Source organism: Drosophila guanche, unplaced genomic scaffold (genome assembly GCF_900245975.1).
Source record: "Drosophila guanche unplaced genomic scaffold, DGUA_6, whole genome shotgun sequence".
NCBI lineage: Eukaryota > Metazoa > Arthropoda > Insecta > Diptera > Drosophilidae > Drosophila > Drosophila guanche.
The window spans coordinates 17,339,812-17,400,759 of NW_022995743.1; the positions used below are offsets into that span (position 1 = coordinate 17,339,812).

At 44.5% G+C, this 60,948-nt stretch overlaps 3 protein-coding genes across 4 annotated transcripts in view; 2 read left to right on the forward strand and 1 right to left on the reverse strand.

Annotated features, from left to right (window-relative positions):
* The window catches only part of LOC117588098, a 10,185-nt gene extending 9,784 nt beyond the window's left edge, over window positions 1–401 (forward strand). The window contains exon 5 of the mRNA XM_034279172.1: window positions 1–401. This exon is cut by the window's left edge and continues 309 nt beyond it. Within this exon, the coding sequence (XP_034135063.1) occupies window positions 1–35 (35 nt within the window). The 3' untranslated portion in view covers window positions 36–401.
* A 9,080-nt stretch (window positions 402–9,481) lies between these two features.
* On the reverse strand, window positions 9,482–60,722 carry LOC117588028. Its single transcript, XM_034279074.1, is given in 19 exon segments — window positions 9,482–12,545; window positions 12,612–12,806; window positions 13,671–13,766; window positions 13,914–14,047; window positions 14,743–14,958; window positions 20,541–20,972; window positions 23,136–23,291; window positions 23,374–23,498; window positions 26,304–26,363; window positions 27,105–27,256; window positions 54,085–54,231; window positions 54,311–54,436; window positions 54,501–54,680; window positions 55,069–55,314; window positions 55,532–55,648; window positions 56,195–56,300; window positions 56,370–56,478; window positions 57,883–58,080; window positions 60,604–60,722. Coding segments are annotated over 18 exon segments (5,301 nt in total). The 5' UTR covers window positions 57,983–58,080; window positions 60,604–60,722; the 3' UTR covers window positions 9,482–9,941.
* On the forward strand, window positions 50,538–51,481 carry LOC117588225. Of its 2 annotated transcripts, none has more exons than XM_034279374.1 (3): window positions 50,538–50,957; window positions 51,014–51,137; window positions 51,209–51,481. In XM_034279374.1, the coding sequence occupies exons 1-3, from the start codon at window positions 50,553–50,555 to the stop codon at window positions 51,331–51,333; spliced, it is 654 nt and encodes a 217-aa protein (XP_034135265.1). In that variant the 5' UTR covers window positions 50,538–50,552; the 3' UTR covers window positions 51,334–51,481. The 2 variants fall into 2 exon arrangements, with proteins under 2 accessions (XP_034135265.1, XP_034135273.1); XM_034279382.1 differs by having other exon boundaries at window positions 51,218–51,481.
* Window positions 60,723–60,948: the final 226 nt, after the last annotated feature.

Consider the following 60,948-nt stretch of genomic DNA (forward strand, 5'->3'; position numbering starts at 1 on the left):
AGCAGACGCAGCAGGAGGACCAGCCAACGAACTAGATCGTAAATCTGACAAGAAGGTTTCGCACCTGTAATAACCATAGATTAGGTACCCAACATCTCTCTGACTGACTCTGATGCAATTAGTTTAAAACCAATTTAGTGATAGATCTAAGTGTAACTCGATGTTGAATGTTTGACTATGCTAACCCCAACCGTCCTGCATCTGTCCCGTGTCTGTCCAAGTCCCTACAGGCTGTTGACAGACCCACTAGTTTCCAATAATTGAAGACATATATGTAATTGTAAAGCTGCCGCAGCAGCAGCAACTGACGAATCGCTTGACTTTTGTATTTCTGTTAATTTAAAATTTAATGTGATATAAATTTAAAACTGAATAAAGAAAGAAATGTGTTTAAGTACTCGTAATTTTACGTTTTTGCATTGTTGGGCTTCATTTACATACAGCTGTGTTCAATGAAATAGTAGTGCCGCACCTCACCACTTTCAAAACTAATTTTAAGACATTTTCAATGATCCAAATTAAACAAGTGATACCTTTTTAGAAAGCCTGAAATGTACACATTAGAAACCAAAAGGAATCCTGAACATTTTTGGATGCGCAAGCTGTTCAATGTACAGTTGTGTTCAATGACTTTCATTCAAAGACTTTTTTGAGACACTTCCAGACTTTCAATTTAAACATTCACAGCTTTTTGAATAGAGTGGAATGTAGGCGTTAGAAAATCAAATAAATCCCTACATATTTGCATTCCATCTTCCTGTTTTTAAAACAACAACAAACAAATTCGAAATATTATTATTATTATTCGATATTAAATATTTTAATGAAAGAAATTTTTGGATATGGTTGTATTTTTGTTTTTGCAGAAATGCTTTGAAGAAATCATTGTTTGCTCCACTAAAGGATACCTAAGATTTTGATTAAAAACTAAAGCCAAGGAGTATAATGGAATTGAAAACTAATTTGAATGTGCTCTTACTATTGAAATTAACCATTTTAACTAGAAGTTTGGCGTTCACACACATCAGATTAGTGCAGAAATTATTGAAAAAACCAGTATTGGGCATGTTGGGTTGAGCCTTATGAGTTCCAGGCTATCTGAAGTGCTACTTCCTATCCTTCCGTTGGAGTATTTCACAAAATTGTGTGGGCCAGCATACTTTTTCATACATTACATTCATATTCCAGTTGGAAAACACCTTTAAAGAGGATCTTTCAACAAGATAATGATCCGAAATACTCAAGAAAGCTTGCCAGAAATAGAGTTTCACCTGAACATATCGGCGTTATTCTATGTTCAAATCAGTCCCTGGATCTGAATGTCATCAAAATCTTATGGGGGAATGCCAAAAGCATTATAATAAATGCAATTCCGGCAACCAGAGAAAGGTGAGAGCCTGTGGTTTTAAAATTATTTTCTAAAATCCTATATAAACTTGGCCAAGAAACATGTAGAGCATAAAAAATTAACGTGAGTTTCGGTTTTTTTTTCGATTTTAAAGAAATTCACTAATATTTCATTTAACAGCACTTTGTACGGGTATTTTTGGAAAGTCATGTAAAACAAGAAGATGGAATGCAAATGTGTAGGGATTTATTTGATTTTCTAAAGCCTACATTCCACTCTATTTAAAAAGCTATGAATGTTTAAATTGAAAGTCTGGAAGTGTCTCAAAAAAGTCTTTGAATGAAAGTCATTGAACACAACTGTACATTGAACAGCTTGCGGATCTAAAATTTCTAGCTGACCTCAACATTTAGTAGCATTTGATGTATTCAAACATACAAATGGCGATAGAATTTGGGCAGTAAGCAAGTTCGCCGTTATCAGAATATGGATAAAATTGTTTTTTCTGCAAATAACGATATTTTCGAAGATGCGTTCGTTCTCTTTCGTAGTGGCCAGACGTATTTTTGTTTTGCGCTCCGTACTTTCTTTTCTATTTTGGAGAAACGAACGGTGTTTATTTCTAAATTTGCATACTGAATGCGTTACAACTTTAACCTGTCCTGATACGCGAGTGCATGCCTGTTATTTGTGTAAAAATATAAAGTTAATATCTTTATTTTGTGCGTCGTTTAGTCGTGTGTTTGTGGTTTTTCTTTTTGTAAGTTTCGCCCTTACTATTAGCCGCTCTCTCTTGTAGTTGTGTAATTCTCGCTCGAGTTAACTGTTCTTCCTCTCTCGCTCTCTAAAGTTTCTGTGCAGTAGCGCACGCTCTCTGCTTAGCTGTCGCTGCGCTTGTTCTTCTGTCCTCTCTCCGCTTAACTGTTTTTCGATCCCGCTTTAAACATTGCTTTAAGCACTTTGTCGGCACACTAGTCCCATTGCTATTTGTTTTGAGAAAATAATATTTATTTGTTTTTATTTATATATTTATAAATATATTTTATATTTATATTGTGTGTTGCGCTAAGACTTGCAAGAAGCAGATCACCCACGACCAGCCGAGCATCCCTTGCTGGCTCTGCGATAACGTAGTGCACGCAAAATGTATTGGGTTCTCTGGCCTCGTGGGTGACGCAATTTCAAAACGTAATGGTCTGCATTACAGTTGCGAGGCATGTCGGTCTGTCGAGAATGATATGGTCACGTTTATGAGGCAGACGCGAAAGGGCTTTAAGGAGCTGACCGTGGGCTTTAAAAGGCAGGACGATCGGCTTTTAGCCATGGAGTCTCAATTAAGCGGTTTTAAACAGCTGAATGAGTCTCCTAGGCGCTCTACGTGATCTGCAAGTGCCTGTCCCTCGACCGCTCGCTGCTGATCAGCTGTCTCCGTCCACTCCGATAGTGCAGCAGCTAATTTCGTTTGCCAGTCCAAGGGCAACGACAGCTGCTGGTGATCAAGTTTCGTCTACCGAATCGCTAATCTCGGATAACATGCAGCCAGTTAGTACTGTAGCGTCCGTGCCTGTTGAGTCCGTTCCAAAGCCACATCATATCCCATCTATTTCGATCCCACCAGTTAATAAACGTCCGGTAAAGGTAGAGAATTTTAATTTCTCTTATGCCAGGGAGATAGCTTCTTTCAAGATTAGCGTATCTCCTACTCAATTCGAGACCAGTTGTTCTTCCAAATTTTGGCCAGAGCACCTGGTGATGAAAAAGTTTAAGGCTAAGAAGTAAAATGGCCCCCCATAACTCTTCCTAGTAGTGAGGCCAATGCTCCTTTCTCCTCTGCTCCATCCACCACTTCCCACTGCAATTCCTTGCAGTCAAAGAACTAATTTCCCTGTTTGTAGCCTATCAAAATGCTCGCCGCTTAGGTAGTAAGTTGAGCACTCTTTTTATACCCGGTACTCGAAGAGTAAATAGGGTATATTGTATTTGTGTGAATAACGGTTGTATGTAACGCACAGAAGGAAACGTTTCCGACCCCATAAAGTATATACATTCTTGATCAGCATCAATAGTCGAGTCGATAGAGCCATGTCTGTGTGTCCGTCCGTCTTGTTTGTCAGCTATTTCTCAGGGCCTATAAGAGCTAGAGCCACCAAATTTTGGCTCCGGACTATTGTATGCTCACACTGAAACCAGTGTATTTCAAAAATTAGCCCAGCCCCCTTCCGCCTCCGCAAAAGGCCGAAAACCTCCCAAACCTACAGTTTTGAAGATAAAAGAAAACTAAAAACGACATTCCGTAGGGAATGGCCATATCTATTAGATCACCAATTTGGGATTCGATTGGATCATTATTATGGCCACAATGAAGAAATTAATTTCCAGTGGCTAAACCCACCCTGTCCCGCAGCTTTTGTTGTTCTTTTAACATTCTCTTATTCACACTCTGCTTCTGCATCACTCGGCCCCTGCCTCTGCCGTCCCTCTGCCTATGCCAAATTTTAACAAACCCCGTCCCCCAGCTTATATTTGTTTTTTTTGTGCGGGCGCTGCCTCTGCCGCGAGTCTGCAGTGTGTGGGTCTAGGGAAGGGCGGCGACCTTAAGGAGCGTGTTGGTGTGAGAAGTGTTGTAGATGTAGATGACAGATGAAGGAAAAATTTAGAATTTGACAAATAACCGCTAAGGTGCAGATGTAGTACTGAGTGCCGGGTATAAAAGTTGTCACGCGTAAGAAGCTTCTCACACGTCCCTTCTCGTTATGGATAGTTTTACATTTTCATCCCATGTTATTGTGTTTACCGAAACCTGGCTACAAAATTTGTAGGAATGATCGTCGTCTCGACGTGGAGGAGGGGTTCTGATTGCAGTAGACTCTTACTTCACGTCGGAACTTTTCATAGTCCAGGTCTCACAAGACCTGGAATTCCTCTGTGTTAGACTGATTCTTCCCGGACAGTCTATTTATGTCACTTGTTCGTATATTCCACCGACTTCGGATGTATTAATATACGAGCAGCACTTGTCTTCCTTAAAAACTGTTTCTTCCTCGCTATCTGATAAAGTCCATTTAAAAGTTCTTGGGGATTTCAACCTGCCAGGTACTGTTTGGTCTTCTGTTAACGAGTCTAATAACCTTGTGCCCATGTCACGACATGATTTTATTGATGGCTTATTAGACCTGTCCCTGTCTCAAGTCAACCATGTAAAAAACTCGTTGGGTCGATTGCTTGATCTGTGCTTTGTCTCGGATCCGACCGTAGCGTTGTTAACAAGAGCACTTCCGCTCACTATACCCGCAGACTGATATCATCCTACTTTTGAAGTGTCGGTAGATATTGGACCTACTGTATCGGATCGTGCGGGTAGGCTTTCTGAACGCGTCCATTTGCTTTCGTAAAGCCGAGTTTACGAAGCTCAATAACGTAATTAGGGATTTTGATTGGTCCGCTCTGTACTCGTGCACAAACACTTTTTACAATGTACTTGACACAATTTTTGACTCGTGTGTCTCACTCTCATGTCCGACTACATCTGCAAAGCCTCCTTGGTAAACCAAAGAGTTATCCAATCAAGACCATTTAAAAAATCTCAAGAAGTTGGTTCTCGCTCTTCTCTTTCTAATTACTTAATAGCTCGGTCAAATTTCACTGTTCTTAATGCTCAATGCTATAGAAACTACCTCCTTTGATGCAGGATACGTTATTCACAGGACCCTAAACAGTTTTACAGCTTTGTAAACAGTAAGCGTAGAACGTCCGCACATCCATCCTCGCTATCATTTTTGCCGGTCTTTTTGCAACATTTTTTCAAACAACCTATTCCAAGGAAAGCTACCCAGGTCATGTGTATCCATATAGTTTACCAAGGTAGAATGGCATTTTCTGCCCTTTGTTTAATGAAACAACCACTAATCTTTTAGAGTTCACCTCCTTTATCATTAAAGGCTTCCAAAGTAACTTGCAGACGGGTGTTATTTACACTGACTTCAGTAAGGCATTCGATTCAGTAAACCATTCTCTTCTTGCACAAAAGCTTGGCCCTTTAGGGTTTCCGCCCAATCTGTTAACATGGATTTCTAGCTACCTGTGTTCCAGGTCTCAAAGAGTCCTCTTCAAAAACTCCTTATCTTTACCTGTATTAAAAAATTCTCGAGTACTTATGAATGCGGATGATGTTAAACTCTGTGTCCAGTATAAGGACATTTCATCTCACTCTCGCTTGCAATCAGATCTCAATAACTTTCAGTCATGGTGTGGTGGAAATATGTTACACCTAAATGCCTCGACGTGCAATGTAATGACTTTTTATCGGTCCAGCCCCTTCCTGGCTACTTACACCCTCTGCAGTAGTTCTCTTGAGAGAATTACATTGGTTGATAATCTAGGTGTTAAACTAGACCCCAAGTTAAAGTTTTCTGAACTCATTTCTACAACTTGATCAAGGGGGATGTAGACAGCCCTGACTTGCTGAGCCGCATAAACTTTACGATTCCCAATAGACCCGCTAGAAACTTTATTCCTTTATTCCTTCCACTATGTAGATCGAATTATGCCTCGCACGAACCCGGATTATAATTCCCTCTACCGCATTATATCCTCGACTAACTCCCTTTCTCTTCTTAAATCTCTTATACTAGCCTACCTCTCCCGTAGTTAGTTTCATTTTAGCTTTGTATTGTTTCTGACTTTGATAATTTTGCTTGCTTAGCTATAGTTGCTCTAGTTTAGTTGTGTTTAGTTCTAATTTTCCTCGAATTCTAGCCTAACATCTATCTTTCCTGCATGCTCGCGACCGGTTCGGTTAATCGCGCCGTGCGTCATGCGGCAGCGCCCTTCGGTCGGTTGGGCGGGAGCACGGCTGCGTTCTGCTGGGTTCCGCGCGTAACAGGCTTTGGCCTGGTGTCGGATGGGCCACTTGATGGTTCAGTCATTGCATATCAACGTCCAGACTACAGACTGCATCAGAAGGTAATTTTTACTTAATTCTTACATGCATTATACATGACATTTACACCTAAAAGTATGCTATGAAAGTTCAAGATACACAGTAAGTATGAACCTAGCATTTAACGTATTTCTTTAGAGCAAAATGGATCAACTTTAGCAACTGGAACTGGAACTTACGCTGACTAGCAATATTGGTTGACGGAGAAACTGAATTTTTTCTTTCAATCGGATAACAAAATTCCATTAAAACAATACGCACGGGCTCCTTCTTCACAACGACAATTGATATAACAACAGTATGAAAAATGGAGAAATCCACAGAGAACTATGTAAATATGTATATTTAGAAATTTATTTGTTTTATATTTTTTTGTATTATTAAAATAAGATAAGAATTAAGTATACCTCGACGTACATGTGTACATATGTATATTTTTATATCAATACTTACTTTTATATCTGTGTCTGCCTATGGTTGGAGGGACATTCCCGGTACACAAGAATAAGTTCTGGCCCGGAAGAAACTAATAAACTTAGTCAGTATGGTTTTTTTTGTACATCGAATAAACATCTGTTTTATTTGCATTTCAGGGAGGTCGCAGTTCAGGAGAAGATTGGGGAAGGTGTGGTTTGTCACATTTAATTGCAAGTGCTAAATGAGTTGAGTTTATCTATAGTTTTCGTTTAACTAATTTTTTTTACCGATATTCTTATGTTGCTCTGATTAATACCCACTAGACTCTGATATTTTGTTTCTCTAGATACTCGTATTGTTTGCTTGTATGTATTTTCCGCTAGCTACCCATTTGTCTATGTCTATGAATGTGCCTCAGGGAGAGCATGGGTCCGCCGGCCAAACCCCATCAAATAGGGAGGAGAGTGAGAACCATCGCTTGTTGAAGCGGCTCCCTGCGACACGTTGAATCGTATTGGTAATCGTAAAATCGACTATATCTAAAACCAAGTTTACACACTAAAAAGGTGAAGCACTTTTTCCAAAAAAAGAAAACCAATCCCTTCAATGGGCTCACCGGTATAGTAAACTGGCAAAAAGTCGCACTACGGTTGCAAGTTTGGTTTAGTTTACTCGAACGTTCTACTACGTACATAGGCGTACAATCCTGTTGTGTATGAATGATCTACATGTATACTTAAGTGCCAATTTCAGCAGTTTGGATGCTCGTTGCTCGTGTCTCAGAGCCATCGGCTATCCGGTTTGAATTCTAGTTTCCGGTTCTACTTACATACTCATAAGATTTGGGCGTTTTCGTGTTCATCGATTCCATTCATTTTACAATTCTTCCTTAGTGGCTAGACGCGTTCATAAATACTTGATACTCGATATATATGTATGTATATTGTGTAATTAATTGGGTGCAGTTTATGGATATTTTCTTATAAGTTGTGCAGATTCCCCTATGTTCTTCTGACTCCCTTCGTCTCTGTGTCTGTGTCTCTTCACTGTAAGCGTGAGGCTAGGAACACGGTCGCCACTTCACAACAATTTACTTTGACTAAAAGGGATAATTTGTTCGCTCGTCTGGGCGTGCTAATCCAAAAGTACATTCAAGATTTGTAAGACTTGTAAAATGTTTGTGCTTGAATGAGTTTCGGATCCCTTCTCTCTCGTAGCTTACGCCAAGTAGTGGCAACCGTGGCTAGGATAAACTCTTTCTTACATCTAACTCCTAAGCCAAAGGGGAACACTTAGCAATTAGTTGTTGTATTTGGTATGTGGTATGTGGTTCAAGAACACGTTTGATACATAGATAAAAAACGATCTCCGATGAAACGTCCTGTGGTTTGTTTAGCTTGTATTCAAAAGACATTAAAAATAAATTCAAATTCAAAATCGTCTGCATCTTCGACGGATCCGTAGGTTTCTCCTTTCGCTAAGAATTTAATATTCTTTGAAGGTTCTGCTTTGCTTTTGGTTTCTGTTTTAGTTTGCTTACATGCTACAAATACTCGATAGTTCGTCTTGAGTCCTACACTAGTTAACTATCATTTAAAATTGGACGCCAAAAAACAATTAACAAAATCGACGCAAAGCCTTAAGAATATTACTTGCTGAAAATTGCAATTCTAATTTTCAATTTGGTAGCTTGTTTTCGTTTCTAGTTTAGTGTGTTGTGTGGGTGTGGTTGTGATGTGTATCTGTGGTGATCTCGGTTCGATCGAGTTTCGACTTGTTTGTGTGTGAGTTCAGCTCATGGTTTGCTTACTTCTGAATAAATAAGGCCAGTGGATACGCATACATCATAAAAGTACAATTCATATTTATCATATTCAATGTTTCACATTAATATACAAATCTAGTTAGTTTATAAAAGCGCTTTTATCGGGTCGAAGCCATATACTTTCCAAACGTACATACATTCATACATGTGCATGCACATATTTAAATCTTCATGTAATTACATATGTATGTATGCATGTACGTATGTCCTTTGTATAATCCCATCTAGTAGCTGCAATCTATGTAGCGAAAAGCTCCTATCCTTATCAATCCTATCGATTTTTTAGACTCCCTCCGTCCGTTTAGTTGATTCAAAGTTGTCTGGTATAAAAAATAGAAAAAATTTCGTGACAATAAAAACGGTTTTCCTTAGAACACATCATCTGCCTCGCTTCCGTCATTTCGTATCGTATCGTATTCCAAAAATTATCTCAATATCGAGGCCAAAAAGTATCCCTATTAAGAGCGTCCATTAGGTAAATGTTCTTTCGAAGCTTCAGTACTAATAAAATCGGCTTAACTGCTACAGATTAACTGCGGGGCATACCATAGTTTCTCATACTTGGATATGAAACACGATATTAACTTATAAACTTAGCCTATGCACACAAGTGTGTCTTTATCTTATCTGCCATAAATATGCATGTGTGTATTCTTCCTTGCTCTTTGCAATTGAGAATACTCTGCTGATTGCTTAAAAGTTGCTCGAAAAATTAGTGTATCTGTATGAACTACATTCATATGCATTGTATATACTGCGGTTTATGCTGCGATTTCTCTAGCGTTTTTAATCCAATTAAAAGCACATTGATTGTACATGTGTATATACGATGTGTGTCTGTGTGTTCTGTTCGAGTGAGTGGCCGTTTCAGGGGAGAAGAGGATTAATTAATTTATCTGTTCTGTCGAACAAACTATTTCGATACCTAACTTGCCTTCACCTTTACCTTTACCTTTACCTTTAACTTTACATCTTCATGATTCGACATTTTCTTGAAAAGTTCTTGGTCATGTTCTAGTTTTTCTTGTAGTTTGTTGTTGTGCTATTTTCCAATGGTATGGCTGAAGTTGTTGCTCCTGGATTTCCCTTTGCTGGAGTGCCAGTTGCTGCGACAGCGATGAATCAATCAATGGAACAATGTCCCTGCTCCCATTGCTGAACCAAAAGCAAACTGTGCGGGCGGATGAACGAAGGCGACGAGGACGAGGACCAACGACGCCAACGATGACGAGTGGTGGTGTTGGTTGAGAACAGAAGTGCCCTGAGACCGAGCCCCAGCCAGCTGGAATGTAGATGGAGTGGAAATGTTGGGGGCAGGCAGGGCTCAGGACATGTGCGTTTGGGTTGCGTTCCACTGCTCTAGAGTCTTTTGGATTTCTGCAGAGTTGTTCTGGCAGTCGCTGGGAGCATAACTAACAATAGTTGCCATTACCATACCACGGAAAGGTCCAGCACCATCAGTGCGGAAGCATCAGAGGCCGTGCCGTGCTGCTCAGTCTATGATGCGACTTGTCGATGCTTGCGCCCCCACATCCACCTCCGCCGTACTCGTCGTAGCTAAGCAGAGGGGATATCTTGAGGCCAGTCTTCTCGGGGATAATCTTGAAGTGGGGCTGGTCGGCACTCACCAGCAGAGGCCGCTTCATCGACGAGTGCATGTACTCGTGAGGGTGTGGATGGTGATGTGCCGCCGCTCCAAGGGGTCGCCGGGTGCTGGGCACGTTCATTTTCTTGCACGGCTCCGGCTTGCTCTCATAGTTCATCTGGCAGTTCTCCGGCGAGTACTTGTTCGGCTTGTAGATGGAGAAGATGTTGTTGATCAGACTTAGGGCAGACTGGCCTCCGGCGGAGGCATGGTGGATGCCGGCTGTGGGCTGCTGGGTGAGCACGTTGCCCACAGTCCCGTGACTGTGCTCGGGGTAGAAGTTATTGTACTGGTACGAGGGCAGGATGTCCGCAGTCGGATAGATCTTGTGTCCATAGCCTGCCGAATGCCCATAGGTGGGCGCAAGACCCGCTCCAGAGATGTGATGGAAGGAGGGGCTGTCGGCTCCGTTCTCAAAAAAAGGATATCCAGCATTGTTGGACGACTCACTGGAGTCCAGCTGCGGTGGCGAGGGCATGCCCTCGAGCAGCGACTTCTTGATCATCAGGCGCTCGTGCTCCCGGTCATGAAGGTCGATGGGCTGTCCGTTGTTGTAGCACCTCACATTGACGTTCTTCACCTTGAGGCTGCTTTGCATGTTGCGCCGCATGTCCATGTTGATGGGACTGGGCGGTTTGTCAAGCTGCTCCCAGTACTTCTCCAGATCAATGTTGAAGTCCTCCAGATCGATTTCGGTTGTGTCCGAGCAAGTGTCGTCGTCGTGAAACAGGTTTGATGGCTCCATTTCCAGCAACGATTTGCTGCGCGTGGGTCGCTGGTAGTTGGGGTACCGACGCACTGGGCTGCGCGGAGCAGGTGCTGCGGCCATATAGCGCTCGTCCTCGTCCAGGAACTTGTCCTGCAGCAGCAGGCGCTCGCGCTCCGCTCGTATGAAGTGCTCTAGATCGGTGTCGTAGCGGCAGTGCATGTGCTCCTCCTCCTCGGCCGCCGGATGGTGGCCGGGGCAGTGGACACGCGACCGTGGTCGAACCACCACATGATGGGCCTGTGCTTGCCGGTGGCAGCAACAGTCGTCTGCAGCGCAGCAACAGATTACCGTGGGGGCCGGCGTCCGCGGACCCCGCCCCGCCCGGTGATCGGCCTCTGCCCGCTCTTCGAATAGCCAGTCCGCTGCATTCAGACTCAGATTCCTGTTGCTGCCAGCGAGCAACTGCTGCGATGGGGCGCGACCCCGCGATCTGGCTGTCACCAGGGGGGGTGCTACCCCCACCTCTGATACCGGATAGATCTCGTCCAGCAGGCACCTAGCGCTGGTGCACTGGTCCCGCGCGCAACACCTGTGTGCCAGGCTTCGCTCGTCCAGACTGTTACTGTAGAGCATGTTCATGTTGCGCCTGTAGGCTTCGCGCTTCTCTCGCCGCGTGTTTGAGGCGGGGGGCAGCTCGTAGTCGATGATGTCGAATGGCATTGTCTTGGTGCTGGCACTGAATGAGTAGGACTTGGGCACTCCTGATCGGTTTTTCAGTATGGAGGTGGTGGCGGGAGCAGCAGCGCCACTCCCACTCGCACTTCCACTGGCCACGCCGCCGCCACCCTCAAAGACGTTGCCCTCGAAGCACAAGCTCTGCGATTTGGGGTACTGGAACTCTTTGCAGCTCTTGGATCGGTGCAGGCCGTATCCTGGGGAGCCCTCGCCCTCTCCGCGCCTCTCCCGATTGACGCCTGCCTCCTCCGTATACTTCTCGTCGAGCTCGTTAATGTCGCGGAGAGTGCGGTAAGGGCCGTACTTGATGCACTCGGGGACATAGTCCTCATCCATGTCATCCGAGCGATTGGAGTATATGTTGTCCGTGTACCAGGTGTTGTCGAGCTGCTTTGGTCTTGGCTTGGCCTGTAGAAGCTTGTCCCGCTTCGACTGGCGGTAGCTCTCGAAGCATATGTTCTTCATCTTCTCCAGCTTATGCTCGCGAATCCGTTCCCAGTTCTCCCAATTCTTGTCGTTCTTGTTCCGGCGTCCGGAGAGAATGAGTACGTCCTTGTCCTTTTCCCAATCGGCACAGCTCTCGTCGCCATAGTCGATGTTCAGTCGCTTCGTCTCGGCCTCAGCTTCCCTTGGAATTTGGTGATTTGAGTGGGTGGTGTGTGGTGGTGCATGTGCGACACTACTTCCGGCTAAGCTGCTATTATCGTTAACTACAATTCTAATTCTACGCTTGGTCTTCTCCGTTGTCCTCGACGAGGACGACGACGTTTGCATTGCTGACTTCTGCGGCCTACTCCGCTCATCAGAAGGCGGCTCATCTTCTGGCTCTTCTGGCTGTCACACCTCCTGCAGATACTTGACCGGACAGTAGCCCTGTCGGCTGTCGGCTGAGCGCACCATGCACATACCATTGACCTCATCGCCGATCTAAGTAAAAAAGCCGAAAAGCCGAAATGTTAGCCTAATCGTAGTTCTCGCACTATTCTACGTTACCTGTATGACAATCTGGTCTCTCAGCAGCGTTATTTTTTCACTGCGCTCCCCATCGGACACTTGCAGATTGTGGGTAACCTGCAGCGGCTTCTCACTGGCGTTCAGACGCACACAGTACTTGGATGGAAAAAAGCCAACGCGTCCCAGCACCTTCCCCTTCCACCAGTCTGGATCGGATGTGTCAATGACAGTCACCTGAATTAATTAGGAGAAAAAAATGTAGATTAAGAGAGGTCATCTACAAATGAAATAGTGGCACCTCTTAATATTTGTGAGCTGAATATCGATACACTTTAAACTCCACTAGATGTGACTTAAGCTAATTGGCAGGAGTAAGTGATTTGCACTTCAAATGTATAAATTGGACTCTAAACTTGTCCGTCTTTCAGTCAATTAAAGTAGAATATGATGCAGTATATGATAACCTGCATGCATTTATGCAAATGCTAATGGCAAACACAAAAGTTGATTGCAATGCAGATCCAAGTATCTATCAGGCATCGACTGCCATTACTGTCGACTGAATACACTAATTATAACAATAATTGAACAGATTGCTAAACTGGCAAGGACGAAACCCGAACAAAAGTTAATCTGTAAATATTGAACACTTTGCCGGCGGGTAGGGAGGATGAGCAATCGCAATCAGCGAAAGTACACAAAAAACGCAGCAACTATTATTATTTCTTCTTATTCGCGTTCTTTGCGTTGTCCTGTTTACGCAGTATAAAAGGAGATCTCCTCTCTCTTCGGTCTTCTGTCTTTGTGCATACACACGACCTCGTACATACGAGTGTACTATAAATAAAGGGAGGGGGTTTTGTTGTCCTTGCTCGTTTTAATATTGAATGAAGTATGGGGAATGGGCAATGGGAAATGCGAATATGTGTGTATACATTTCTGATTTTGTTATGCCAATTTCCTGTGCAGCCATTGTGTGCACTAAGCTCTCCGCTTAGTGGATTAAACAAAGCGTGTTGTTTATTATTCATACTCGTGCAAACACACATACAAACCGTACCGATGAGAAAAAAAGAGAGAGGGAGAGTTTTTGCTCACCTTGTAGCCCGCCTTGAGGTCCAGCTCATCGGGATGTCGAGCCTTGAAGTTGTAGAGGATGACGTACAAGTTGGTGGGCAGCAGACGATGCGATTTCTTGAAAATGTCGAAGCGGATGGGATGGGATTAGATTGTAGAATGCGTGAATGCAGGTGCAGTCATTGTCGGATGGTGCAGGAAAAATCAACACACGAAAGAGAAGGGGATTGAACAGGGATGGGGGAATACCTGGGGATGTCTTACTGGTGAGATGCATGGCGAAGTGCTGGCCGATGACTGTGACTTCTCCAATTCATCTGGCAGGTCGACGCTGCCACCACGCATGCCACGTGTGGCATACAACAGCTTGCGGCCCGTATGCGAAGGACTCGATGGTGCTGTAATGGTTTTGGATGCGTTAATCCCTGTTCCAGGACATGCTCAATGTGTTTTGGTTAGTTTGCAAGTTAGAATACAAGTGAATGAACGTAAAAGAACAAGATTAGCAATAGAGAAATTATGTATAAAATATGCATAAAGATAAAATGTATACAAGAGGAAGATAGAGAGAGGTTAGCGGGAGATTAGTTTAGATTAGGCGCAGTGCTTCAAACATACTTCATAAAGTCCCCACCAAAGTTCTATGTACTTATGTAATTGTAGCAAATTTTACGAGATTAACCATATCTAACTACTCAACGAAACTTTACTTTACTCTGCGTTTTCAGCGTATTTACATTATAAGCGACTACATAGGAAAGCTCTTTCAGTTATGCGATAGGTTGTGGTGTGACTTCAATGATGGTGTTATATAGGGTGTATACGTACTAGACCGGGAAATTAGAGTGAGATCGAATCGAGATTCGTTAGGAAGCGAAAGAGGTTGGTGCCCTTTTTCAATAGTTGATCGTAGGTACATAGGTGGATAGCTCTGGATGGCTCTGTGTAGCGCCGAGAGTACTCGTTGGTCTCAGACGTTCGTAACGTTCGTAACGTTCGTAACGTTCGGTTTCGGTATCGGTATCGTTATAGGCGTCGGCCTTGGGACCAGTTACGGAAACGGAACGGGAAGATTTACTGGGTTGCTACTTACAGTGCAGACGGCTGTTGTTCGATGGAGGAGTGCTGTGCTCCAGGTGGCCACCCGATCCGCCGTGATAGTAGCCCGGGGCCGCTGATGTCGAAGCGCCCGCTACCGGCAACTGCGGACGTCGACGGAATTGGCCGTGCAGCTCCGACGACTCGGGGGAGTCCAGGCTCAGGGATTTCATGCGTAAGTTCAACTTTTGGCGGCGCGGTGAGTGCGGTGCTGTTGTTGTAGTTGTTGTATTTGTTGTTGATTTTGTTAGGGTTTTTGATTTGTGGGTGTGTTAGGTTGTGTTTTGTTTTGTTTTGTTTTGTTGTATTTGTGGTCAGACAATACACAACATGAGAGTTGATTTCGATAAAACGTGGAATAAAAATATATTGATTTTAATTTTTAATTTGTTCAGCATTGATCATGTAATGAAAAATATAATCTATGGGTACATCTACAGTTCCAAGACAGAAACCAAACAAATACCGAAAATGTAATCAAAAGAAATGAGAAAATTCAGTAAATAGCCTTACGCCTTGACACTGAGAGAGAGGTTATTGACATAGAAGTACTACTTATGTAGTAGTTGGTAATATCAATTTTGTGTATTAACCTAACAACATTCAACGTTTAGAGACAGAATAAGAGAGACAGCGAGTGTGTGTGTGTCGGAACGGAACTTTTTGCTGTCGTGAAAAATAATGAAAAACTTGTTTCCAATACTGAACAGTGTGGCAGAAGTACTTACAAATGTATGTATGTATGTATGGATGTACATATGTATGTGGGAGTGTCCATGGAAAATGAATGGAATGAAATGAAAAAAAAAAAGCTATGTTCTTATAAGAGTGTGTTAATGCGAATTCCCTTGGACATCCGTCGGGTGTTGTCTGTGCAATATGTACAACAATCAAACAACAAACCAATGAAAATGTGCAATCGTCAAATATAACTTAATACTTTAATAAAGTAGTACATGTAGAGTACAGTACGTTTAAGATAGCTCACATCCAAGCTCTACAGAGTTACAAGAATTCAAATTAACTAATATATTTAAGAGTACATATAAGTACTTATATATTTATGTATGTATGCATGAGTTGGTAAATTAACTATTTCGAGTATTTTATAATAATTACTGTGATGCATTTTTTAACATTAATTGAGGGAGGATTCATTTCTAAAGGGTAGAAAATATTTCAAACTTAAAAGATAGGAGGTAAAAATAATCGATAAAATTATAATATCTTTATTTTATCTATGTATATGTTGGCTGTAAGTGTCGCTTCGCAGTGTTTCTCCACCCCTTTCTTCTCCGTTCTTCGTTGTTCTCCTCTTATAATTTGTATCATTCTTGTCATCTGTGCCTTCTGTGCCTTAGCTTAGCCGGCCTCTTCGCCTGGCTCTCGACACATCCGGGAGACTGGTCTCTGGGCTCTTAAGGATGGGTCGCGGCAGCATCAGGGGCTCGCCAAAGGGACGCGCTGTGTCAGTTTTCGGATTCGTTGATGCTGTGTCAAATAAGTATATTATATCATCGCTTGTAATTTCAACCCACGAGTTTTCGGCAAGTTTTCATGGTTAGTAGCGCTTCGATGGATCCAGCTGATTTGAATAGGATCCGTATGGCCCTGGCCCCAAGCATGGTTAAAGGTTACCCCAGGCCAGAGCAAAGAAAGGCGAATTAAAACTAATTATGCCAAATGAAGACACAAAGACCGAAAGAAAATATTTAACATTAAGACGGCAGCGTTCATGCATAAGGAAAACGAAAAGAAGCGGGCACTGAGTAAAGTAAAGGGGAGAACAGGGACCACCAGCAGGCCCAAGTAATAGAGCAGAAACATAATCCTAGGGTAATAACTACAGAGTCTCGCTCAAAGGAAGTCGAGACCAGCACCAGCCCCGGACGCCAACATGCAGAGAGGAATGGCAAAAATAAAATAGCTCCAGAAATAACTGATCGACTCTAAGATACCTCTTACTTCTTAAACCCCGAAGCTTTATGGTTTTACAATATAAGATACCTTCATGTAAGGAAAAGTATATACTAAATAAATAATAGAGTAGAATAGAATTTTCTTGTTGCATATAGTTGCATGGATACATTATACCCTGGTACTCTGCGAGTAAGGCTCAGCATAAAAGCAGAGGGAAAGCCCTAGGAATGGGAGGCTCAAAAAAGAAAGAAAAAATTGTGTGTGTCGTAGCAATTTTTAGCATAATTATGTTCGGCTAGGGACCGGGGACCGACCCCAGATCCTAGCTCCCAGCCATGCATACCCGTCGCCGTCCCCGTCCCTATCGCCGCCTCCCCTTCTGCTCACGCTACGAAGCTGCATAGCCGAAGAGAAAAAAGTTTTCCGCACGCGACTTTAAAGTTGTTTCTGCGGGCGAATTCTGAAGCAGGAGCGGGGGGAGAAGCTGGAGCTGGAGCTGACGCTGGAGCATCAGAAATACAGCAAGCATAAAGTACAAATGAACTCGCCGTGAATCGAGTTGGGCGAAAAAAGTTTGTTCCCTGCCAGAAGTATTCGTGGTAGTACATTCCATTTACTGGGGAGCTATGCGTCTGAATTTTAGCACAAAAGCTGACAATGGCCTGCAATTTACACGGCATCAACAGCAACAGTAGCCGGAGCTGTGGGTGAGGGCTGCAGGGCTGAACTAAAGGGGGTACCACGTTGTACTGGATGGAGTCAGTTCGTAGTCAGTCTTTCGTTTTAAACCAAGCTGGAGCCGTGATGAAGCTGCTTTCAGCACAAATGCACGGCCATGCACACAAACGATGGGAATTTGCGCCTGAATTGCAGTAGTTGTGCTTGCTGCTGCCGAAGCCGCTGCCGTTGTTCTTGTTGTTGTTTGTTGGTGTGCAACGGAAATGAGCCATTTGCTTGAAGTGCAAACTGGGTTAAGACTAATTGGCATTTACTCTGGTCTTCGTTTGAGCGGTCTCATGTCTCGTCACGGGCTCCGCTGCTTGGATTTCACGACTCGAAATTAAAATAACTAAAAGGCGCCTTCCTCTTGTCTTTCTTTGGCTTGGGTGCAAACACTTATTGTAAATACAAACACTCTCAGAGCAACACACATGACAAACACATATGTATGTACGTAGAAACAAACATCTGCGGCCTGCCACATGTAAAGACATTAATTAATCGAAGACAAGTCTCGGCGTACCGAAGGTCTAAGTACCCCTGCAGATCGATCATTGCCTCGTCAGCTTTGCACTTTAATTCTACTGATATTCATTTAATTGGAAATATTCTGGCAAATTATATCACCCTCTGCAAGAGTATCTAGTAACACTGAAACACTTTTTAAACATCAATTGCGGTGAAAACTAAAAGCAGTAAAATTTGTAGATGCTGATGTTTGTCTTGGTGTTGATGTTGAGGTCGATGTCGATGCGGTGCTGATTGAAGTTGTTGCAATGTCAAAGGGGGGACTTGTTTGCCATCTAAATTTCGAGTTAAAGCTACTCGTAGACGCTGGGGGTGGTGAAGATGTTGGGGTAATGGCCTAATGGTAATGACTGATGGTGATTCATAAGAGGGTTGTCGGAAAGGTTGTGAAGCATGTGATAATGACAATAAAGTCTATTGCTACGATTATGGCTATGTTTATGCTTATGTTGTGGCTCTTGCTCGTAATTACTTTCCGGCAACGAAATCGATCGATTCTGGGAAGATTTTTTCCGCAAGAGTCCGTAGCCGGAGAGCGGTCGAAACCCGGCGAACAGGCGCCTTCGTAGTCCCGTATCGCTCACGGGATAGCTGCTACCGCTGCCGGTGGTCGTGCTGCCCGTGGCACTTGCACCAGCGCCACCGCTCCCGGATGGCTGATGATGCAAGGGCGATGCTGTTGCTGAAGAGGATGCGGCAAACTGTGGACCCGCATACGGCTGATGCATGGCGCTGGCGGTGTAGTAGTTGATGCCGAAGCCATTGCTGATGTACGCTGAGCTGGACATATTCGAGACGGGGGCAAAGAACTGCCCGCAGCGTTGATCTTTGTGTGTCGGTTGGTTGTTTGATGTTGTTTGTTATTTTATTGGTTATTTGGTTAATTGGTGGTGGCAAGCGAAACGAAAATTGGCAAAAAAGATATGGACACGAAATAATATAGATATATATATCTTATATATGTATTTGTTTGTATTTTGCACATTTCACTAAACACTAAAGAATGTGTCTGTTCTGTGTGTGCAAAGCTCTAATTCCCCACCCTAGGCAATCTCCAATCAATCAGTCAAGGACTACATTTACACTGTCCTAATTGGAATAATGCAGCTAGAGACCATGCCAGTTGCTGCTGTTTTCAGTTGCACTGAACGACAACATGCAACTGCGGCGCTAATTATCTGCACACTTGTCAAGATTTGGGACGTTTTGCGTCTAGGGCAACTGCTCGGAAATGCTGATTTAAGCAAGCCACAAATAGCAACGTCATTTTGTGTGTGTTTGCTCCATGTCGAGACAATGGAAGAGTCGGGTACGGTGACGGGTCAGTGTCCGTCCCGTCTGCCCTAGGCGTTTTGTGGCAATGTATTTTAATTGAAGCTCATTCGTTCATATGGCAAACCCACCCTGATAAGGCTGCAACACAACACTCATCCATCAGAAACCCACTCGGAATCTCGGAATCAAGCTGACAACTCTGTTGACTCTCCTCGGCTAGATTATTTGTGTGGAGAATTCGCGGATATAATCTTGATATATAGCACAAGTAAACCAAGTGTTTAGCATATACAAATTAATTGCGGTTAACTAAATACGATATGGCTCATGGATACTGGATATGTATGTAAATATGTGTATGCGCTAGTTATGTATGTAACTATGCTGACTAGGATAAAATGTATTCAGCAACTGTTCCAGTCAAAAGCATTTCAAATACAACTCTTAAATATATATTTTATTTCTAGACAAAATGCATATTAATGTGTTTGTGTGTCTGTCATTGATCCATCTGTATGTGGTTGGTGGTTGGAAGTGTGTGTAGATGTGTGTGTGTGTGTGTGTGTGTGTGTGTGTGTGTGTGTGTGTGTGTGTGTGTGTGTGTGTGTGTTTGGGATTTGTTTAGATGCTGGTCAAAATCTAAGTCGCAAGCTAAGTCAACTGCCAAGCGAAGCAATAATGAGGGCAACTTTATGGCTTGGGCAATGCGAATGAAACTGAAATTGACTTGCCATGGATAGACGCTAGATACAATTTTTTAAGAAAAAGACAGAGTAAATGCAATCGAGTGTGACTAAATACATCTAAGATATGTGAGTTTATGGATGAGCAGCTACTATCTCAAGAAGATGTGGTGGAAATATTTGTGAGAAAGGAAAATCTACATGAGGGAGCTTTTGAATTGGAGTCGAGCCGACTTAAGCTTAATGTGAAGTGTGAAAGTGTTAGGCTAGAGAAATGCTTAGGGAAGGGTTTCTATTTCTAGTTGGGTGAGTAGCTGAAGCACTGAGACGGGTTACGGGATACAGAATAGGGGATACTGGACTAGAGACAGAAACGAGATCGAAAGGAAGAGAATCAGAGAGGGGAACACAGATAGTACAAAAAGATTAAACCAAAACCAAGACCGAAACCAAAACCGAAACTACAAAAAAACATACGAGTATTATGAAAAGATTAAATCAATGTGGAACTCAGGATACAGATAATGATACAAAAAGAGATAAATGTGAAGTGAGTTTAGTAACGAAAGAAATATGGGGATAGTGGAAGAGATAGTTGAGAGAGCTATTGTAGAGAGTAACAACAAACTACTTTTGCTGCAATTTGTTTGCTGGTGATTTGTCGGACCTGAACTACTAGATATATCTTGAGTGGGCACTGGCAGGCCGCCACGCTGCTGCTGCAGCTCCTGTTGCTGCAGTTGCACGCCCAAAATGGGCATAGCCACGGGCGGCGGTCGCACGCCCCGTCCGGCTCGCACAGCTGCCGCCTGCGCCACCGACGCCAGACTTCGTTGCTGCTGCTGATATTGCTGCTGCTGTTGCAATTGCTGCTGCTGCTGCTGTTGCAATTGTTGCTGTTGCTGCTGTTGTAGTTGTTGTTGTTGCTGCTGCTGCTGCTGCTGCTCCTGCAAAGCTAGCTCGGAGACACTGACAATGGGTATATCGACGGGCCGTGGGCCCGGCACCATCTCCCGCTCTGTGAATGCGGGTCCGGGGATCGAGCCTCCCACGAAGCTGCCATCCAAAACCTTCGCCTGGACGGATTTGTCGGCGCCTGCTGCAAGATGTCCGGATTTGAGTTCGCCGGCTTGTTTCAGCACTCGATAAATTTGATCGATTTCGGTTATTTCTTTGAGTGCCGTAGGAGAGTTGACAAGTTGATTCGGTTGATTGGTTGTTGGTTGTTGGTTGGTTGGTTGGTGAAGGTCGGTGGTGGCCAGTTTTGATTTTGGTTTGATCGATTTCAATTCGTTTTCAATTTTGGATATACATATACACAAATATCGTATATTGTATTTATGATGATCGTGCGTGGTTGATAGGCATTATTACAAATCGGAAGTGGTTTGAGCAGTTCTCTAATTTGGAATGAGCTTGATGGATGGGGAGGGTGTATGGTGGGTGCCTTGGGGATACTTGTCATAATCTCAACTGCGCAGAAGTAAATGGAAGATAGTGTGGGACCGAGATACGTTTAACGTTTAACTAGTGGGTTTACATATTTATAGTTTAGCATAAGACTCCAGTTGGTGTCTACTTTTGGCCTGCACGTGTAGGCTGCTCGAAGACCCAGCCCAAAGAGTCCCTAAACGTACAATAGCTAGGCGGAATGAGAGTGAGGCAACTTCTAGTGATCTGATCAACATACTGGTGAATTACTGTACGTGTACGAGTACGAGTAGGAGTACGAGTATGTGGTGGATATAACATGCTCCGCTACTGAAACTGATTTCTTTGGGAGCGCCCACAGCTCCTTCGAGTTACCGACGAGGGGCTGTCACTTCAGTATGTGTGTATGTATGTGTTTGTTTGTTTGTTGTATGTATTAATGTTCTATTGACTTTGAGTTTGAGCTGATTGTTCATTCGCTGATTGTCTCGCTAATTAAGTGAATCAAAGCGCAACAGTCAAACAACAACAAAAAATCCAATAAAAATCATAAAGTTCAAGCGCATTGCAGTCTGCAATCGAGCATCTGACGTCGAGACATCATACGACTCATCATATCGCAGATGCTATGTATATATATTGATTTATATGTATGTAGGTACGTACAGATATGGCATATGCTATATAGAGTAATACTGATCGTTTTGATACCTAGTTGCGCAATTCGTTGCATGAACGGCGTCTTTTGACGGAATTTCGCATTTGGATTCGGATTCGGATTCGGATTTGGATTTGGATCCGGCACACTCGACTGATCCTCTGCCTGATCTGCTAGCGTTGCTACCACAACGGGCTCCTGTGGCCATGCTAGTTTTTCGGTGTTCGGTATTGTGGTTTGTCGGAGTGGTGTTCCGTGTTCAATGTTCGGTGGTGTGAGTGGGGGGGGAAGAGGATTTCAAATTGAGTTATTCACATTAATGCTGAGACTACAATTTTGAATTCGTGTTTATTAACTACTTGTACAATGTACATAAATGGCACTTGCATCCCATCTACGTGGAATGCAACAGACTCTGACTCATATCGTTCACGACACTGACACTCGTTCACAGTTCAATGAGCAGGGAAATCATCATCGTCATCCTTCGAGCACCTGCATACGTATCTACATACTGCGTTTCTCCGCATAAAGTCTCTTTATATCTGTTACGAGGGTAACGGGAAAGAAAGAGAGGGCCAAGAAAATTGCAAAAGCTTTTGTTCGCTGGGGCTTAGAGAATTGCGACACAAATCACAAATGCCACAATCTGTGTGCCCCCACGAGTGCCATAAATCCATTGTGAAATCAACTGATACCAAGGCAATCACAATCGCACCCCCTGCAGTGGCAGAGAGTTCACTCCTCCTGACCAACTCAGATCAATAAATGTATGCCAAATGGTACGCAAAATATTGCTTATGTGGCCAGGTGGTAGAGGGACCAGCGACCATACACTAACACAGAGAGCATGCAATGCAATTGTTTCGTGTTAGAAGGCGAGTTCCTGGATAACAATGTGCCAGACGCTGGCGGTCTCCATGCAAATGCAGTTAGAGCATGGTAGCCGAACAAGAACAAATTGTTGGGGGACCAACCAAGCTCAGCCAAGTTTCGCCAAAGTATTTCCCCTGCAAGTCGTTAGTTCCCTGTACAGGGGGTTGGTCTCTGTGTTGGTGAGTGTATGCGGCTGTGTATCTGCGTGTGTTGGCTTGCTTGTGTGTATGTGTGTGTGTACACGAGTGTGTGTTTCGGGGGACATGGTTGTGATGATAATACGTGCCAGATACTTACTTTCCTCCTCAACATCAACACGATTCTCCAGCTCCGAGGTGCTCTTCTGTCGCCGCAGGAGTTTCTGTTTAGGCTGGCAGCGCGGCAGATTCGGGGCACAGTCTCCGTGGGCATTTAGCTTGCAGATGCGGCAGCGTAGACCTTGCCGAGTGTGGCCTAATTCAGAAAAGAAAGGAAAGCAGACAGGATCATTGGCAGCAGGCGGCTAGTGAGGGACTGGGACTTGGCCCATACGCACCTCTCAGTATCTGAGAGCAGGCGTCGCAGGCCGTTATCTTCTTGTACGTGTACTCCTGCAGATGGTGGCTTCCGTCCAGGTTGGGGCGAAGCGGCTCTGAGGCCGTGCTGGAGGCACCATTACGCCTGTTGGGGAAGGGGGAAGGGTTGGAAAAGGGTTTGGCATCAGTAAGTAGGCTTCGCAATGAAGTCGTCGCAAATGTTGCACTTGTCCCCCGTTCCTCGTTACATCACCGGCCAGGTCAGGCCAGGACAGGACATGACAGGAGCAGCTGATCAACTTTATGGCAGCTTTTGTTTCATATTTTATGCTATTTCAGATTGCTTTAACGCACACGGCAAACAATGTCAAATGAACAATGGGGTGTGGACAGGACAATGCAGTATGCAAAAAGGAGATAATAGACAAGGGACATTAATCGAACAGATTGTAGGGTGTGCTTTGACGAAAGAAACATTAGAATAAATGTATTTAAAACCAGGCAACACTCGGGTTTCTTTGCAACCGTTTTCAATTCAATTCATTGTAAATTGGTCGATTTGTTACTGTTCGATTGGACTTCACAGCCAGACACAAACATTCTACATATGTATGTACATTTGTGTGTACCAAATCCATTGCTACGATATTTATGTTCTGCACACAACGAATTCATTTAAACAATTTCATTTCATATTTATTTAACACAGATATACAACCAATTTGCAATTCCCCCCACTCCCCACATCACTACGAGTGTTTACCCGACAAAAGCTGACGTAGCCGACAACGCAAACGGGGGGGAAAGAAGGCTGAGGTTGAGGCCCACTGGCACTGGGGAGTTTGTTCGGACAGACTCAGGCTCAGACCTAGGCTTGGCACCGAACGTCCTGGAATCAGGACCAGACCAGACGTTGATTGTTTGTAAGTGGCTTATGCACACTTCTGCAGTTGAGCACAGAGCAACAGACATGCGGGCAGCCGTACGGACAGGTAATAAAATAAATTCGGTTGGGCGTATCCGCACAATATTTATAAAGTTGTGTGCTGAAAGTGCGTAAAATACGACGAACACAATACTAGTAGAGTTCCTCAATGGCCGAACGAATGGCGAGAAGTGGAAAGTGGGGAAAGTGCAACACTTGTGTATAACCAACGGCAGATGATGATTGATAGATGAGATTGAGTTTGCAGACAGTTCTTAAGCTAAATTAAATATAGTACAAATTATTTTTTGGCATTGTCAACAAATTACCAGGACTGATTTCTGGCCAGATGTCAACTCTCTAAGCGATTTATAATTTAAATACATCTGTATAACATATGTATGTATGTTCATCAGCTATCTGAGTTTTATACGTATGTAGTATGTATGAATGGATCTTTGTATGTAAGTTTACTAGGAAGACTACGACGAGTAATTGAATGTAGTTTTGGGTTCAATGTGTTGGACTACTTATTAGGATAATCGAGCTATTCGTCTAAAATATCGTTATTATTATATTGTACATACATACATACATATACTAGGTAGGTAATCTAGGTATCGAGGTGATGTGGTGTTGGAGGTGTGAATGTGAATGTGAATGTGCCTGTGGTTGCCATAGAAAGCACAATGCTAAAACCAAAGAGCGGCATACATAAATAATTATTCACATTACAAATTTATTATTGGGTTTGTACACTACTTAAAACTTTCAGCAGCCTGAAAATAAACCCCATCAGAACGGAAAAGTACAATAGGCAGCAACAAAAACTGGACCACAGCGAAATGAGTTAACTTTCATTTTGGGGGAGGTCCAGTTTCGGGATTCATTCTGTAATTTTGGTGCGAAACTTTTGTAATATAGCAAAACTCAACTTTTAACTAGGACTTTCTTGTCACGTTTGTAAATACCCGTGCACTCGTGTTAGTATTTTCGTTTATTTATGCAGAGTGTCCGCCTTGCCTTACCACTCCACTCCACTCCACTGATGAATGCACGAAAAGTCGGAAATAATTCGAAACGAAGTTTGTGGGGATAAAGCCCGTTTCCCTAGCACTGACTAAGCCGAGAAGATTTCCAGATTTATCATCATTGGCAGTGCCGGCTGTCGGCATGGAATTAAGTATTGTTGCCATTGGATGCGATGCCTGCTGCAATGGCAGTTGCAGTTGCCACTACCATTTCCCCACTACCATTCCGTTTCCACAGCCAGCAAATAACAAATGCAACAAAATGCTGGCCATTTCTATGGGGTCGGAAGCATCTGTCCAGTCTGTGTGTCCATGTGTATATGTATGGTCGGACTGTGGGTGGATGGAAAATTTATAGTTTTGCAATTTTTCGCATATTTCTCAGTGCTTCAATGGCGCCGAGTGGAATTTACTGTGTCCGCCTGTAGCATCAGCAACTGAAGCAGCAGCAGAAGCAGGAAACTTGTCCGGAATATATCGAGCCCACTCTCGGACACATTTATTCCCAGTTATCGAACAGTGTAAACTTTGCAGCTCTACCATTGTCTTTGCTCCACTTTAACTGAACTGGCTGTAGAGGTATTCGAATTGTTGCAATATTCACCCGTTTTTAATTGCCATATGTGGCAGCAATCGTGATTGATGATGTCGGTGGAGTGGAAGCAGGTGCACTTTATTGCAAAGCGCAACCAGAAAATGGCTAATCTATAGTAATAATAAAATAATAACATATTTTATGGACGTGCTTGAAATCAATTAGTTGCTATAATCAAGGGACAAAGCAGGTTGTTCTTTCAACTAATTGTCTACTGATTTGCGTGCAACATTTACGACAACCTATACTGCTTTGTGGGACATATGTATTTGGGAATTAATTCGATATATTTATATGTATTTTTAAGGGTAGGTAAGGTACATAGATTCTCTAGTTATAGTTACGAATGTCTGTATTTTGGACAGGTGGTGAATTTTTTAGTTGGTGAATTTCGGTTACCTCAAAGTCAAAACGGTTGATACAGCGTGGTACATTTGATTTTGTCGGGGTGGTGGTTGGCTGATTAATCGAGATTTAGTACCGATTTATCGATTGTTTTGAGTGGCAAATGCAAAAGCATTTTAATTTCAATGCGTTAAGTGTTCAAATGAGATGGCATTTATTGTACGTACGGATGTATATTAATAGAGAAAAAGTGTATAGAGAACATTAGTAGTCTGAACTTTTTCCAACAGAGGCAGAGGGTTAACGTTAACTTAACCTAAAGTGGGACTGGACTGGACTGGGCTGGTTTCGTGACGTGACGTGACGTGACGTGACGTAACGTGGAGGGTGGTGGAAGCCCTGCTTGTGTTTGGGATTATCTTTTTAGAGTGCAATTGCTGCATTGCATAATTCGAAGTGTGTAAATATTAGCAATATACTTTCTGTGCTCAAGGCCTTCGCCTGCTGCAGCCTGTGGGCTTTTCATGATTGCTTGAACAATTTTCCGCCTTTTCCGCAAGCTTTTAGTCATATTAATGTGCGGGCGGCTCCTCCTCTGCTCTTGCCCACCGGCACTATTTCATTTTGTATCGTGGTATGGTGGTAGGCGCTCTGCTCTCTCTTTCCTTTCTGCTTTTTATGGATGTGCATGGAAATGGGGATGGGGATGGGAATGGGATACTTTGCTGTGGTTTCTCTTCGGCTTAATGGGCCAATGGGCCTTGCTCTGTGCCTGATAATGTTGTTGTGTCAGAGCAGGAAAGGGGAGGGAGCGGATGGTAGACACTGCATGGGATGATGCAGGGTTAGACTTACCTGTCTGCTTGTTGTGCTGAACCAGAACCAGCAGGCTTTAGGCTCTTAAATGCTTTCAGCCACTTTGTTTTCATCGATGGCGCTGTGGCAGCGGAGAATTTGCGTTCGTTGCGCGGCGACGTCGGCTCAACTTTGCTCACGAACAGCTCCTTCTGCAATAGACAACGAGAGGAAGGGAGAGAGAGAGCAAGGGGAAACGTGCATTAGGCCAAACGCAATTTTCATTTAAACGTCTCACGTTGCAGCTTAATTACAAGCCATTTACACTTTCAACCCGTTTCCATTCCCATTCCCATTCCCATTCCCACACCCATTCGCATTTCATTCTATTCCATTTGCAGCAAAACTTTGTCTGCTATTTGCCAGCCATTTTGATTTCTCTTTTCTCCCTAGGACACAAACACAAACATTACACTCACACATGTAAGCAAACATTCTCGCCAACAAATACACATACATAAATACGAGTGTGTGCACAGGGGAAGTGGAGAGGGGGAGCTCGTTATGGCATAATGGAGCCATGATTACATGGACAACACTGTTTAGGCAGAGAAATGCTTAAATATTTAACTGATATTCTGATAGGCGACAGGCCAGCGCAGCGTTGAATAAAGCTATTTTAATTAATAATCAACACTTTACCGAATGCCGCAAAATGTAATTATGCCTCGCACACACGCACACACAGTCACTGATAAACACACCATGGATACACTCACAGGACAGAACTCTTGGCAATAATTAAAACCACGTGTGACATTTGGTCACAGTTTAGTAAGCCTCGCTGTCCTAGTTGTCCCTTCCCTGTTCTTGCTGGAGTGCGTTGTGCGTTATTCGGCTGCTGGCAGCTGGCTGTCGGCTGTGAGTTGTGCGTTTCAGTTGTTATATATAGCAGCGTGATATTGACACACACAAACATTTCTAGGCGCTATATTTTAATTAGCAAGGTGTATGCTTAATCACTTTATTGAGGCATTGCTGCATTTCTTGTGTAAATTATTGTACAGATACTCAAGTATTCAAAAACCCGCTGATGAGCCAATATGTTTCATAAGCCGATAAATTCTAGAAAGTTGTCAAGGCACAATAATAGGGATTTTTTTACAAAAGTTCCGAAGGAAATAGGAGCAGGATCTTGAAGGTTTTCTGCTAAAATTTCAATATCATTTAATTGACTTTTATTTGCTGGCTGCTTGTACGTAAATTAAATCCATAATCTGAAGGAAGTGCAACTGACGGCACCGCTTCACACCGATTCGCGAGAGACAGAAGTCGGGCGTGATTTTATAAGGCCAGTGGCAGGGGCAGAAGAGAGGCAGCCAAAACAAGTTGAAAATCATTGCACTCAATGCAATTGCCGTATCTATAATGCATCAGGAGCGCGTTCGATTCGGTTCGATTCGCTTCGGTTTGGTTCGGTTCGTTTTTCGGAGGGTGTTTTATTTTTTCCACATGTTATTTTTAGCACTCTGACAGTCTGACAGAAGTTAAAGGAGGCGAGGCCACACACGTTCAGAATGAAAGGGGTGGATGACAGGCAGGATATTAAGTCTGCCATGTGTCCCGTGTCCACATGGTGCAGCGTCATATTAAAATCAATGCATCAGCCACAGCAGCAGGAGAAGCAGCAGCAGGAAGATCAGAAGACGAGCAGAAGCAGGAGCAAGCGATGCAAAACAAAGGTGAATGCCATTTGATGACTGCAGGAGAATGCGCTTATATAAATTAATTCTCTTGCAGCCATTGCAATTAAAAATTAATTTTTCAATCTTTTTCATACTGCCCGACCCGAATGGCACCAAACACAATACAAAATGTGCAATTAATTTGCACGCAAATTCCTTGCAAACGGAATTGGGCATGGACATGGGCCGGGGTGGGTGTTTTTCCTGCATCTTTAACTTTTGCTTGAATCGGATTGTAAAACCCAACAATGTAGGAGAGGCCCCGCCCGCTCGGTAGACTTGACAGAGGCAAGATAAGAAGGTCTCTGGCTCCCGGCTCCTTGTGCTCTTTTGCCGGCTGGCAACCAGCACATTTAAATGCTGTCCACCCCACCCAGAGGCGCGGCCGAGTGGCAGTGGCCGCCCCCGTCTGGCCATAATGGACATGTGCCTGTCATGTTGCCTTTGTCATTGTCGTCACCATTTGAAGGCGGGACTCGGGCCATAAATTTATGCATGCAGTGCATAAAATTCAAATTAAAGAGCTGCTGCACATCCTGCCAGCGACAAGTACACGTTTTGACACTTTACAACAGGCCAAGTCCCATCCAGGCCAGCCTCGTAGCCCGCAGCCATCAGCCAGCAGCCAGCAGTCGACTGCTAAATGACCAGGGGATGGGGAGCAGCACCGTGGGACACCAGGGGACTGGGAGTGGCACTGTCGAGTGGGGCTAGTGGGGGCGGGCAGTTGAGAGATGTGGAAGTCCTGCATCCTGTCCTGTCCTGCAATCAGGGACACCAGCTGCTGCTTCTCTGAGGCAGCTATACTGAAATCAAACGATGGCTTGGCCCAGACCAGAAAGGCTTAAAGTGCTCTCTCTCTCTCCCAGCTTAGGCTTCCACTTCTCTGTCATAAAATGCGACCTAATTGATTTCGCCTAGCTTTTTAAGCTACTTTTCTAACCAAAGGGAAAGGAGCTCCAAAATATGAATACTCGTTAAGTAGAGGATTGGCGAGGGCCTTGGACAGTTTGAAGCAAGTTTCGAGCTTCTCTTTTGCCACTTTAATTATCTGCTATCTGCTGGTTGGCCTCCTCGCTTTCCTTCTGTGGGTCCCTGAAGGGGACCCAGCCAAATTTATGGCTGTCACAATTTTTAATTATGTTTCCCATTGCTAGATTGAAACCACAGAGGTATCGTAAATTGCACAGCCTTTCCAGCGATGTGAAGAACCAACAAAAGGCAAAGCCAAGCGAACATCACCGAACCAACCGTGAAATATCCTCATTAAGCAGCCCGCAACAAAGCAGGCAAGCGACAAAGGATAGGGATTCTTTTGTGATTTGATGTCGGATCTGCTTGACCACGGAGTCCCGACCCGATAGCAAATGCCCCTCGATGCCACTTCCACCTTATAATAAGCATTTCAATTGCCCCACGATGAGCCATTCGAGCGGCAGCAATATGAGAGCCTATTTTATTGCCACTTTGACGAGCAGCAGCTGGAGGGATTTTGGCTCTTTTCTGTGCGATATAACCTATATTTCCAACCCCGATTATGACTTTGTAATCTTGAGTATGGGTGTGTGTGTGTGTGTGTGTGTGTGTGTGAGAGAAAGTGGAAGGCTGCCACTTACTTCATGGCTTTTTCCCAGCTCCTACTAATTGCCGCTCCCGTAGTCGCCCTGTAGTCGTCGGGCTGGTCTAGAGAAAGGCTGCCGAGAGCTCTGCAAACATGGCCAAGACAATTTAGCCAACATGTAGCACACAGCGAAAGGGCGAGAGACAGCGACAAGGAGTGCCTCTGAGCGAGAGGTAGAGGGAAAGAGAGGGACGGACGGGCAAACATTTCCGTAAATTACACGCATTTGTCAAAACGAAACAATGCGCAAAGTGTTTATTTGTTTTAGTGAGTGCTTTTGAGCGCAAAAATGACTCGACACAAAAACAGACAGCGAGGGATGGCGACCGGTGGCCAGGGGACGGTGACTGTTGTAGAGCTGTTGCAACTTCTAATGGGTTTGCTTGTTGCAAGAGTGTGTGTTGTAGCGCAAAATGTAGAGCAGCTATTATGCAACCACATCACTGACAATACACCCACCATCGACCAATTCATCGCGATGCGATGCGATGCGAGGTGAGGCGATGCCATGCGACGCTCTGCAGACCAAGGACGTATTGCGTATACGCAATGCCAGTAAGCACTTTTCAATTTTCATTAACTGCGGCTGCAAATTGCTTGTGGCATGTGCAACCGACACAGCTACGCTACATACAGACATTGCCGAGGCTCACTTTTTATTTGACAAGCAACAGCAGCGCCAACAATCTGTGAGCGAAGATTGAATGCCGGGACAGATTACACAGAGGAGTCAGTTCCGTCTGGGAATCCGGGACGTCGGCCCGTTCTGTGGCTCTGTGGTTAGCCGCGCTCTCAGTGCTGCTCTTCCGCACTTTTTCGAGCGCTTAATAAATATGTTGCTCGGCTTCGGATGTAAAATTTATGGTCAACAATTAAAATTGCACAATGTTTTCTTTGGCCACACACTCTTTGCTCTTTGCTCTTTGCACTCCGACATGAGAGTAAGCCAGGGAGCAGGAGCTCGGCGAGATGATAAGCTTAATCGGCTCACGCTCAACGCCTGCTTGGCCCGGACAAAGACCCAGGCCCAGGCCCAGGCCGGCCCAGTATAGTCATCCTTAACCATTTGACTGGCCTGTTGCGGCTTTTATTTATTTGCTTCTGTGGGGAGAACGACCAGACCTCACCACGGCCAGCCTTGGCTCTCCTCGAATTTGATGGCTTCATGAGGTGCACCCTTAGCCGCAATGAACCCCACTCTGCCACCACAATCTGGGCCAAATAAGAGAGCAAAGGCTTTCATTAAGCCGAACCGAAATCATCAAGGATGGGATGAAGGCGTGGGAGGAAGTGATGGTGTGTAGTTAAAGCTGCGTGAAGTACTTTCCAATTCTTCCTGTAATGACACTTGCATTCACATCATGGCATGTTCTGTATGTAATTTGAATTTGCTGCTTCGCCCCTGCACTCGGCATCCCCTTATTTTTTATTTTTATTGCTCAAAACAAAATGGAATATGGGAGAAAATGCCAAGCCATGAGAGAGACTGGCTTGGCGTGGACCAGAACCTGGACCTGGCCCCAGGTTTCCACTTCTTTTTATGGATTTTCCTCCTATTTTCCTTATGGTTCCTCCTCTTGGCATTTTACGTGACTGCCATCAATTTTCAGTGGCATTGCCGCATCATTTTGCATACAAACAGGTGAATTGTTGAGAGACGAAGAGGTATAAGCGGAAGCGGATGTCCTTGCGCTCTTAACTCGATTTTGAATTGGTTTAAAAGGCGTCATGTGCGACGACTGCTGATCACACCTGAAATGCGGACTGTAAATGGGAAATGGGCATGAGATAGGGACTGGAACTTTAGTGGAACTGCCACTGACGAGTTTTCCCTTTTATTTGTTTGTATGATTATTGCAAGTGTAACTTGTGACTGTGGGAAAAGTCCCAGTCCCAGTCCCAGAGATTGTGTGTGTCTCTGTATGTGTGGCTATTTATTGTCCCATTTCTTGTTAGACCGACTGTGACGGACTGGTCCATCCCTGCGCATAGAGACTCGACTCCGACGCAGAGGCAGTGCAAATTGATTTTCAATAGCTGAGTGGTTCTAGATTCAATAAAATGACATACTCGGTTAGGTCTCAACCCAGTGGCAGACGTATAGACACTCCTCCGACTCCGACTTCGACTTGATGTGTGCTGGCTGTCCTGTCGTAAAGAAAAGTTTTGGTTTTCTCCAGCAACCACTCAATTCACCCGAAGGTAATTATGTTTAAGCCACAGCAAATAAAACACGAGCATAAACACGCATGCAGATTCGAAGCTAGCACTCCAACCTGTCAATCGAGCAACCTTTTCTCCATTCAGCTAGATTGATGATACTCGGGGAACAGAAGGGCTGACAGCTTAAAAGCGATTTATTACAATGCGCTCAATGGCTTGATTGCGGGTTTCTAGGTCTACTTCAAGCTTATCAATCAACCGACTACCGCTTCCAAAAATGGGGGACAGATAGGAAAGAGTGAAAGGTTGTGGGCGTATGCAAGCCAAGTCAAGTGAGGCTTACACAACTATTACCAGCCTGCTCAACTAGGCGCACTCTTTTCAAATTAAAATCAGCCAAAGCACACAACGTGCTCCCTCCAGACACACTCTCTTGACTTGCGTACATATGAAAATATACATATATGTACATACATATGTATGTATGCAAGTGTATATGTATTTGTGTACATTGGCTGCTATCTACTTAATTACTTGGTGGGCCGAGCGGGCGAATTATGTGCATAATTTAAAGTGCATGTGTCCCAAAAGACTCGGACGAGTCGACTCTCCACCTCTCTCCCAGCTGACTAAACCCGCTTCAACTTCCCGCCTAAAGGCTCCGTGCTGCAGGCTAAAGGTTTTTGACACCTCCGACACCCCCCTCTGGGCAACGCTATTGCCATTCACGCAAACTTGTATTGCATTGACAAAGTGTTCGCTTTGCTCGCTCCTTCATCTCCTCCTTCCTTTTTACCTCCTTTCCTTGTCCACCAGCTTCTGTGGGAAATGGAGCGGAAAATATGTGCGAAAGAAAAAATATGTGCACTCCACTCCACTCCCCTGACCCCTTATCACACTCTGCCTCTGCGCTTCAACTGCAGGATATACGGGCACACATATGAATTTTATATTTTTTGCAGGCCAGCAACCAAAAGGAAATCAAAATATTTCCGCACCTCAAATTGAAAATTGGCAATTGTCAATTTTTCCATTTTTTATTTCGTTCTTTAGTGGTTACCCATGGGCCCACATCCGACCCCACCAGCTGGACAATATCCCCTGTTTTGTGTGTGTGTTTTTATAACCGGTACTCGAAGAGTAAATAGGGTAAATTCTGTAACGTACAGAAGGAAACGTTTGACCCCATAAAGTATATATATTCTTGATCAGCATCAATGGCCGAGTCGATAGAGCCTTGTCTGTCTGTCCGTTAGTTCGTCCGTCCGTCTGTCCGACTGTCCGTCTTGTTTGTCGGCTAATTCTCAGAGACTATAAGAGCTAGAGCCACCAAATTTTGGCTCCGGACTGCTGTATGCTCACACTGAAACCAGTGTATTTCAAAAATTAGCCAAGCCTCCTTCCGCCCCCGCAAAAAGGACAAAACCTCCCAAACCTACAGTTTTGAGGATAAAAGAAAACGCCATTCCTTAGGGAATGACCATATCTATCAGATCACCAAATCCGATTGGATCATTATTATGGCCACAACGAAGAAATTAATTTCCGGTGGCTAAACCCATCCCGCCCCGCAGCTTATATTTGTTTTTTGCACATTCTCTCATTTACACTCTGCTTCGCGCAGACACGTCTCTGCCTCTGCCTCTGCCGCATCTCTGCCGCGTCTCTGCCCTGACGCTGCAGCGTGTGGCTCTAGGGGAGGGCGACGAGCTAAAGGAGCGTGTTGGCGTGAGTAGTGTTGTTGATGCAGATGACAGATGAAGGAAAAATGTAAAATTTGACAAATAACCGCTAAGGTGCAGATGTAGTACTGAGTGCTGGGTATAAAAGTTTTGACGCGTAAGAACCGTCTCCACGTCCCTTCTCGTTTTTGGTTTTGTTTGTGCTAGTATCTGTGTATACATGCACACAATTGGTTCAGGTTCTGGTTGTGCTCCTGTTTCTGTTACTGCTTCTGCCTTTGCTGCCTAATAAAAAATCAATTAACTTGGCCTTGCGCCGTGTTTTGCTCCGTGTGCCATGCCTGCCTACCTGCAGATGAGTCGCGTTACTCAATGGGGGCGTTACTTCGGGGATGAAAATCGATGGGTCTCTATGGCCTGGGCCGGGCCCGGGGCCCGGGGTGGTGCCAGGTTGTAGCTAAGCCCGGGCTCGATAATTGATGTCAAATGCTCGTCACATTTGTCTCTCACTGTGTGTAATGTGTATGTGTGCAACAGTTTGCGAGAATGCAATCGTTAATCATATGGGCCAAGGTGGGCAGCTCGTGTGTGACTGCTAGTCGACAACGAAACTTCATAATCACCAACTCTGATGGGGATAGAGGCATCGATTCGGACTCTAGAGCATACCATGGAACCAGTATCCGAAAAAGTGATCAGAATTGGTTGAGAAACTCCTATCGAAATATGCAATAATATGCCAGCATTTTCAGACACTCCACTATTTACGCCCAAGACCCGATGCAGAGACTGTTTGGTCTTGGCGCCCATTGTACATTGGGACGTGCATAATTAGTGGGTTGTTGGTAAGGAACAAAAATTGATGGCTGCCGAATAGCGGAGCATACATAGCTTTCGGCTCACAGCTTGTTGCCGAGTCGGCAGCTTGCTGTCGCTGATTGAGTGGCACGGATTAACAAATTCAGAGCCTGCAGGCTGTGGCAGCCAGCAAACAACAAACAACAAACAGCGGGCATGGCAATCTCAGTGATTGCCGCATTCGCGTTCGTCAGCACACGAAACACACTCGAGGCGAACAATTTAATGCGTTTGGTAAACAGGACTCGGCTGAGCTGGGCGCGGGTGGAGATGTGGTGCCGGAGATGGAGAGGCAGACGCAGAGGCAGAGGCAGAGGCACAGACTGGCTGTCTGAATAAATAAAGGCAAGTGTTGGACATGACTACGCAGTAAGTAGCAGAAACCACTTCCTGTCATGGCCTAAGCCAAAGCCTTAAACGCACATACCCATTCTTATTCCTATTCGCATTCGCGTTCGCAAGGTGTCCAAGGCACCTTGGCTAGAAGGGCATGGAATCCTGCTGATTTCATCTACCTCTCCGGCGGTCTCGTTGCCTGTCTGCGTCTGCTTGCCCCACCTGCCTGGGGTGTCACTTTGGCCAACACGAAACTTTTAATGCTTCTACTGCCACCTCCGATGGCAGCGCCGGTGCCACTGCCACTGCCAGTGCCTGTGCCTGTGCCTGTGCTCCTTGGCTGGCAGGGTCGCGGCCATAAAAGTATTCATTTGTCATTGTCAAACGCTGTGCAAGCTGCAGCCGAGGAGAAGACGCCTCCTAGAGACACCTTTTGGTTGCCTGCCAAATCGCTTTAACCGAAAGCTCTTAAAGCGTTCAACGAAACTGCCTGAAACTGGCAGGGGAACGAACGGGAGCTGCCGTTGGGCTCATTAATATGAAACACTATCAGCGGAATCCCCCTGCCGTCTCCAGCCTCCGCATTCCTACTGGCATTGCAACATGGTTTTCAATTATTTAAATTTTCATTAAAATTCTAGTAAAAAAAGGAAGGTGAAGTAACGTAAGGCGCAAGAAGGAAGGAAACCTTATCAAAACCAATCCCAGAGAAAACCCGATTTCAGTTCGTTGCCTTGACGAGGAAGACTAGTTGAAGCAGCAGGAGCAGGAGCAGGAGCAGGACCAGAACCAGGACCTCGAACTGGGTAGAGAGTGCAAGTGGGAATGCTCTGCCAATTTCGTGGCCTACTCGGAAATTTCGAAAAGTGTTAAAATCAGCACAAAGAGCAGCAGAAAAAGTAAGCGAAGTGGAGGAGCATTCGGGGCAGACGGACGAACCACAGCGAAAACTGCTGAAAATGCAAAGCTTGACGGAATTTATTAAAAGGCCAAGCTAAAGAAATTGCAAAATGGCTTTTGATAAAAAAACGAAAGCCACGACAGCTGCCACTGGGGACCGAAGGAACGTGGAAGGAGCGAAAGGGGACTTACGAGGTGGAGAGTTCTGCTGCGTAGGTGGAGAGTGCTGCTGAGTTGCCAATATTGTAAATTGCATAAATGAAGCATTTTCGACTTCGGTTTGGCCCATCATTTGAATTTCCGATTACCTGATCTCTCCTGTCATACCACTTGGCCCTCCGAGCGAGCCGGAAACCTTGCACATGCCACACACTATCACACACACACACAGAAAGTCTGGATACGGACACGCTTCGTATACGTAATAGCTTGTGCGAGCAACTCCGAAGTCAGTCTAGTTTAGAGCTCTGGCCTGGAAGGCGTAATTCCAGTGCCAAGTGCCAATAAGTCAGTTATAAATTTGATGTAAAATTAAGCAAGCGGCCTGGCCTGCCTGCAGCCCGACAAATTACTCGCAGGGACTCGCCGGCATCCTTCCTACATTGTGCCTGGCTTCCACCCCCTCACACGCGGGACGTGTCAGAGAGCGAGCGGGCGAAGCAGCTGGATCTGCAGCTTGTTAGCGTAACGATGCCAAACGAGAGCCCACACACACACACACACACACATGGACAAACACAGGGAGATTGAAAGAGAGAAAGAGAGAGAGCGCTCTGTGGAAGATGTGCTTGCCACACCCGCATGTATCTCCGCCTGAGGGTCCTGCAAATAAGTCCTTGTCAGACTCATATTTCGGGCATACAGCAGCGTACCAAGCAGCACACAAATATTTGCGGCAAGCCAGGCCAGCTCCTTGGCCATTCAGCATGCAGCATGCACCATGCAACATGCACCAAGCTACACGTGTGTGCAATTTGTTTGAGGCAGTTTAATAATACCACAAGTTATTGATTAAAGTTCAAATACATAGTCCTAGTAGAGGGACCAGCTCGGGACATAATATTAGTATATGTTAACTCAACTCGGCCTCCCTCCCCTCCACTCTTGCCACCTTCCCCCTCTTCGTTCCTTCTTCCTTCCTGACAAATTGTTTTCGGTCTAGGTCTGACATATTTATGACGTTGGCCAGGGTCAAACAGTTCTATTTACACTTTCTGTTAGTCATTTCTTTTTATCGATTCGATAGTTGAAAACTGCTAGGGCATGCCAGTGCCAGTGGCTGTAGCTCAGCAAGTTTATTTTCCGAAAGTTTCTACTGGAGCTGCTCTGCAAATTGGAAATGCTCGAACAAATTACATAATTATGTATGGACATGAGCATGAAAGTACAATTTCTGATCCGGGTGCTGCTACTACTTCTAATAGTTCCTGGTGCGAAAATTCTGTACTGAAGGAGCAATTTTGGAAAGCTTTCAGCTTATTGATTAGATGCTGCTTCTTGCAGCGAAATCATAGCACCCCGAGGGATCTTCTAGTCCCTTATGCTAATCGAATGAAGGCTCAAACCCTGTGACACCCTCTTTATCCTCTTTCTTTGTTCTTCTCGATTCTCTTTGTTTGCTGCAAATCGTTGGGATTTGCTTTGTTTTCCACCTCTAAGGACTTGCTCTTCCCTTGTTATCTGTCCAGCACTAGCGCTTGCTTGGAAATGAATGCGGCAATTAAAAGCCATGGGACACTTTGCTATCCTTCTCGGCATTTTTCCCATTTTCCTGCGAAGCAACTGTCTGCTGTAATTGTATATTTCTGCGCTGGCGAAGCCGTAGCCAAAGACAGAGACCGATCCCCGAGCCAGTGCCAGTGCCATTAAAACGTAAGCTGATATAACTGATATAACGCGCTACATTCTAGCAATTGCAATGTTTTCATCTTCCTCAGTGGCACTTTTCCATTCCCCTGTAGGTGGGTGAGCCATGTAGGGGCAAGTGATGGCGAAAGTAGAAAGCAGAGTGTCAAATTTCCGCTTTCAGAGCGGCACCAGAGCGGCAATGTCTGACTGCAGCTGCAGGGGGTGCAAACACTCTCCACTAAGCAAACAGTTGTCAATTTCTGGCAGTGCAAATATTTTTTCACTTCTCGCCTTTTTGCACTCGGAGAGGCTCTCCAAGTTCGCTCACATTTCTGTTGACTTCTATGCCATTCTTCAGCCGAATGCTAATAGTAGTAGTTGCACTTCTTCTGAGCAGCTGCCAAGTGGCGACGTTATTGGATTGAATCCGAAACTCGACACGACTCGGCTCGACTACAGATATTGGCCGAGTGGGTAGCCAGGCGCAAGGTGGCGACAGAACTTGATTGTGAAATGAAAATGCAGCCAAAACCTCCCCTCTTTAGAGGTAGGCCGCATTATCCTAACAAAAGTCACAGTTGGAGAAAAAGAGCGAGAGCGAGAGAGAGAGAGAGTCATTCTCTGGGCGCAACTAGCTATACGACTCTCGCCTTGACAATACATGTTCAAATGTTCAAGAACAATACCACTCAAAGCTACTCAACTGGATGTTTGTAAACGTTGCTCAGGCACAAGGACCTCTCTGCCAATGAGCAAAGCGTACATGCCACTGCCTGCAAGAACAACATGAAAAGGCATCTGGCTGGGAGATAAACGCATATAAAACACAAGCTCAGCCTAGAGAGTGGCTCGAGCAACAAAACAAAAGCTGTAAAATTCAGTGCAACGCACTCGACAGCTGCCCCTGCCCCTGCCCCATCCCTGCCCCTTTTGGCTAGTGTGTCTCTGTGTGGGCAAGTCATTTAGTGCAGCATAGGCCTAGCCTGCTCGGATGCCATGAGGTGCAGCAGGCTGAGGTCGCGCTACAACTCGGGGAGGCTTCAGCTTGTCAAGCTGGTGTTTTCTCTGAGATTGTGCGATATCCGGGTTGTGAAGTATGTTGGCTCTGCTGCTGCTGCTTTTGCTGGCAGCACCGCACTGCCACGCCCCCTGCTTGTGCGACTAGTGCATGTTAAGTTGCGATTATAGGCTGTTAGTGTAGCTGGCGATGGCGAGGATGAGGCCTGCCTAACCGTTTATTGAGCAACAGCAGGCGGCAGGAGCTTCTGTGGCAGCACTCTCTGCTGCTGCCCCAGAGAGCAAGCAGATTTGCATTCTCAATTGGACCACTAAAGGGCTGACAGAATGTTTGTTTTCGCTACTGCTGCTCGAATGTGGATCAAGTGTGCCGCAAAAGGCTGATCAGACGACGAACTACCCTGTCCTTACCATACCATATGTACATATGTGTGTGTGTTCTCCCTGTCAGTGGGTTGCCAAACCCAAAAGCTTTGCATTTTAGCATGCACCACAATTCTGATTGCTGCTGCTGTGACTTATCCAACTCTTGTTGCTGCAATTCATAACGAACTAATTAGAGGCTTAAAAAGTCACCCCCCCCTCCCCACACACCACACACTCGGACGATGTATTCGGGTGTGTATGTGTATCTGAGTACCCTCATTAGCAATCCATTTATTAATCGCATTTGGCATTCGAGGTGAATTGACGATTGAAATTTCAATTTATTTGCCTCGTGCCAGTTCATTGTTAATTTCTCAATTTCATTCAGTCCGCTCTGGCCTGTTCTGCTGTCAACATAATCGCATTGAATTGTCATTAGTGTGTGACATTAATTAAGTTAATCGCCACCAACAGTAACAGTAACAGTAACAGCAACAGCAACAGCAACAACAGCAAGAAAAACAGCATCAACTTAACGATTCTGGGACAAGCGTGCATGCTACTAGCAGAAAATCGAAAATCCAATTAGAGCCAGTCCATCGCTCAGCCAGTCAGACGCTCGGTTAGACAGTTGTCAGTCAAAGCCGCCAACTTGTGGGGGTACGGTTCGATTACAGGTCTGAGTGCACTCGCTAAGCTCGGCGCTAAGTTCGAAGCGGAGCCAGAGGAGCACAACACATCCATACGTACATATGTACATGTATTTATAGGTGCCCTCCCAATCAAATCATGATAAATAATGGTAAATTAGCTATTATTTGAGGCGAGGTCTCGCAGGCAGCAGTGATTTATGTGCTTTCCAGGCGCCTCCTTGGAATTATTGCTCAACCTTGAGAGTTGAAGTATTAGCCATAATTTCACGGGCAATTTGCCTTTAACCCCCCATCTTCTCTTACAAAGGCAATTGCGCGTGTGAGTCCCTCTCTATTTCTCTACATACATACATACATATGTACATATATACGTACACGTACGCGAATTCGTGTGTGTAGTGCAGGGTTCGGCACTATCCTATCTTATGTGCATAGGAAAAAGCTCTGCCGATGCGCTCCCGCTAGCGTACACTCATATTACAGTAATTGGTATCAAAGAAAATGCAATGATCTACGCTGACTAGTCCATGAGCTGGTTCATACAGGCCATTCCATGGGCTGGTCTATGCAGAATAGTGCACGGGCTGGTCCACATGGAGTCGGGCTGGTCCACATGGAGTCGGGCTGGTCTACGGATCTGTGTTGGACCGGTTTGGTTAGTCAGACCACTAGTGTTCACGGGTTTTCACAGGATTTACACAGATGGCGGACTAGACTGAGAAACAATGTCATAGCTCCCCCCTTAGTGGAATGACAGTGACTGGGCTGTGGATGTTTTAACCACCACTCAAGGCGCTTGCCCCTCCTCTACAGAGTAAGATAATAAGGAAATTATATCGTTCGCGACATGTGTGCGGTTTCATTCAATTATGTGTGGCGAGTGAAGTCATATTTTGTGACTCATTTATACATGAGATTCTCCCGGTCTTAATTTCTCTTTCCCTCTTTAATTCCCTCTTAATCAATGAGCGCTGCTGCAGGCAGAGATTATCCATGGGCTTGTAAAATGTGTGATGGGAGAGGAAATCAGTCTGGTTTTCTCCGGCCTGGGCATTGATTATTTACGCCGGCCCTGGCATACATACATAGTATATGAAGCCAGCTGTCCTTGAGTGTGGCCAATGATCTGTCCCGCGTTCTCTTGCCCGCTATTCTATGAAAGTAAAGGCCAAAATTGTGTATGCAAAAGGGTAAAAGTTGTGCATGTTCAGACATTGCTTGAGATAACTTAAAGTGAAGCTATGCTTAGTAAAAAAAACGAAAAAACCAAATATATATGTGAAAAGAACATGCCAAGCAGAGACTGGCCATGAATATTTCAAGAAATCCAAATCAGGCATGCACGCATACAGGAGCTTGCGTGCTGGCGCTGCGAGAAGCTGTGGGGAGAAAAGCTAGAAAGGAGCTCTGCTTGCTCTGCTCTGCTGCGCTCTTCTCCGCTGTCTTCGCTGCTTGAGCGCAAACAAATCATACAGCACTTTTGCCGCAACAGACAATTGAAACTGTGTGGGTATGCGGGAGCAGGGAACGAGAGAAAGTAGATGCCACAAAGTGCACTCGAGCATCAAGAAATGAAAATACTGTTTAAGCCATTTTATCAACATAATCGTAAATCACTTTTCGCATAAAAGTCGTCGTCGCTATAGTTGTCGTTGTCGTTCTTGTTCTCGTTGTTGTTGGAAGCAGTCATTGGCGCTTGCCCCTGCTTTTCCTGTCACCATAGCCAGCAATAAAGGACCAATTGTCTAGTGCATATAATTTGTTATTGGATTTCTGTTCAGTGTTCTTCCGCAGAGTTATGTGTTGATTTTGCTAGATTTTCCCATTGTTCCCCTGTCTGTGTGCTTGTATTTTTAGCTCATCGCATCCCGCTTCGCACTCTACGCGCTCCTATTGTCATACATTTACGCTCCAGAGGACAGAATGGAAGACCACATCATTATATGTACGTATGTATGTAAATACATATATTTTGGTGCGTGTGTGTGTATGTGGGGCACGACCCTCACGCACATACACTGGCCCCAGCACGAACCCAACACACACAGCTAGGCGGCCATTTATGGCCTTCCTAAGTGGATATGGAAGTAGTTCGTGCCTGGACCCAAACGCCCACGCCTTTCCTCTCTAACAATATGTGTTGAGCTGGCAGCTTATCTGTGGCAACACAGCGTCTGGAATAACACTGGAATACTTGTCTGACGCTTGCAAATGGACGCAAGAAAAGCTGCCCAAATTCCCATACATATGTTTATGGCATAGTTTTCCTTTTTGGCTTTGCGAACGCACAAACACGTGGCAGGACCAGAAATCATCCAATTAAAATTCCATGCCAATGCGTTTGCCACACGAATCGTTTATAAATTGTGCCAAATGGAAAGGAGGGATGGAGTGGAAGTGCAAGTGGAAGTGAGTGATGGTGATGGTGATGGTGAGGCAGAGCAGAGGCAGAGGCAGACGCAGAGACTAAAAGCGTGAACAGTGTTTTCTTTGAAAATATTTTTGCTAACACCAGCTGCAGTCGCCTCTCCTCTCCTCTTCCGTCCGACGCTCCGTGGTATCAATGGTAAACTGTTTTCGTTCACAGGCAAATGAGCATCACAATTAAAGTGAAATGTAACGATAACTATGCCAGTCACGTAAAGCAGGCCATCGAAGCAGTCCGTCAGTAATCGATATCAGTGCGATAATTATTAGAATTTAATTCTTTGGCCTCTTTCGATGTATACACTTTACACTCTCTCGACAAACAGCAACAAAATGGAATTCATGCAGAATTGATTATATTTTCTTTCTCAAAGTGCAAGGCATTTCCAGCTCACTTTGTGTTTTTGGCTTAATAAACTCTGCTCAGCGCTGCCCTACTTATGCCCTTCCGCTAATGTCACATGAAGGCGCTGGGCTGAGACCAACAAATATATAAAGTCGAATTACCGCTGCTGTCGGTGGGACATTTCTTAGGTGGGAAGATGTACAAGCAGAGCGGATGGGCTAGAGCAACTATTTCCCTTTGCCGTAATAAGCGATTTTCCGCTCGTTTTCTATTAAAGATGTGTTGCGAATGCCCATAAGATGGTAGACCCCAAGGCGATTTCTGTGGCTTAAATGCGACACGCCCACGCCCACACCCACTCCCATACCCACACACAGAAACAACCATTGAATGTGCTCTATGTGCGGTAGGTAAAATCTGCAAATTTATAAAAGAAAACGGCACGCTCTGCGCTTTGTGGCTCAATGTGCTGCAAAAACTTTCGGCCTTGTACCAGTTGCACTTACTGGCACACACTCACTCGCTACTCCGCCCACGGCCGCCACAGTATTTATTGTATTTTCCAACATATTTTCATTTTCCTGCAAATGGGAAAAGGCAAGGGATTTGGATTCCGATTCTGAGTGAGAATTGGAATGGTATAAGGACGAACTAGATATGCGCTGGGACTGGTTCTGGCTCTGGTCACATGGCAGCAGTAAAATTCTCCCACAGCGGACTATGTAACGAGGCTTTAATTGAAACCTAGCTACGTGCAAGCAAGTTTTCGACATGTGACATGCAGGAGTGACTAAAGGAGCAGTGGAGCAGGGCGGAGGAATTAAAAGGAATTTCGCCGATTCTCGCAATCAAGTTGTCGCGACGTCAGCGCCTGGCATGCAGATGCAAAGATTAAATGACATTCTTGCCGCCATGCCCAACCCCCTCAGCATTCTGGCACCCCCCTGGGCTGCCTGCATTGATTTATTGTAAATTGATGGTGTCAGTGAGTTGGCTGCCGCGTATTTCATTTGGACGAGCGATCAATGCAAATTTGCTCCTCGATTCACATCACGTGGCATCGTTTTCCACTTATGCACCCAAGAGAGGAGGTGGAAGTGCCTGAGGGAATGGTAATAGTAATGTGGAAAAGGCACGTGGAAGAAAACACGTAAAAAGGCAGGATTCTGGTTTTGCTTTAAATCAAAGTGAGAAAAAGTGGTAAGGCTTTCAAGTGCTTATTAGTAAGGCAGTACAAAATGGGTTATAAAGCAAATGTAACATTGGAAATTAAAAGAACGTATCATATGAAACATAAAAATATGCAATGCACCTATAAGTTATGGGATGTGTCCCTCGAGCCGCATCAACGCACAGCAACTTGAGGCTTGAGGAATCCACAGTTCCTCATTGATTTCACCTCACGCACACACACATTTTGCATCAGCTCCCACTCCAAGGCACATTTCAAATGTTACAAATGAACATGCGGGACGCGCTCCCGATGCTGTTGCTGGCAGCCATGTGCAAGCCAGGACACATGTTGCAACAGCAGCCGGAGGTGGAGCTCTGCTCCCTAATAATATATGCAGAGCACTAACGACAGCAGTACGAGTAATAAAAATTCATGGGACTGTGGCCGCAAAAATTGCGATTGCGATAAGGCGCCTGAGTGTGGGGGAGGCGTGGTGTGGGCGTGGCTGTTCTTAATGTGCGAATGCATACGGGAAAGTTTCGATATGGCAGGGCCTGAACTAAGGCCTGTACGCAGCATAGTGAGTGTCTCCATTGTAAAATGCTCAGGCGCCAGAAATAATTGCCACCACACGGTGTATGCGTGATTTGCCCGAATTTGCCTCAAAGTATGCGATTGTTATTGACCACAGAAATGGACCATCCTGCCCACACAACACACCCACCCCAGAGGGAAAAATGCAAAAACAAAGAAGTGAAAGAAAAACTTCAAATGCACAAAGTTCGTGGTTCAGACCACAAGAATGCCGGCGAGGGAAAAAGTTTAAAATTCAAACAGCAAACTGAAACTCACACGGATACTACCCCAACATCAAACCCCCAATGCAGACAGAGGCCGCTCCGAAACAGAGAGAAAACACAGTGATAATTAAACTTTCGACAACGGCCCCAGCAGAGGCCCGGCCAGACTGAAGCACTCCTACTGTATCATTTGCTCCCGCCAACTGATGGCCTTCGTTTGCCATTACTCAACTATTGTACTGACACCCGTAACACTTGTCGTGGGCGGCCAGCTATAGTCAACATGTACACAGGCCCTCTCCACTAACCCAAAAAACATAGGGAAACAAAAAGTGAGGCACCGAAGCTTTATATACTCTCACAAATCCATCGATACCCAAAAAGTAGTGTGAATTCAGTTTGAATTTGGATGAGTTTCAATACAGCTCCACGTTAAAAGCTTGATCTATACAAAGGTCCAAACAGATTGCTTCTAGGCTTTCAAGTGTTGTGATTGCAACACCTGATCGAAACCTTAAAAGCCACTGAAAGAGCATCAAAACATTCCACAATAAATGTGGGAGAGAATGAGAAGTAAACTTGTAACAACATCCTTATGCGATAACAAGCACGTTGGCTGCCAGTCGGGTCTGGCGGCTGGTAACAATGGAGGCGAAACTTATTTGCATAAATAAAAATTGAAAGAGCGGAAAATAAAGGCAGAAAGAGAGTAGACAGGGGAAACCGAACAGAGCTGGTAACAGAACTAAGTGTAAGGCAAAATAAAAGACAAGTGCCGAGCAAATACTGCAAAAGTTCTTCCTTTGAAGGCAGAATGCAGTTCAGCAAACCAAACACATCTGCACGAGAGACAGAAAAAAAGAAAGAGACAGAGATACAGAGATACAGAGAGAGTGGGACAGAAAGATAGCAATGAAGAAAAGAGACGGGTATAGATTATTTTCATCGTAAGCGATATGATTTTTTTGATTTTTTGTTGTTCTCTTCTCTGTATTTTGGTTGCGGCAAAAGTTCTACTTATTGAATATGCAAAGGCCAAATGGCTTTGATCCTCCCGGATCAACGTTGGAAGGAATATTTTGTCTCAGTGTGAGAAGTTGCTCAACTAACTCAGAGCAGGGCCCTGAACCGGAGCCGATACCGAAATGCACTCATTAAATATACAATAAAGAGAAATGTCAACGTAGAAATTAATTAACTCGGCTGCGTAGAGTGGACTCTTTCTGACTACGAAGGCAATTTCAGGCTCATATTTCAATCAAAACTGCGACAGCTGCAAGTTGGCGGCATAAGCTCGAACATCATTTTGGAAACGCTCCAACGACGGCCCGAATCGCTGCTGGTTGTGGAAGAGGAAGCCAGGCCCTCCCAGTGGAACGGATCATCAATATTTACAGGCGGCCAGCCACGAATTTGTCACCGTGGCTGGGCCAAAACGGGGCGAGGCGAGGCGACGTAAGGGCGATGGGACGCGTGGCGCGACCCAGCCGGAAAGTTAATTGCTAAATGACAAAATTAATGCAGAAGCAGTCGAAAAAAGCCACAAGAACAGGCCACAGGCCGCACTCAGAGCCACACTCACTCGCAAACACTCGCAAAACAGGAACAATTGACAGTTCAGGGCTAACGGAGGCAGCTTAACCTCAAGATTAATGTTCGGCAATTAAACGTTTTCCCATTGCCTGACTCTCGGAAGGGGCAGGGTCCAGAGCTGGGCACCCTGCCAGCTGGCCTGTCAATCCAGAGGAGAGGAAAAGCGAGAGTTCAGGCATTTTCCTGAGCCTTTTCAATTTCGCCGTAGACGTTTTTTTCTCGTTTTGCCTGGGGCCCAATTCTGGTTGCGCATCGCCATAAATTTCTTGAGTAGGTACTGCAACAACTCAAACTCAAACGGCAAAGACATTCGCATTTATCATCTTTACGGGTTAACTGCCAAAAATTCTTTGCGGTGGTCCAAGGGCGTGGTGCCGTGGGACCCGGTAGGACCAGGGAGCAGACAAAGCAGAAACGTTTTTAGACCCCACCAAGTCCACAAAGTCAAACAATGTTGTATGCTTTACTAGTTTTATCATTGCTGCTTTTACTTTTTCCATCTATACTTTTCCCAGTGCTCTTTATTTATTTTTTTTTGTGTACGTATCTACGCTGCGTATATTTTCTTGAGCAAAACATGAAGCATAAACTATAAATGTCAGATAAACAGCCATCACTTTGAAGGATTGCTATAAGTGGGTGAGCGTATTTCAAAGCCATTAGGTGTTGAGGCCTGAGTGAGGTCCCGGAATCTGGGTCAAAGCATAACTCTGCCGATAGCAAGCAAGAACACACTTAGTACAGCATAGAATACTTACTTGGGAATCGTTTCCAAGCGGCTAACATGATCTTAGAGTAATACAGCAAAAAAGAAAATTTTCAGAATAGCTTTGACATTAAATGTTCTGAAACGATAATATATCAATTTTTTCTGCTCAAGTTCAAATCTTAATCTTTCAGTACTTAAACTCAAGCCAATTGGTTAGCCGTTGGGGAATTCTCCCATCCGTCATAATCGTACAGGGCTTTGAGCTTAACTTGAAACATCGATTCATTCTTCATATTTAATTTTATATAATCTAATATATTTGTATGCAATATAAAAAGAGTGAAATCTTAATAAAATATCTGCAAATACTCGAACCTTCTGTTCCTCATTTATTCTCGATTCTTTCCATTTTCAATGGCCAGTAAAGAGTAGTCGCTACTTTGGCAAGTTCTCTGCACATCCAATTGTCGTGGCAATAAAATATTCAAGATACAAGCATATCAAGTTGCGATTTGTCTGTCCTTGCACTTTTTCTACCAATTTAACAAATTTCCATCAACTTGGCTCCTGCTGACAGGCGAATATTTCGTTTTCGACCAAAAGAGTGGACCTAGGAGGCGTGGCTGGTGGGGGAAAGACAATGGAAAGTTCTCGTGGCTGGCAAAACAAATGACTAGAAGAGATTACAGCAGCATTTCTGATGATTTTCAAATGAAATTTTAATGAACGCCACACACAGACACACAGACACACATGCAGAGGGAAAACCCATGGCGCGTGCCAACAATCAGAGAGAGAGAGCGAGAGAGAAAAGGGCAGAGAGAAGAAAAGTGTTTTTTGCCATTCGTACTCTGTGTGGCATGCGTCAACGAAATCTGAAATCTCCAAACAGCAGCTCAGATCTGTCTGTCTATCTCACCCAAACGACCATAAAGGCATCATCCCGTTCTCCATATCCCCTTTGGCTCCTATGCCCTCTCTGGCAGGATTTCACTTAAATATTTATCAGTGGAAACAATAGGGGACCAGCGAATAGGACCCTCTCCCCCCCTTCCCGATGGCGTCAACGAAATGCAAAACTGCAAAACATTTTCCCTCCATATCGTGTTCATTCACAAAATTAGTTGAAGCATACATCCTTCTGATACGACCATGACATAACAACAAAATGACGATTGCGCTGAACGGGAGAATGGAAAGGCTGATTAATTGATACCAAAATTTGCAAATGAATTCCCATTGTTGTTCAGTCGTAGTCGAAGTCGTGCAATAAGACCATACCAGTACATATGTATGTACTTATAATGAACGGTAGCAGCTGGGCCGAGGTAAAAAAGAAGGCAATTAAAATGAGGCTGCGTTTGAGCCAGATTCAGCCTTTGTGTGGCGGCGCTGATGTCTTTAATTAAATTCGCCTTTAGCCGCAAATCCTTTTATTCCCGCGCCATTTTACTTGGGCTTCCTTTGGCATTTGACTTTCACTCTTTCTCTCTACTGCTCGCCTTGCGTATGGGTGTGGTAGACCACGACTGCAACCACAACTGGCCCCTGCACAAACCCCAGCCTCAGACCTAGCTCCAGCCCCGACGGCATCTTGTGATTTATTATTAAACATGAATATGAATTCCAGGAGCTGCTAGGCTAGGCAGCTGGGCATTGAATGGAGAGGAGTGTTGTGAAATGGAATATACGACAAAAAAATGGCAGGCAGGACCTGTTGGCGTTTTATGGCCACATTTTTATGATTAATTAAAATGTATGCTCGAGAAAATGTTGTGCGCCTTCATTCCAATGGAACTAAATATGCATATGTATAAACATGTTCATATAAATACTCGTATCCCTATTCAGGGAGCTGCCATCAATTCATTTGGTTTTGGGACCGTCGAATTGTGTGATTAAGATTGTGAGGATTGTCATAAAGAAAAAACTCAATTTGGAAAACTAATTGAAGGCACCCGAGGGGCAAACTGCGCGGAACACTATGCCGAGTGACGAATGCCGAAGGTGGCAAAAAAGTAAGCGCATTTCATATTTATTAAAGCAATAAAATAAAGTAGAGTCCGGGCAAGGCCTGACTGAACCCTGAGCGTTGTGGCTCAGATAACGCGTTGGGCCCCAGAGTCGTAGAGAAATATCACTGTGTCACTCACACAAGCACACGCAACGAATACGAAAAACACGCACACACATATAAATTCAGGATTGTTGCTTTGGTCGTGGTTAACGTGCAAATTTGTTGCTTCCTCTTAGCTCTCAGCCTTCCTGCCCTACAATTGGTGTTTGCCCACGCCTACGCCTACGTCTACGCGTATGGGGTCTGAGGTCTGAGTGTCCTCGACAAGGATTTTGGGCGAATAAGCAAGAAGGGCAGGGCAATAAATTTAAAATTAACCCTTTAGGAGCACAGCTTATGACCTTTGGCCCAGCCTCTGTCCCTTTTATTATTACATATATTTGAATTTCGTGAAATAATATGATTTCTTTTGATTAATTAAATGAAAGAGTTTCGACGCCATTGAAATGAAATACTCGTAATTTGTAGAAAATTCGATTAAAAAATGGCTGGGATGCAACTGCTCAACCTGCAGCTATGCCCCCGCCGAGAGAGTTGTCAGTGCAACACGCTGAACAACAATAAATAAAATGGAAAACATTACTGTGCCCTGGGCTCAACCTTGGCCAAAAGAGGAGGCAAAGCCAAAGCGAAATTGGAGTAAGCGGGCAGAGCCTGAAGGCATACTTTCGACAGGCAGGGTGGCAGGGCGGCAGGGAGATGGAAGAGCAAGTTCAAGTGCCTCCCGACTCAGTCAAGACAATTCAAGAAATGCTTTTAAAAGGAAATCAGGAAAGGAATTTCGCTTATGGGCAACTGATTGTGCCTTCGAAATGGGCAGAAACTTGAACAAGTTCCCTGGGCCAGAACGGGGGAAGCGCAGAACAAGTTTTTTCTTTGATTATTCCTTTTTTGGCTGCCACACTTAGAAAATTGAATTGTTTTAGATTTTCCTCCATTTCGTGCTCGCTCTCTCTCTTTTTCGTTTATTTCTGCCATCCGAAGCGAATAAATCAAATTGGATTTTCTTGTGCACTTAAATCGAAGTGAAATCGAAAGCCGACAAAAAACTTAATCAAAATCTCTTCAACAAAAGAAAAAGTTCACTAAGTAGGCTGGCAGCTAACGTTCATTCATCAGCGTTTTTCTTTAAGGGAATCTCATTAACCACAATCTATATCTATCCGTAAGAAACACATTGTAATTGTTGAAAAATGTCGATTATTCGAGATTTGCTGAGCGCGCCACAAATTCCCACTGGACCGACGGCGCAGGCGGGATCATTGATGGACGGTGCTCGTGGACGCAGCACCAACGAAATGGGCGGACTGAAGAGCTGCTGCTATTTCTTCGATCTGAAAATGGGATGCAAGCTAATAGCCTTTTTCGAGGCTCTTCTTGGACTTATGCAGATATACCAGTGCTACAATCTGGTCAATCAATCGGAGATTGAAACTGCTGTTGGGGTCACAACAGAGGCAGAGTTTGTCACACGCGCGATCGAAGACGATCCCATGGACCCCCATTCGAGCCATGGCGCTGGCAATCACTATTTTACCATGGCCCTCGAAACGGTAGCTGTCTTGAAGTCGATTCTTCTAATTATAGGAGCTAGAATTGTAAGTAATTCGATGCGTTTATGGTCAGACTAAAATATTTATTTTACTATCTGCAGGAGCACAAGACTTGCCTATTGCTTTGGCTTTACCTTACAGTTTTTTTGGTTTTCATGTTCATGCTCAATACTCTGTTCATCAATTTGGTTGTTGAGCATTTGATCTTAGAGGCGTTGTCTGTATGTAAGTGCATCTTTACCATGATCTCTATTCGTATTAGCTTCGCTTTTGTTATTGACTGACTGAACAAAAAGTATTTCCAGCTCTAGAGGCATATTTTGGCTTCGTAGTTCTATCATTCTACTGGAAGGTACAGCGAAAAAGCGACGGCAGCCCCTCGGAATTCGAAGTGCTTTACACAGCCAGTGAGGACTCATAGAGACAATAAAAGTTCCACAATAAATAATCTTCCCATTTAAATTATCCAAAAATTCCAAGCACAACATTCACACAAATTGAGCTAATTCTTAAAGTCTAGTACATATGGCAATATCTTGGATTTAAATATTCGAAATAAATATAACTCTGACTAAAACATAAAGATTATAAATAATCGTAGATAAGATATATCATGCCAGGCCACTACAACCAATTTTTGAGCTAATTTTGTATAGATTTTTAAAGATGGCTACAAAAACATGCTGATAAGAGTACGAGGTAATTGCACTTCCATTCGATGTAATACAAGAATACGCGGTAAGAAAAGTTGTGGCGTTTAAAATTGCATAAATCGAGCAGGGTAGCTCAAAAATTGATTGCACTGGCAAATTGGACAGGAAACAAAGGGATGACATGCTCTCGATGCTGGCCATTCCATTCCCTCCTATCCCATAAAAACGGCTAATATTGAAACCAAATATTGAATATATCGAATTTGTTCTTACTTTTGCGTACGCCGTTTTTTTCGGCGGCTCACGCGACGGAGCTGCCGCTGTTGCCGTGGGCGTGCCGCGCTTGTTAGGGCGATTCTTTTTCAGTACGATAACGCGCATGGTGTATAGTATATACGATTATGTGTGTATTTATAGGAATGGGTGTTTTAGTGTGGACTTAGATCTTGATAGTTGCGTTAAATGTTCTATTTAATTCTGTCTCTTATACTGTTAAGTGATTGCAGTTCGCGGTGCCGTTCACAAACGGTGTTCTACCCCACTCAGCATCGGGGGAGTATTGTGTTGTGTTGGATGGTGTACAAGAGGGGTGTAGCACGAGGTGTAGTACAAGCACAAAGGACACGAAATGACAAAATGCAAAGCGAGCTGAGCCTCTAGCTCCAGATGGATTTTTACATAGTTCTTATTGCAGTTTGGTGCTACAGATAAGTTAACTACTTCTAGTTTAGCAAAGAATTGGTTATTGGTTATTTACAGTACATAGAATAGAGTTTGTTGTAGAATTGTAACATAGATTGGTAGGTATCGATAAATAGTATTTTCTGGCGCTAAAGAATTTTTACAAGCTGGATTGATTGATAGACTGATTGGTGTGAACTTTCGCCGCGAATTTCGACTACCAGCTAAAATTTGTTTTAAAGTTTTAAAGCAAGCAATTAATTATGAGAAACTCTGACAGTGCTACATTAAATTGATTTGATAAGATTTGATTTCAGTCGAATTGAGTGGATCCGATTCGATTTGTTTTTGTTTTTGAGAGCGAATTCTTTTGGGCGCACGGTGCGAATGCGTGATTGGTTAATAAAGCTAAATTATTTAACATAGACCCTCGACTAGTTGAGGCAATACTATTGATCGTCAATGGGTGGTTACTTACGCTGAAATTGATTCAATTAAATTTTTGGGGCTATCAAAACAGAACTCGCCTCAAGAAATCTCTCGCCTGCCTCAGAAAAAGCCTGCCTGACTTTGCACTCTAAAATTATGGATATATAGATATAGATTGTCTGTGGTTGGGAATTACAAAAATTTTCAATGAGGACAACGCCTTTCTGGTTAACTCTAGTTCCAATTTGTCTGGTTTTTGTGTTTTGTTGTTTGCTAACTAAAGCGAAGTCCTGGCATTATTATCCCGTTGCAATTGGCAGCCAATCAAACCTCAGCGCAACGACCGCAACGACTGCGACTACGACTACGACGGCTTTAACGACGACGGCTACGTGTACGGTTACGGTTACGGCTAAGGCTACGGCTACGGCTAATTTGTTGAACGGATCACTCGGCAGGAGCAGCGTAGAAGAACTGAGACGACGGCCACCCGCGTATCAAATTCGTCGGAATGCAAGCACGTGACTGACTCGGAGCCAGCGCTGCACGTTACTTATAAACAGCATCGGGCTCCTCCACCAAATGGTCTGGCAACGCCACGCATGCACCTGCTCTCTCTAGCTCTTCGGAGCCTTTGAACAGCTGTTTCGTACACAGGCGAGCTAGGGCAGAGTTGTTTGCGCTTGCTTGGGCTTTTGCTTGGGCTGTTCCAATCCAACAACAGTAGCCACCACTAGACAGAAACAATAAGAGTTTGCTGAACAATTGTAATAACAAAATTAACTGGGAAATCACACATTAAACGCGATTTTCAGACGACTGGTATCGACGAGGGGAATTGTCGTTTTATCCAAACGAAGGAATCAGCATGCACGCATATCCGCACTGACCACACACAAGCTAATCTACCGCAGGACTAAGCGAAGGACGACATGAACCCAAGTATTTTTGCTTCATACAGCCAAAGAGAGAGCCAGAGAGGGACACGGTTTGGTCACATGCGCAGGGAACGAGTGTCACAGAGTCACTCAGCTGTTTGACCCACATTTGAGCGCCAGTTCATGTGTACTCAAAAGCGTGCAAGAACCCAAGGGCAAATGCCGAGGGTTCGAGCAACAGGTTCGTCAAAATGACAGATGGCGGCCTTGCCACATCATTGAAAAACGTATGTCAAAATAAGCTTTGCATAGAAGCTTTTGTGGTGCGTTTGAGAGCTTTTAAGTATGGCTTAAAGCTTGTAAAAGCTTTTAAAAGTACGAAACTTACATTTAACATTACATTTGACACCTTATTACTTAGAAGTTTCAAGCAGACTGTTCTGAACCGAACTGACTCTTTTTTAAATTAATGGTTAGGCTTCCCCTGCAAATTGGGTTCTTGTTCTAACGTTATATTCTCAGCCTACTCACCTGAGCCCGTATGGCCGCCAAATGGATTTGCTTGGCGCGTAAGTCAAACTTCTTCATAGATAAATCCTCCTGCAGCTCGTTGACCTTGTTGTAAAGCTGGCCCTCAATGCCTCGAGTCTGTGTCCGATTCAGTGCATCAATGGCGTCCTACAGCGCAATGGATGATCAACAAATAACAACGCACACATTAGCTTAATGCATTAGTCTTAATGGTGGACGCGCTCACCTGCAGCTGACGTATCTGCAATTCCAATTCTATGGCCTCACGCTTCAGTGACTCCAGGGCCGAGCGGTGCGACAGCGTGGAGTGGCGGTCAAAGACGAGCTCGTTCCGTAAGTTGGGCGTCATCTCCTGTAACACACACTCTCGTCCCATCAACCACATGCCGCAGACAAGTTGTTCGCATTGTACTCACATTATATTCGCCCGTCTCCTCGCCTGGCTCGCCTTGGGGTGGAGCAAAGGGCCGCCGCGGAACCTTCTGGGCCTGCGATGGCTGGGCCAGGAGGCGCACAAAGTTGGCCAGATCCTGAGGCGGCGAGACCGCACTGCACTGGTTGGTCAGATTGATGTACCGCTTGGCCTGGTCGCTGGCCTGAACAAATGGTAGCGGTAACATGTTATTGTATATTTACATAAGTATGACAGTGGTAGACCTCAAACAACTACGACTCCTTTCCCACACGCAACTTACGCAGGAACTTTGTCCTGTGCCCTGTGTCGGACACTCCCCTGCTCTGCCCATCATTGCTGTAGCCATTAAGAAAATTACTATTTAAAATTGCGACTGTGCGTAATTGTTATAATCGTGCACTAATTATTTCCCAGGAAACAAAAGTCGTCACAAAAATTAGCCCACATTCCAGGTGCCAGGCACAATTACCAGAACCATCGCATTACCCAACAACTGTAGCAGCAACAGCAGCAACCACCTGCTGCGGCTATAAATCATTGCACCTCCAGATTCCCTCTCTCAGACTCACCTTGCTGGCAATTACGTCGGCTCCCTGCAACAGCGAATCGGAAACAATGGCGGACAGGTCATTGTGTATCTCCTCCAGCTCCTGCATTAGGTGTGGCAGAGTGTCGCCGTGGTAGGCCTCCAGCATGCCATTGGTGGCATGCAACTGCTGGACGTATGCATTGTGCGCATCAATGTATTCGGTGAGCGTGTGCTGGCTGGGGTTCTGTCGATGGGCCATGTGGCACTGCTTGTAGTCCATCCGGCACTGGAAGGGAAAATCAGAGCTGGGCTGGTACACATCTCGAAAAATAATTTATGGCTAATAGCCATGGGTAAACAGAATGCAGACACAACGCCATAAGAGGAGAAACAAATGCGTATGCGTCATGTTGCAATGGTGCATATCTTTGAGGCGGACTAAAGCCTAATGGCAAAGCCTTTTCCAGGGATCTACTAATTAGAAATATTGCCCATTCACTCACCTTTGACAGCTTCTCTTCAGTCTTTGCGATAATAGTCTCAAAAGACTCCCTGTGTGTAAATATTTTGCGGCTTTGAACTTTACGATGAAACGATTTATCCAGCATTGGTCGCGACACCTGCGGTTTCGGTTAGAAAATTAAAAACGTTTTTTAATTTAGGGATACATATGTATGTACATTTTTTTCAGACAACCAGGCAAGTCATCGTGAAAAACTAATATTTAATGCAAAAGCAAACAAAGAGAAAAATTAACATTATTCGGCACTCCAATTACAAATGTCTTTTTCCCAAGGTCCCTCAGCGGGCACGCCCCTAGTTAAATATAATTATAGTCGACTTTTTATGATGCAAATTGGGAATTTGTTGGTGGTTGGCTCAATGGATTGACGCGGTATTCATACATATATGAATATAATTATTGGCTATATTATTATATTGACCAGATAAAAAAATGATTATTTAGGAAAATCACTGTTCAATTTATACAGAATTAAAATGTACGTAAATATTACAATTCTGCATTGATTTACTGAATAAAAAAAATGAATGGGTTTACTGTTTTAGTGCTAGTTAAAAGTGGATATTTAATCAATGGAGTAATTGTCATTAAAATGTATTTCTGTAGGCTTTGTGCCCAGAAATAAACCCTTATAAGCACTCACCTGTCGGGAGAGGACACTGGCCACATCGTTGCAGGCCTGCGAATCCGTCTCGGCCTCTTGCAGGAATGTTTCCCATGCCTGAAAAATGGCCAAGTGGCAGGCTGGTCTGCACCCCATTCCCCGGTTCTCATCAAAATTATTGCAAAATTGGATGAAATGTGAGGACCAAACTTACCTTTCTTTGCGTAGCTCAGCATTCTTTTTGCGATAATTGGACACTAGAGTTTGTAGGGCAGTTGCGTGTTCCTCATACAGTTGAGAAAGTGTTTCGGTGAAATCGGATACTGCAATGGAAAATAGTACAATGCTATGAGCTTTCAGGTTTTCCTTGAGATTAAATTAAATTCTCCGGAAGCCATGCCGAGAAGCAGCTACAAGTTTTTCATTTCAAGCAATGCAGCTGAAATGTAAGCGATTTATGGCCCGGAAACCAAGAATGCATTATAGATTGAAATCAATAAAGAGCTAGGTTCAGAAAGAAATGGAAACTTCCTCCTAAGTGATGGTTCAAAGAGTTAGCTTTGAGATTTGTGACCTTCTTGGCTAAGCTGGAGACTAGCAGTCATTTTACGTTAAGAAAGTGCCATTCACTTACTTTGTGCTGCCAGTAAAGCGAGTATGGAATATTTCCACCAACATGTTGGTTCGGAGAGCTCATAAAGTGGGAAAAGGCGACCATGTCTCTCCATAAAAGCTGGATAATCCATCATATTTACGATTGCTCCAATATGCATACGTCGCTTTGGATATGCATTTCTCTTAGAGTTGGCTTTTAGCTTTTTAAGTTGTCAGTTTATTGGTCGCCGTTTTTATTGGCTCCCAGATACACGATGACAGCCCTTAGACTCACTCATCTCCACTCCGTTTAAATCGATAAATTATTTTCTACCTACTATCTGTATGCTTGAGTTCGAACTCAATGTGGATCAGAAATGTTATTGCAAACTTTAAATATTCAGCCTCAATTTTCGCTGAACTATGCGAGTGGTGGAGATGGGGATGGAGACACATCTCCCGGCGTCTCCCGCTGGGACAACTTTCTCTGACAACATCGTAATTCAAAGTCAAAGTTGTGCCAAAAAGTTGCATCTGTGCCGGAGTTTGTCCACCGGGTCATATCGTTCGAGCAGGTGTGTGTTCTTTTCTTGTGTGAAAACAAGATCTAAGATAAGGAGGAAAATTTATGAGGCTTTAGTTGTAGCCGGGACACACGTGTGTATGTACGAGTGCTTGAAGGAGCCGCACAGATTTATGTCTCCATCAGATGCGAAACCAAAAACAATTGGCAATGGAAATCAATAAGCCTTAAAAGCGACAATAGTCGTCGGAAAACTTATCAAATTAAATGCTCCAACAAAAATTGTTTTCCTTTCTTGACGAGAAATTTTCTCGCATGCCTTTTCAGGTGCGAGCCAAAGCTGAAACTTATCCCTGGTAACGTTTCCTCTTCCCTGGCCCTCGAGCACTTCACGCTGGATTTTGGCCCCACCTGCTGTGCGTGTCAGGCTGCGGCATAGCGTGTCGTCTCCTGTGGCATGAATGTCACTGGCAACGCGAATTGGATATGACTTGACTAGGGGAAACACAAACACAATCCCAAATATGTACCTACACACATACACGTACATATGTAATTGTGCGACATGAGTATGAGTAATCATCGCATACAATAGATTGGCGTTGCTTACCTGTTTTAATTAACTTAAAGTTGACACTATTCTGGGACTTGAAAGCCTCGTTCAAGCTGCTGTGACTGTAGTCCTTGAGCACGCCGCTGTAAGACGCCATACTACCGCCGGCCCGGGGGCTAAGGGAACCACCGCGTGGCCCCCTCCACCCGAAGAGCTTACGACTTCTTCGACCACTTGAAGATTTTACCGAAGAACCTGCGAGGACGTTGGACGTTAGTTTTGACAATAGTTGGCATTTTTTCAATGGAACCAAAAACATTAATCAACCCAAACAACGAGGCAATCAATAAAATTGTGTGAGCAAACAGAAAACAAGAAAATTCAAGCAAAACAAACCAAATTGAATGCAAACAAATGAGCTGGGAGATTTCCAAACGAAATGTGATTTGTTTTCTAGCGAAATAAACGGAATCAAGTATCCGTCAAGTCAATGAAGCAATGTCGGGAATTATTTTGCCGCTATGCTGCGAATCAAACACATCGCGCACTGTCTTCTGTCGGTACGAGTATTTATGCATAAATAATGAACGCAGGCAGCACTTTTCCTTGGCCTTCTGTCTTCCTTGGCCGAGCGAGCCAAGCCCTTGGCTGCGAGTATTTTCCTGTTCATTCTATTTTTGTTTTTTCGGGGTCGAAAGCGGAAATTACGAGTGCCGAAAACTGAGTCTGAGTCCCATTACCAAAGTCAACAAGAGGGGAAATAGGTTTGTTCAAAGTCGTGGTCGTGGTCTTGGTGTCGGAGTGGTGGTCGGGTCCGAAAAAAGTCGGTTCATTTAAAATTCAATCAATAAATGAAGCGTAACTTTATTGCCGCGCTCTCAGAGACAAGATTTTGTTTCGACTCGTACTCTAACTCATACTCATATACGCCGTATAGTACGAGTATGAGGTTAAAAAAACCCCGGGGCCCATTCCCGTCTGTCCTAGTGTCTAAAGTGTTTTGCTGTCTGCCTGTCTATCTGTTTGACTCTGTTCTGTTCTGTTGGTAAGTGTGTTCTGGCCCACACTTGCATAACCATCTCAATTACAGTTCACATGAAATATGCACCGGCCGAGCTGCAACTGGAATTGAGAAGAAGCCAAAGAAGAAAAGCTTGCACCCGCGGTGCACATACACACAGATATACAGATATCCTATAGACAGATCCTTATAAAAGGACAGCTGCAGTGCAGAAATGGCGCACCGACGCCTTGTCGAGGGGTTGAACGTCGTATCCTTTTATCCTTGTCAAATTTAAAACGAAATAAACAAGGCGTGTCTGAGATTGCCAGAAGTTGGCCACAGCAACAATCACGTAACCCTGTTGCTGCTGCTGTTGATTTACTTTGCCGCTGGTCATCAAATTTTCCGTGCTCTGAACTTTTAAATGAATTCAAGTGGGTGGGGCTGGCTCAGTGGATGGGTCCTCCCTGGTGGGTGGTGCCGCACACTCACGTGCTAGCTGCAAGGATGTGCATTGCCGTTGCCATTGCCGTTGCTGTTGTCGTCGTTATCGCTGTTGTTGATTACACTTCACGCGCTGCTAAGCTGACATTCATTCCAGGACGACAGTCACAGCAGGATGTGCTGCTGCTATCGCTACTGCTCCCACTGCTGCTCCTTCTCCTTGTACTGCTTTAGGAAGAAATTATGTGCGTGCTTGCATTTAGCGAATGCGCCAGCGGCACGCAATTCACTTTCATTTGCAGCTGCACTTCTAGCTCCACAAGGAAGTATGTAAGTATGTAACCCACTTCTGCATGCGAGAGCACCTTTAAGCTTAAGGGATGGATCAAGGGTGGAAGGCGAAAGGCGAAAGGCGGATGGCAAGCACCTTAAGTTTGCCTTATGTTCTGCTCCTTCATCGGTGTGTTTAGTACGGTAAAGTTAGTCAAGCGAGGGCAGAACAGAGACAGAAAATCTGACTCTGGCCAGGCCAAAGCAGGCGTATCCTTGAATGAACTGGAAACTCGAGGCAGCGTGGGTATTTAACGGACTTTTTTTGTCCCAGTAGCAGTGGGTAAATATGAATTGAATATGAAAATGAAATATGAATTGCACGAGGGGAACCTATCGGACTTTATGCACCAATTACACTACTCGGCACGATTTTGCCGCTTCGATCCAGAGTAACTTTTTATACAAAATATGGTTTTTTTTTAAAGAATTTTTAAAATCTGCTCTTTTTTTCAAATAACTTAATATCTTACATCTGGTTGTAATGAACTTAGCCATTCCATAAAGCTGATGAACGCATCTATAAAGAATACCTATCATTTTTTCATTTCAAGCTTAATATTTTTGTAACGGTAAGGTAGAACCACAAGATGGTTGGGAACACTTTAGAGATGCATTTTCAGCTTTATTGAATATCTAAGTACAAAAAATACCAGAAAAATTCTTAAAAAAAAAGTTTTGCATTGGAAAAGAAATCATAATTCGGTTTGGTTCAAAGCGGAAAAAAAAAGTTCGATTTTGTCGACTACTGTTATTCCCTTTATTCCCTTGGAAAATCATTCCAAGGATACGCCAGGAAAATGCAGGAATTCCATTTCAAACTCATAACGATAACGATAACGAAACTCAAACTGCAGCTGAAACTTGCAGCGCATTTAATGTTGTGGTATGTTATGTGGCATGTGGCATGGCGTTCAAGAATGCTCTAGGAGACGCGCGAGGCGCAGCAATCAACTGTAAACGATTCGATTAGCGGGTGCAAGAGTAGACTTGGAAGGCACCTGTCACCTTTGGAGTGCGCTCCGGCTGAACCACCGCCACCACCGCCCGCAGAGTTGGATCCACTTTCCACAACACCCGCACCTGTACCCGCTCCAGGTCCCAGTCCCGGCCCAAGTCCCGTTGCTGTCCCATCGTACTGATCCGCACTGCGAGAACGAGCGTTGGCCGTTCGATCTCGATCCTCTCGCGGTGAACGGGCAAAGAGATCGCCACCGGCCCCCCCGGCTTTTCCAACGGGACTCCTCGTCCGTGGCGAGTCGTAGACACCCCTGCGACCCTCCAATGGCGGCGAATAGCTCCGACCCCCCTCAGCAGGAGCCGTGTTCGGTGTGAGTGGGTGGAGC

Coding starts and splice junctions, on each gene's coding strand:
- LOC117588225 (XM_034279374.1), top strand. CDS start 50,553: ATGTCGATTATTCGAGATTTGCTGAGCGCGCCACAAATTCCCACTGGA. Junction 50,958..51,013: donor TAATTATAGGAGCTAGAATT/GTAAGTAATTCG, acceptor TACTATCTGCAG/GAGCACAAGACTTGCCTATT. Junction 51,138..51,208: donor CTTAGAGGCGTTGTCTGTAT/GTAAGTGCATCT, acceptor CTGAACAAAAAG/TATTTCCAGCTCTAGAGGCA.